At 40.3% G+C, this 72,089-nt stretch overlaps 1 protein-coding gene across 1 annotated transcript; it reads right to left on the bottom strand.

Moving 5' to 3' along the window:
- Nucleotides 1–49,479: 49,479 nt before the first annotated feature.
- Nucleotides 49,480–69,490, bottom strand: LOC124113228 (LON peptidase N-terminal domain and RING finger protein 1-like). Its single transcript, XM_046473514.2, has 11 exons — nucleotides 68,824–69,490; nucleotides 65,149–65,267; nucleotides 63,834–63,956; nucleotides 62,311–62,547; nucleotides 61,535–61,607; nucleotides 60,186–60,368; nucleotides 58,973–59,187; nucleotides 58,501–58,622; nucleotides 55,883–56,053; nucleotides 52,981–53,171; nucleotides 49,480–52,234 (listed from the first exon to the last, which is right to left on the bottom strand). Exons 1-11 carry the CDS (start codon nucleotides 69,401–69,403, stop codon nucleotides 51,945–51,947), a joined length of 2,304 nt encoding a protein of 767 aa, XP_046329470.2. The 5' UTR covers nucleotides 69,404–69,490; the 3' UTR covers nucleotides 49,480–51,944.
- Nucleotides 69,491–72,089: the final 2,599 nt, after the last annotated feature.

The following is a 72,089-nucleotide window of genomic DNA, read 5'->3' as shown; positions in this document are numbered from 1 at the left end:
ATTGGAGGAATATTTTTATTTTATTGTATATTTTAGCAATTTAATGCATTATGTTGATCACCTTATTCAGAATCACAAATCACGGTGTCTATTTTAATAAGTAGATAAAATGTGCATGGTCTATAGTGTCCCTTTCGAACGTTTTGGATGTAAATGGCGTTAAATACGTATTTAAAAAGTAAACTCTTAGAAATATATTGTTTTTAGATATTTCGAGTGAACAACATGTTTGAATAACGCTAAACCTCACGATTAGTTTTTTTTTTACAAAAGATAGCAATTCTAAAATGAAGGAATACAGAATCCAGATTATTCATAAATATAAATGCAGAGAGTTTTTGTTGAGATTTTATATCGCAGGGTGGGGGTGGGGTGTGTGTGTGTGTGGAGAGGGGTGTGGAGAGGGGGGGGGGGGGAGGGGGGTGTGTCCGCCTGGGGAGATTTCGGCTTAAACTCTAGTTAGTCTATACCTATATACAATCTCCAGGGGTGGGCGTTCATACGGCGGTCGGGTAGCCTAGTGGTTTTAAGCGTTCGCTCGTCACGCCGAAGACCCGGGTTCGATTCCCGACATGGGTACAATGTGTGGAGCCCATTTCTGGTGTCCCCCGCCGTCATATTGCTGGAATATTGCAAAAAGGGGCGTAAAACCAAACTCACTCACTTCACGGAGCGGTGCATACTGGGATACTGACAGGTACACGACAGAAGAACTAACGACTGTCTTTTTTGTGGGAAATATATTTTATTTAGCATCCGCAATAAAAAGAAATGAAGAATTATTATTTTAATTCCTGTAATTTCTTATCTTCATTTCTAAAACAATTACGTGAATATTTTAGATATTCTATATGAAAGAAATAATGTATTAAATAGTGAGGAAATATGTGTTTCTTACACAAGCATTGGATCACAATTTGTTTTAAAACAATTGACGGAATCGACTAAAGATATACATGTATATACTGCGCTTCCTATGAGATGTAGGTGAAGACTAGAATGAGGCAGAATAATAATACTCATTAATACATTGTTAACAGACAGATGTTAATCCAGGCGCATGTCACAGTACTGAAGAAGCAAAACGATTAAGAATGCTACGGTCACTCTCAAGTCAGGGTGAAAATAAGAGAAGAAATATGTCACATTTATGCCTCGTAAATCCGGTCAATATGTGATGTAATTTAAGGCGATAAAGCGATGTCCCATCTCGGCCAGAGTACCAAATACCCGCGTTCGATTTCCTATGTGAGTGTAACACATTTGTGGTGTGTCCCCAGCTAATATGACTGGTGTATCGATACAATAGACGTAATACCTCACTCACTCAGTATTACGCTACAATATGTATAATCCACTATATTATATTACCATTCCATGATAATTGATAATAAATTATGGAGGCGCCACCTAGCGGGTAGTGAGACCGTTTTTTTCAGAGAGCTCCTGAGCATGCAATGGCGTATGATGTGGATATGTATAGTCTCGATATCCTCCGCAACAGATTCCATCGGCAGAAATAGCAACCCCGCCCTTGTGCAATTTTATAGAAAGATGATATCCGTGCAACTGACCTAGTTCCACAAGGTTGTTTCACATTTCATATCCTTAACCCGATATGATATATAACACAAAAGGATATACAAGCAGCTGATATCATAGTTCCTCATGTGGAGTTGCATGTTTCAGCTACTTCTGGAGGATATACTCTCACGAGAGGAAACATTTAAAGTGAAATGAAGTGGATCCTAGTCATCCTGGTTGTAATTATTTCCAGAACAGTGGACTGTCAGTCAAACCCTGTATTTAAGGAACACCTTAAGATTAATGAGTTCGGGATATTAGACCTGGACGCCGTAGGCATGAAGCTGTGTGTGGACGAGTGTAGGAAGAGGGCGTTGTGTAAAACCATGGCCTTCAACTCGGTCAGCATGAGCTGTAAACTGCACAACGTTACCATAGACTCGGCTGAGAGGGCCAGATTAACCCAGCCCAGTCCGCCCACGACACTGTCAGAAATTAACACGTGGGAGGTAGGCATACCAACAAGTGTGACCAATCATGACATAAGGGACCTTATGGGTGGAAAATTACAATTTTATTTTTCATTATATTTTAAAACTACAGCATCTTCGGAACACAAAACTAAGTTCACATGCTTCAATTCCTATTTATTACAGAGATACATGACATCACACATGATCATCTTCATCTTCATCTTCATCTTCACTGAAGTAAGTTGACGTCAAACGTCTCTATGGCGTCATAGCACAATTGTATCCTAGCACCCATAAGGTTCCTTTTCTCCTGGTGGGTCACAATAGCTTATTAATCCTTTATCTTGAGACCGCCTCCGTGGTCTAGTGGTAGAGCGTCCGCCCGGAGAGCGGAAGGTCAGGGGTTCGATCCCCGGCCGCGTCATACCAAAAGACGTTAGGAGATGGTACTTGTTGTTACCCTGTCTGGCGCTCGGCATTAAGGGGCTAAAACAAGGACTGGTCGGCTCGGAGTCAGTATACTGTGTCTGAGTGGGGTATTCATGTTAAACTGCGGCATGGTATCTCAGTGAGCTAGCACTATTAATCGGCACCAGTCCGGACTTGTACAAGCAGCCACACAAACACACACACACACGTACATGCACGTCGCTTTATAAGTGCAATAATCTTGGACCCGACGTTAAACACCATTTCAACTCACCTTTATCTTGACGAGTAATGGATTCACACTGTTACAAGTTTATTATTGTTTTTTCTTGATTATTTGGGGAATTCACACTACACTGTTGGGCAAAAGAAAGTTTGTTGTTAACGCCGCACTCAGCAATATTCAAATGTAAATAATCTAGTCTAGACCAGACACCCATATGATTGACAGCATGAGCATGAAATCTAATTTCATGTGTATACTTTCATTTGCCCTGCTGTATTTGTCAACAAATAAGTCATTATTTTTTCTTTCGTTTGATGAGTAAAGGAATTATCTCATCAAATTGAATATTTATTCTTTCGAGTATTAATACATGTTCACAATATTAAATATTTCATTACTATTATTCAACACATTTTTGTCGTAAAATTAGATGATGCTTGTCGTAAGAGGCGTCTCGGGATCTGGTGGTCAGGCTCGATGACTTGGTTGATGCATGTCATTGTATGCCAATTGCGTAGATCGATGCTCATGATATCAATCATGTCTGGACCAGACTAGATTCCTCACAGACCGCCGCCATAAAGCTGGAATATTGCTGAGTGCGGCGTTAAACAAAAAAACAAAACCAAAAAAAACGTTACTTTTAGTCATGGGAAAGTTTTGTGTGGAATCCTAAAAAGAACAATATTGTGTTGTCGTCCTTACAAAAGCAAGCAAAAAGTATGAAACTAACAAAAGCGTGACAATTTTTTACCATTTTTCGCATTGTCGCGCTTTTAATATGTTTGATTTAATCCAAAGGGCGACAATTCGACAACTCGACATTTTTCAGGGCTAAATATGTGTTGTTGTGGCATTGTCAACCCATCATAAATGTTTGAAAAAGGGTGTTACAATGCGGGGCAGCGCGACAATGCGAAAGAACGAATGATATCCCTTGTAACAAAACGTCGTTAAGAGAGCTTGATAAATTAAGAACATATATTACCATAATGTTTTGCAATGTCTACATATTTAATACATCAAACTTCAGACAATCAACTAACCTTTAACCCAAAGCCATATCAAATTCAGCCAAATAAACTACACACATGCGCATTCATTATGAGTGAAAGGGGAAATGCGCAAACATGGTTCGACAAAACTTTTGTATTGTATGAAAAGGACGACAAAACTATTGTATTGTATGAAAAGGACGACAAAACAATTGTATATTTCAAAGTTTTACCGAAGCGCGACAATGCGACAACGCAATATTTGGACACAATTTTATTTTATTTTTGATTTTTTTTTATTGTTCCCAGAGTTGGGGATTAATACAGTATTCCGTCAAATATTTCGGACAGCATAGAATGGCACAATACACTCTTTAAAAAATTAAAGGGTTGGAAACAAACATTGTCCTATATATTTCAAACCAAAACGGTTGCAACACACAATCAGACTCAAACATGGCATTATCAACAGATAGCTAAGAATCAAAATGCTGAGAATAAAGGTGACACTTTTTTGTTAAAGTTATTTTTGTGATCCTTTTTCATAGCAATAAAATAATATTTGGACACAATGAATGACTGCTTATTTTCCTAATATTAACAAAGCATGGTCTATAATTAAAGATAAATGCCCAAGGGATCGAACTCGCAGCAATTGCAAATGCGCATTAATATCGGGTGAGAAGGAGCTATCTGTGGGTTAAAATTTGATGTATAAAGTATATCAATATGTCTCATTGTCGTGTCTTTTAACGCCTTTTAGAAGGAAATATTTTCGATGGGTGGACAACGCGACATATTTTGACCTTGAAAAATAAAACATTGTTCGCATTGTCGGTCTTAGTAAAAATCAAACGTATCATTCAAAACGCGACACTACAACAAACGGCCAAAATGTGTCGTTGTCCTATTTGGTTAATTGTGATACTTTCCGTTGTTTTTGTAAGGGCGACAACACGAAAATGTTCCTTCCAGGTTTCCATAGATTTGAACATATAATGGAATTGTATATCTTTGCAATAGAAGTGGTTAGGTGTAACAGTGAAATACGATGATATGAGGCAACATCGGTATTTTCACTGTGAATCAGATGTAAAACGACCTTGACATTCCAGATAAAACCCGACCCCTGCAGAGTCAAGGCGTGCGGAGCCAACACGAAGTGCATTGTCAAGGGCGCCGCAGTAGCTCGATGTATTGTCACAGGTACGTCATCTGCCCAGTGGCATTTCAATGTTAAACTGACTTCATCAAAATTATCGCAAGGGACTGCATGAGGTCAGGTCAAGTCAGGTCAGGTCAGGTCAGGTCGGGTCGGGTCGGGTCGGGTCGGGTCGGGTCGGGTCGGGTCGGGTCGGATCGGGTCGGGTCGGGTCGGGTCGGGTCGGGTCGGGTCAGGTCAGGTCAGGTCAGGTCTTATTACCCCTAGCCGTCCTGATTATTTAATACGTAGTCAATACTACTTCCGCACTGAATATATTTTTCGGCATGCATGGTATGTCCATTTTGCATATATGCAGATGATCTTGAGGGTATCTTAAACAGTGTAATAATGTTGTTTTGGTAATTCTGCTATTTCCTTTCCTTTGCATTGGTGCTCATGTAATTTTGGACACAAATCAGTCAAGTACGAAACTGATGCTTTTGATATATTTATGTTTCAATTCAGAGATTTCATAACTGCATTCATGTGGTGTGCTTCTCTGATGGCAGGCCCAGGGTCAAAGGGGGATAACCCTCTTCTCAGCAAACCTCCATCACCACAACATCTCCCAGCTCTATATTTGGAATCGTTCCTGAAATATGTATTTTGCTGCCCAACCAGATATTTTTTTAATCCAAACCATGAGCGTAAATAAAAACAAAATTAAAAACTTCTTACAACAAATTTGTCTTTTTTTTGTGGCAGACGAGGTATTTTTCAACAGTACGAAGCATAATTGTTTTTTCCATACACTTTGGGGGGAATTTATATTTTTCGATAAACTCATTTCGGGCTTGCTTCCCCCATCAAACTGACACACCTTGATATAAGTGAAATATTGTTAAAGCGGCGTTAAACCCAACACACTCACTCACTTACTCACTTCCCATTGCTGACAAGATGGTGTGTATAATGTATAATCACACGTTTACATAAAATCCTCTGTCAAAACTCTTCACTTCCCTTGGGACACACTATCTCGGAGTCGATTACTTCCCTTTATTTCGGGGTGGTCGGGTAGCCTAGTGGTTAAAGCGTTCGCTCCTCACGCCGAAGACCCGGGTTCGATTCCCGACATGGGTACAATGTGTGAAGCCCATTTCTGGTGTCCCCCGCCGTGATATTGCTGGAATTGCTAAAAGCGGCGTAAAACCATACTCACTCACTCCCGTTATTTCTGTTATTTCCAGAATGTTCGAACACTCCCTTTGTCTCGAATGCCTCCCCTCTGCCGTGTAGTCGTGCAGTACAGACCACGCTCTCCTTCGAATGTACCGAGGACCATGTCGTCGTAGATGGCCCCGCAGTTGTCACGTGTCTTGCTAATGGGTCCTGGTCTCTGCCAACGTTCAAGTGCCTTGGTAGGCATACTTATACAGGCTAAAACAAGACATTAACGCGTCACGTATAACGTTATGGCATCACGTCAATTTGTTATGGTGTATTTTGTCAAAATGATATTCTCCTTCTCCAGGGTTTAATCCGGGACGTCATAGGTGATTATGGTTACGTAGTTGTTTTACGCCAACCATTGACGTGAGTTATGTTATATTGAGAACGTTTCCACAAATAACTCATCGCTGTATTCGCTTTCGGGTTTTGGGCTGTTTTGAATACATACCAACTACACGTAACAGCATACATACACAGTAGGGGGACTCGTGAAGATCCGGGGTAGAATAGGTCTTCAGCAACCCATGCTTGCCGTAAAAGGCGACTATGCTTGTCGTAAGAGGCGACTAACGGGATCGGATGGTCAGGCTGGCTGACTTGGTTAATGCATGTCATGGATCCCAATTGCGTTGATCGATGCTCATGATATCAATCACTGTATTGTCTGATCCAGGCTCAATTATTTACAGACCGCCGTCATATAGCTGGAATATTGCTGAGTGCGGCGTTAAACTACAAACCAACCAACCAACACAGTAGGGGACACAACCTAGTTGTCCAAGGCACCGCAATTCGCTTGTGCAGAGACATGAACCTATGTTCTTGGGTTCGAATCCTGATTCGCCCTGATTGTGTTTCACCAAAGTGGTAAAGGTCTGAGACCTGCTTCACTTCGGACATTCCTCCTATGATCAAGCTGACAAGTTGTGATATAACTGGGATGATGACCAAAGCGGCTTTACACCCAACTCGCTCACTCACTCACTCACTCCCTTGCATAGCATGATGACTAGCTTTACCGTTCTCGAGAGTTTCAGCAAAACGACAAACTCTCCGACTTATATCACTTTAGGTTTTCATCCCCCATTCCGTCACCATTACCGATGCTACCCACAAAGATACCTACATTTCCTTATTATCTCGAAAACTGTATTTCATTTTGTTGATCAATGTGACCATACGCCCTTATTACTACCCATAAAAGTGACTAATGCGCTTACGAATGGCGCAGCAGAGGTCGCGAACTAGTCTAGATTTCTGCTATACATCCGGGTACTCACTGGGAAAAAACAATAACAAAGGCAACAACCAGTCCCGGGGAATTGCGTTAGATCAGTGCCCCTTTAAAGCTGACGCGTCGTGATATAGCTGAAATACAGTTCAAATGACTCGCTTCTTTATTTAGCTTATGTCATATTAAGGATCTGTTTCCAAGAATTGCCCCTAGCTATAAATGTTACAAATCCAATTCCATTGCCCTCCATTTTTTATCATTCCGATTAAAATTGTATTTCACAGTGGACTGTGGTGCTCCTCCGTTAGTGACCGACGCGACCTTCACCAAAGGGGTGACAAGCACGATGGGAAGTCACGTGACCTATACCTGCGCGGAAGGCATGCACGCAGAGAGGGGCAGAGCTTCGACAGAGTGCCTTGATTCTGGGTCGTGGTCTCGACCCACCTTCGTCTGTCTAAGTAACCAGAATATGGGCTGTGAATAAGCCCACATATTAATAATTTGTCCGAATAGTCTGTCAAATGTGGGGATATGAAAAAATATTTTGTCTATATATTTTTTTTATAGATAGAACATTCGTTATTATCTATCATACATCATTAACAAAAATCGGTAAAACTTTGTATATATTTAGCCGGGTAAGTAAATCCGGAGATAGAGGAATCTGTTCCTATTCATAAAATTGTGTATGTTTATTCAGTTAGTTATACACAATCAGCTGTTGTACACCATACCCATAATGTATCGTTGAAAGAACAACGTGTTCCTCTAATTGTAAACTTACTCTCCATCTTGTATACTTGGAATGTTCCTCTAATTGTAAACTTACTCTCCATCTTGTATACTTGGAATGTTCCTCTGATTGTAAACATACTCTACGTCTTGTATACTTGGAATGTTCCTCTAATTGTGAACTTACTCTTCGTCTTGTATACTTGGAATGTTCCTCTAATTGTAAACTTACTCTTCGTCTTGTATACTTGGAATGTTCCTCTAATTGTAAACGTACTCTACGTCTTGTATACTTGGAATGTTCCTCTAATTGTAAACTTACTCTACGTCTTGTATACTTGGAATGTTCCTCTAATTGTAAACTTACTCTACGTCTTGTATACTTGGAATGTTCCTCTAATTGTAAACTTACTCTACGTCTTGTATACTTGGAATGTTCCTCTGATTGTAAACTTACTCTACGTCTTGTATACTTGGAATGTTCCTCTAATTGTAAACGTACTCTACGTCTTGTATACTTGGAATGTTCCTCTAATTGTAAACGTACTCTACGTCTTGTATACTTGGAATGTTCCTCTAATTGTAAACGTACTCTACGTCTTGTATACTTGGAATGTTCCTCTAATTGTAAACTTACTCTACGTCTTGTATACTTGGAATGTTCTTCTAATTGTAAACTTACTCTACGTCTTGTATACTTGGAATGTTCCTCTAATTGTAAACGTACTCTACGTCTTGTATACTTGGAATGTTCCTCTAATTGTAAAATTACTCTACGTCTTGTATACTTGGAATGTTCCTCTAATTGTAAACTTACTCTCCATCTTGTATACTTGGAATGTTCCTCTGATTGTAAACATACTCTACGTCTTGTATACTTGGAATGTTCCTCTAATTGTGAACTTACTCTTCGTCTTGTATACTTGGAATGTTCCTCTAATTGTAAACTTACTCTTCGTCTTGTATACTTGGAATGTTCCTCTAATTGTAAACTTACTCTACGTCTTGTATACTTGGAATGTTCCTCTAATTGTAAACTTACTCTACGTCTTGTATACTTGGAATGTTCCTCTAATTGTAAACTTACTCTTCGTCTTGTATACTTGTATACAGCGAATGAGAATTCTCCCAGGAAGCACTGCCAAGTCAACGCCCCCCCCCCCCCCCCCCCCCCGAACTTTCGGAGAATGTGAATAATTCCCGACAGTGAAGCCGTCTGCATTACCCAGATTGTCAGAAGGGCTGTATTCCTGGCAGCAAACCCGGGTACTTCCCGATGTCAGTCAACAGATGGGGAGGTATCAAACCTACGATACCGAGAACAATGGGCAGTCGGATAACTTGGTACTCGGGATGCAACCGTGACATTTCGAAAGCGAGCTCCGCATATTTGCCATGTTTTTTCCTGAACCTTGTCAATCACGTTGCTGTCAAAAGGGACAGAAAATTCGATAATTTAAATGATTTCATTGGATTTATCAAAAAGGACAAGATCAGGTTTGTTGGCCTGGATATGTCTGAGGCTGTATACGGGCCTATTCCAAAGAATTTTGCATATATCTTTTTCAATGACGCCCTCTACATATTCTGGGTCGTACCATGGATTGACCTCTGTGTCAAAACCACAACCATGTTGATGGTAATAAAATGATCGAGTCACACGCTCATCTCGCTTAAGATACTGTGTTTGTCCCAAAGCTGGGCGTCCACTGACAATGTGTTTAACAGTCTCATTAAATTCATTACAAAATCTACATTCTATATTTACAATTTTGATGCAAAATCACACATTGACGGTTTCGAGTGGGAAGTGACTTGTCCTAAGCAGCAACAGAAAACCTTCTGTTTCACTTTTCAGGCCAACCGACTTCATCCAAGCGAAGGGCTCTGCAGGGTTATTGATCTTCTCAACACACTGCACATAAACTCGATGCAATGGTCGTTCAGATAGCCTCTCCTTGAAAAACTGGGTCGACTTGATATGGCACTTCACCTGGTTGACACTCATTTCTGTACCGTCCAGCAGTACAGAACCATCAACATATTATTATTATTGTTGTTGTTATTATTATTATTTATGTTGATATTTACGACAGCTGTTAAGTGGAGCCCGCTCTGTATAGCAAAACATTGAAACCTAGTTCGATTGTTCTGAACTGGCAAGTTTTCAGCATGATTGTTATTGGTTTGTTTACGATATTTCTCTTGTAGAGGACCGTCACAAGCTGCTATCAGTTGGTCCAGGGGGGCAGATGATCCAATTTGACCTCCCTCCGGGTCGCGAGGAAGCCCAGCGAATTGACCACAGGAGCCATTGTGTCCGGGAAGCCATCTATGACGTCATTTCCGGCAGGATCTATGTCAGCGCCGTGGGTCGTCCGAATGTTGTTGGTTACCGCGAGGTCGACAACCCCAACGTGAAGCCCATCATGTTCGGTATGTGAGTGAGTGTGTGGGTGTTTAACGCTGCACCCAGACTTATTCCAGCTACAAAACGGCAGCCTGTATATAATCGAACCTGGACCAGACAAACCTGTGATTGACATTAAGATCAACATCCGGGGTAGAATCACTCGCTATCAATGAATCTCCAACATCGGGGCCACATCAGTGAAATTGCTCCTAAAAGAAAAAAAGGAAATTGAATAGCTTATTGTTTTATGTTAGGGCCGCCTCCGTGGTCTTGTGGTGGAGGGTCCGCCCGGAGTTCGATCCCCGGCCGCGTCATACCAGACGTTAAAAGATGGTACTTGTTGTTACCCTGTCTGGCCCTCGGCATTAAGGGGCTAAAACAAGGACTGGTCGGCTCGGAGTCAGTATACTGTGTCTGAGTGGGGTATTCAGATTAACTGCGGCACGGTATCTCAGTGTGCTAGCACTATAAATCGGCATCAGTCCGGACTAGTACAAGCAGCCACGCAAACACGTGGATGCACGTCGCTATATCAGTGCAATAATCTTGGACGCGACGTTAAACCCAATTTCACCTCACCTCACCTTGTTTTATGTTAGAATCAGCAATATTCCAGCTATTTTGCGGAGGCCTGTAAATAAACAAGACCAAACAAAGAAGTTATTAATACTTAGTCCCATGTCGTCGGTGTACGATGACTCACAATCAACCAAAGCACCGAGACACCGGATCCGTTTAGTCTCATTTTAAGACAAACGAATACTGATCCCTAATCGCCACGCGAAGGGATAATACTATTAGCCCACTCCCTCCTACCCAGAGTTCCATGCGGCCAGCATTGTACCTCTGCCACAGGCCAGCGTCATGTGACGATTCGTCACATCTTACACAGACCATTCAAGATATTGCATATGTTTTTCATCTGTTTTAATTTTTGACAAGTCTTAACGTCTAGATAAACATATGCCATAGAATGGTTAACTTTCACTGAGAAATATCCTAAAACATGAAACAATATTCCCATTTGCATAGTGTTTATTTGTTTACATTGCTTGTACGGCTCCACGTGCTGTCGCAGTTGTAGTAGCATATTTATATAATTATGCTGCACAATATATAAAGCGCTCCAAAATACTTGCATCAGGCTCATTTGTTCTGATTTCAGAATAAGCGCGTTTGTTTACAAACAAAAGAAAAGTCCGGTCACGTGATAAGTAAATTTGCCTGTGGCAGTGGTCTTGTGCTTAGTCATCACTGCGCCGGTGTGATTAGCGTTATGAGTGAACGAGTGAGTTGTGTTTAACGCCGCTTTTAACAGTATTCCAGTCATATCACGGCGTGTCAGCTTAATGTGGGAGGAAAGCCCGAAGTGATGCAGGTCTCAGACGTTTACCACTTCGGTGAAACCCACGAGCACGGGTATGGTGCTGACAAATCTAGAAACATAATTGGGGCGAACCGGGATTCGAACCCACAAACATAGGTTTCTGGCGTCCCCAAGGGACGCAACTCTGCACAGCGAATTGCGGCGCCTTAGACGACTGGCCCAACCGTGCCCCCGATTAGCGTTATGAGCGACTTGTAAGCATTTTTATTCAAATTTTGGGTCTCGATATCAACCACGTAAAAATTTCTAATTTTGTATATGACCCAAACCCGGGTATCAATATATTTCCTGGTAGAATAAGCTGCCAGTTACCTATGATTGTAAGGAATAAAATTGGGTATCGGGTGGCCACAATGTTGTCCGGGTGGCGTGAATCTTGGTAGTGAAATCTGCCACTTCCTTGCCCAGGCTCGATTATATATTATTAAGTATACACTTTAAACTTTCATCGACGAGTGTTGATATATTTGATATCAAAAGACACATGGATGAGATTCTATTTAGCATCCAACATCATTCTTACAACTTTTTCAGTTTGTAGACAGTAATAAGCAGTGTCTTAAGTGTGAAAAGTACTGCTAACAGCTTCAGTGGCAGAGCCATTAGTGATGTCATTTGATTGTGACGTCATGGTAACCAAAGACGTCACAATGGTCTGCAAAAAATTGTGATGCAATTTCATTGCAGCGATATCTGCAATGTGAAGATCAATATCTGGTTTGTCCAAAAGGTGGGCGATACATGCACGACACCTTGATGGCATGCTAATGATGACCTTGGTTGCCCTTGGTATTGCCCGCCGTTCTGCCTGAAGAGCTACCTCAAGCTGGGCCAGGTTGGCGGGTGCTGCATGGGTCCAATGTCTACCCGTGAAGATCCGGGGTAGAATAGGTCGTCAGCAACCCATGCTTGCCGTAAAAGGCGACTATGCTTGTCGTAAGAGTCAACTAACGGGATGAGGCGGTCAGGCTCGCTGACTTGGTGGATGCATGTCCTCGTATCCCAATTGCGTGGATCGATGCTGATGATGTCGATCACTGGATTGTCACTGGAGCCGTTATACAGCTGGAATGTTGCTCGGTGCGGCCTTAAGAAACACACAAACAAATAAACAGTCCAATATACGTATGCCTTCTTGTGGGGGCGGTCGGGTAGCTTAGTGGTTAGTGGTCACGCCGAAGACCCTGGTTCGATTCCCGACATGGGTACAATGTGTGAAGCCCATTCGCCGTGATATTGTTGGAATATTGCTAAAAGTGGCGTTAAACCATACTTACTCACTCCCTCTCTTGTCTTGGTGATGTTCTCCTGGGCATGCAACGACCAGGTTGCATTGCTCCTCATCCGTTTTACCGTTACACCTTTTGTTTTGCCAAACATTCATTCAGGTAACTTGGGATATTGACCACCCCCACCTCTATCGTACCCACAATTCCTTTTTGTCTGTCCATTGAGATCGAAGGTCAACTGCATCAGCGATTGTGAGTTTCGTTAGACGAGCACGCTTTAGCTTCTGTGTGCACGTGCTCTTCATGCATGATGTGAAAATTTCATTGAGATCATATGTTGCGTTAAGGTGCAACACAACAGTATTGTAAATGTACACCTCACATATAGCTACATTCGCATCAGTAGTTCCTTTATTTTTGTGTGAGGGTGAGACCCTCCTCCTTTGCCTCTGGATCAAGGCTTTTATAGCCAAGGTCACTAAATATGTACAATGGTAATGACGAGAAGTGACATGGCTGCACCGCCAGTCCACTGACAGGCAGTAAATATACAACACAATGATAATGGGGATTAACATCTTATAATTGAGGGCAATTAAGTATTCATGACATATAAATGTCATGTTAATTAACCTATGGAAATATATGTTCAGTCAGACAATGGATTGTATGGCCGTTATCTGTTTTAGGAGAAATTGCCGTCGGACTTGCTGCCGATTGTCTTGCGAATCGCCTCTTTTCTTGCTACCTATCTAGGAGATATATAATAGCAACTGACGAGAATGGCAAACACAAGAAGGCAATCTATCAAGCAAATGGCAAGGTTTCCAAACTAGCGTTGGACAGAGACAAGCGGTGAGGCATACTTCATTGTGGTTGGTTGTTTGTTGGATGTTTAAGGCCACACGCTGTTCGTTTAGCCAGGCGTGAGAATATTCTGAGTCTGGCATATCTAAGTTGTTATGTTAACGTGTGACTTGATGTAGTTCTGACCCGTGCTTGTAGACTCACTTTCCGCAATGACTTCAGTACTTAAGCACAGGGACTTCCTAATAACTGACATCGACTCTGATGTACCCGAATCTTCAGCTTTGAAATTAAGCATAGAGCATAGAGCCATATAGGGGTGAGGTGAAATGGGGTTTAACGTCGCGTCCAAGATTATTGCTCTTATATAGCGACGTGTGTGTGTGTGTATTTGTGTGTGCGTGTGGCTGCTTGTACTCGTCCGTACTGATGCCGTTTTATAGTGCTAGCACACTGTGATACCATGCCGCAGTTTAACATGAATACCCCACTCAGACACAGTATACTGATTCCGAGCCGACCAGTCCTTGTTTTAACCCCTTAATGCCGAACGCCAGGCAGGGTAACAACAAGTACCATCTTTAAGCGTCTTTTTTTAAGACGCGGCCGGGGATCGAACCCCGGACCTTCCGCTCTCCGGGCGGACGTTCTACCACTAGACCACGGAGGCGGTCGAGCCATATAGAAGGTGGTCAAATGTAACAAATGTTATACATTAGAGTAAATACGTCACAACAACCTATAGGTAGCTATTGAGAGATATCCATAGTCCAGCAAGATCTAAATACAACACAATAAATTCCCTTTTTTACTCGAAACCAGTGGTGTAAATACATATTTGTAGAAAGAAATAATCGAGTCTAGATCAGACAATCCAGTGATCGATAATATCAGCGACGATCCACACTGTCGGGGTACGATGACACGCTATCAACCAGGTCACTGTGTCTGACGACCCTCTTCCGACCTGGATAGGTTACTGAACCAAAGGGGCGGTCGGGTAGCCTAGTGGTTAAAGCGTTGGCTCGTCACGCCGAAGACCCGGGTTCGATTCCCGACATGGGTACAATGTGTGAAGCCCATTTCTGGTGTCCCCCGCCGTGATATTGCTGAAATATTGCTAAAAGCGGCGTAAAACCATACTCACTCACTCACTGAAAACTACAAGTGACTACAAGTAAAGAAAGAACCTTTAAACAGATGAACTTGTATCAGTGAATAAAACCAATATCGTATCACTGGCTACAAAAGTTTAATATGAATGTTTTACTGGTGGATAGGAATGAACAGTGAAATGCTTGACATGCTGCTTTCAGGTACGTGTATTTCACATGTACAAATTCGATTGGTCGTGTCGGTTACGATGGGCAGAATTTCATCCGCATCACACGGACCGCTAAACCTGCTGGGCTCTATCTTCATGGTGAGTCATGTAACCGCCCATCCACAGATCCAAATGTCCCGTAATGTTTAAAAACATCCAGTGTCCAGTGATCAATTTATTGATTTGTTATATTATGCCTTCAATGTGTGACGTATGTTCCTCTAATGTGTGCCTTCAATGCGTTATGTTTGTGCCCTTAATGCATGACTTTTGTACCCATAATGTGTGATCCTTCAATGACCTGTGTAGACCCGGTTTAAAATAGGTTACGTTTTCAGCAACCCATACTTGTCATAAAAAGCGACTATGCGTGTCATAAGAGGCGACTAACAGGATCGGGCGGTCAGGCTCGCTGACTTGTTTGATGCATGTCATCGTATCCCAACTGCGTAGATCGATGTTCATGATGTCAGTCACTGGATTGACTGGTCCAGATTCGATTATTTACAGACCGCTGTCATATAGTATGGAATATTGCTGAGTGCGGTGTTAAACAACAAACAAACAATCTGAAATGTGTGCCTTCAAAGCGTGATGTGTGCGCCTCTAATGTGTAATGCGTGCCTTCAATGTGTGACGTAGGTATGCCTCTGTGTGGTGTGTGAGCCTTCTTTGTGTGATGTATGCCTCTAATGTGTAATGTGTGCCTTCAATGTGTGACGTAGGTATGCCTCTGTGTGGTGTGTGAGCCTTCAAAGCGTGATGTGTGCGCCTCTAATGTGTAATGCGTGCCTTCAATGTGTGACGTAGGTATGCCTGTGTGTGGTGTGTGAGCCTTCAAAGCGTGAGGTGTGCGCCTCTAATGGGGGATGTGTGCCTTCAATGTGTGACGTAGGTATGCCTCTGTGTGGTGTGTGAGCCTTCAAAGCGTGATGTGTGCGCCTCTAATGTGTAATGCGTGCCTTCAATGTGTGACGTAGGTATGCCTGTGTGTGCTGTGTGAGCCTTCAAAGCGTGATGTGTGCGCCTCTAATGGGGGATGTGTGCCTTCAATGTGTGACGTAGGTATGCCTCTGTGTGGTGTGTGAGCCTTCAAAGCGTGATGTGTGCGCCTCTAATGTGTAATGCGTGCCTTCAATGTGTGACGTAGGTATGCCTCTGTGTGGTGTGTGAGCCTTCTTTGTGTGATGTATGCCTCTAATGTGTAATGTGTGCCTTCAATGTGTGACGTAGGTATGCCTCTGTGTGGTGTGTGAGCCTTCTTTGTGTGATGTATGTCCCTAATGTGTGATGTGTGCCTTCAATGTGTGACGTAGGTATGCCTCTGTGTGGTGTGTGAGCCTTCTTTGTGTGATGTATGTCACTAATGTGTGATGTGTGCCTTCAATGTGTGACGTAGGTATGCCTCTGTGTGGTGTGTGAGCCTTCTTTGTGTGATGTATGTCCCTAATGTGTAATGTGTGCCTTCAATGTGTGACGTAGGTATGCCTCTGTGTGGTGTGTGAGCCTTCTTTGTGTGATGTATGTCCCTAATGTGTGATGTGTGCCTTCAATGTGTGACGTAGGTATGCCTCTGTGTGGTGTGTGAGCCTTCTTTGTGTGATGTATGTCCCTAATGTGTGATGTGTGCCTTCAATGTGTGACGTAGGTATGCCTCTGTATGGTGTGTGAGCCTTCTTTGTGTGATGTATGTCCCTAATGTGTAATGTGTGCCTTCAATGTGTGACGTAGGTATGCCTGTGTGTGGTGTGTGAGCCTTCTTTGTGTGATGTATGTCCCTAATGTGTAATGCGTGCCTTCAATGTGTGACGTAGGTATGCCTGTGTGTGGTGTGTGAGCCTTCTTTGTGTGATGTATGTCCCTAATGTGTGATGTGTGCCTTCAATGTGTGACGTAGGTATGCCTCTGTGTGGTGTATGAGCCTTCTTTGTGTGATGTATGTCCCTAATGTGTGATGTGTGCCTTCAATGTGTGACGTAGGTATGCCTGTGTGTGGTGTGTGAGCCTTCTTTGTGTGCCACTAATGTGTGATGTGTGTACCTGTCAATTGCCTGTTTCAGACAACGTCATCTACATCTGCTCCAGTACCAGTGACGACATACGCACCTTCAACCTGACCAGCAGTAGACTGCAGACCGTTGCGTGGGCCGATGGTGACACACCACACCGATGCTGGGACATTCTGGTCGAAAAGGACCACATCTATGTGTCACACATCAAGAAAGTGTAAGTACACAGTGTAGCAGCAGCTGTCAACTATTTACAATGACGCCAGTTTGTCATGACCTTGATAGTCTGAAAATACCAGATCCCGGACAAGTACTGTCTGTCTCGTTGTTTGTTTGTTTGGTTGGTTGTTGTTTAATGTCGCACTCAGCATTATCCCAGATATATGACGGCTGTCTGTACATACTCGAGTATGGACCAGACAATCCAGTCATTGACATCATGAGCATCGATCCACGCAGTTGGGATAAGATGACATGCATCAACCAAGTCAGCGACCCTGACCACCCGATCCCGTTAGTCGCCTCATACGACAAGCATAGTCGCCTTTTACGGCAAGCATGGATTGCTGAAGACCTATTCTACCCCGGATGTCCACGGGTCCCGACACGTTGGTATATTAATTAAAAGGGATTATTTAGATCCATCTGACAGAACACTTGTGACTTTGTACTTTGAAGCATGAGGTAGGTGAAACGGGGTATAAGTTCCCTTCAACGATAGTTACGGCTGTACGACAGATTCCGTCAAAATGATCGTCTATCTCTCCCTTCAGTGGGATAAAATTTGAACAGAGGAGACTTTGCATAGCCCGTGGCATGTACTATCAAACAATCTCGGTCATATATTAGACATTTCATTATGATCGTTTGTTCAGTTTTCAAATTGCTATTCGAGAACTATTTGAAATAGTTGTTTTCAAAAGTGCAGATTGTAGTCTGGAATGGAAGTCGCCAGTTCGAAACTGGTGACGTAAAGCTCGTGAGAGCTGCTTTCTCTGATTGGCTAATGTCGACTTCTTGATAGTCATTTCAATGGTTCGCGAAAGGTCGTTCTGACAGAACAGAACAGAACTTTATCACTCAGGCCGGGATACTCGGCACATGAGGTGCTAATGTACAAACAGTATATTCATAATCGTTTACATAGAAGATTTTACAGTTTTCATAATAACATTACAGAATGTTTTTATAACACTTATATATATTTGTTTCCGCTGGTGTTAAAGAAAATATAATGGAATTCATAACTTACTTCGCTCATGTCGCAGAATTTACAGGTTCTTTCCTTGACAGGAATTTTGTGCCACCTACCTACTCGTAAATCAATTGGTAAATGGTGGCATGAGGCTCTCGACTTTTCAAAGACAAGTTCAGTTTTAATTATGCGATATGTGATACCTTTAGAAGAATTAGTAATCTTTGCATTCCAATCTTAAACAAATGATAGATTGAAGGACATTAGGAAGAACTGCTTGTTGGCTTAACCAATAGAAACTATAGCCCGTTTCATTAAACATACTTTCCAAACAATTTATCCATTGGTGACAGCTATTGTTTGTAAAGAATTCATTGTATAACATTTGATATAGGATTCTTGATAACTTTTACTCCTTGCTAGATAAGGGCTTAGCCCCAAGACATATCATTCGACATTTGATAGAGTTAATTAAAGGTACTCTTCCAAGTTCTCCATACAATATGTATAAAGGTGTTCTTTTATTAATGGGAAGTAATTTACGTAAAAAATAGCATGAACCGATTCAATTTGTTTACAGTTTTCAAAACCTTCGATTGTACTAACATATAACAAAACTGGTTTTACCATAGCATCAGAAAGATATAGTTGGCATTTTATTGAACAAATAAATGTTCTATTTTTACGTAATACAAAGTACATGGCCTTGGTGGCAGATTCACAATTTGTTTTTATGTAGGTTTTTAAAGAGTTATTGTTTGTTAAATGAATTCCAAGATATTGATAATCGTTAGCATATTCGATTGGTAAGTCGTGTGATAATATATGTTCACTCTTGTTTCTCTTTGTACCACCAAAAACTACAAGTTTTGTTTACGAGAATTGACATGCAACCTCCTTTTTTACAGTAAAGTGAAAAGATATGAAGCATATTTTGTAACTTTTGATGATAAAAGCTAACAAAACAATATCATCTGCATATAGTAATGCAAACAAAAGAACAGAGATCTGACCGTTAAGTGATTTAGATTGAATAAAAACACTAGGGCAGTTTTGAGAACATAAAAAATTGTTCCAGGTCATTTGGAAACAATGAAAACAATATTGGAGTCAAACTTTCCCCTTGGCGGACACCAACCAGACAAGGAAATTGTTCAGTATATAACCTTTTTTGAACACTCATTTTTTAATGCCATCGTACATATAGGTAATAATTCGAATAAGTCGATCAATATCATGTGCTAATATTTTGTTCAATAAACCCATACACTAAACATTGTCAAAATCGTTTTGGAAACAATGAAACCGCGATACATTTTTCTCATTAATTGCACACGGGATAAAATATAATTATTTGTGGAATAGCCATGTCTAAAGCCCCCTTGTGATTCTCACAGAATGGCATCACTTTCAACATAATCATATAACCTTTTATTAAGAACTTAGTTAAACAATTTCCCGAGGGAACTTATGAGACTAAGGGGCCGAGAGTTTCCAGGGCCATCTGTACTTCCTTAAACTTTGCAGATCGACAAATAATTCCGTTTAACCATTGTACGGGAAACATCCCAGGAGCTAATGTAAGATTAAATAGTCTTGAATACAAAGGTGAAATGTTTGCACTTAAAATGTAGTAGATACATTGATAATGTTATCCTATCCACGTGCCTTGTGATTCTTTAGAAGTTTGGTGACACATACAATTTGTTGTTCCCTTATATCTGTGTTTACGGCATCATTACAATTATTGACGTCAAAATTATATTAAGATCAGTCAGATCATCTTGAATAGAGTCTACATTATCTGCACTATTGTTTTTGAAATAGCCATAAAGTTTATCGGTGGCAAATTTGCGTCAGTATCGTTCTGACTTGACATTCTCCAAACCGTCATTTATTTATAAATTAGAAATATTGTTTTGCATTTCGTTTTGCCTGATTATACCGTCCTCCGAACCACGAACTGTTTCGGGATGACCTCAGATGTTTGTTGAGATTGAGTTTAACATGAATACCCCACTCGTGCACATTGTTCTGACTCCAAGCCCATCAGTCCGTGTGTTATCGCCTTAATGCCGAACGCCAGGCAGGGTAACAAAAAAATCATATTTTGGTATGACGTGGCCAGGGAATCGCACCACCGAACTTCTGCTCTCCGGGCTGACGCTCTACCCACTACACAACGGAGGCGGTTCAGAAGCATACTGAAAACCTCCAAAACAATAAAGTCATACACAAAAACTATTACAAACACAAATACGGGTACAGTGAAAAGGCCACTTTATGGAACACCTGCATATATAAAAGTACATGTCAAGTAAAAAGTCAAGTTCGCAGCTGTTGTCTGTGCAGAGTTGCGTTCCTTACCAGAGCCAGGATCAGCTGATTGTGGGTTCAAAGCCCATTTCGACCATCAAAGCCTCTTGGTCTGTCCACCTATACTCCTTCCCTACTTCTACACCGCGTTAAGAATAAGCTGAAACACCTTTGGAAATATTAACTTGAGTTCAAAACAACGTGGGGCGGTCGGGTAGCCTAGTGGTTTAAGCGTTCGCTCGTCACGCCGAAGACCCGGGTTCGATTCCCGACATGGGTACAATGTGTGAAGCCCATTTCTGGTGTCCCCCGTCGTGATATTGCTGAAATATTGCTAAAAGCGGCATAAAACCAAACTCACTCACTCACTCAAAACAACGTTTGAATACTACATTCACTAACTTTGATATTGATTTTTGCAGTAGTTGCTCAAAGGTATCAGTGCGGTATCCTGTTTGTTCAATACGATTTGACGAAAACCATTTTGGGCGTATTGTGATGTCACGTTTTAACAACAGTTATCATAAAATAGTTATTTTCATTTACATAAGTTTATTTTGAGGACACATGATTTATGTTATGAAACTATTACTTTATAATTATTGTTGTGAATATGTATGAAGTTCGTGTGTATTTTAACACCGGTTTTTCCATCTGTCGCAGGACTATCAGCAAGTTTGGACTGAAAGGGGAGAAAGAGGAAGGGTTGCATTACGGGGGCATTTACCGGGGCATCCGGGCACTCATCTATCTCCCCTGACCTCTGACGCCCAACAAGAAAGGAGTCCGTCGTCCTTGTTTCCTGACAACGATTCCCTGACAACTGTTCCCTCGTGTGTGTTCTCTGACTGTATTCCCGAGTTAGGTCCCTCGTTACTGTTCCCTGTCCTTGTTTCCTGACAACTGTTCCCTCGTGTGTATTCTCTGGCTTATATCCCCGGGTTAGGCCCCTCGTCACTGTTCCCTGTCCTTGTTTCCTGACAACTATTTCCTCGTGTGTATTCTCTGACTGTATTCCCGAGTTAGGTCTCTCGTCACTGTTCCCTGTCCTTGTTTCCTGACAGGAATGGTACTGTCTCGGTCCCCTGACCGGGTACAATCACCTGACCTTGTTCCGGGCGAACCCTCGTCAATGTTCCTGGACATCAAATGACACCTTAGGAGAAACTTATGCTTGGTTCTATCTCTGCTGCTCCAAAAGAAGAGGTTAAAGGAACCCTGGTTATTTTCTGTGACAAGTAAAGGACCACTAAAGTGAATTCGTATCATCCAAATTAAGATGTGAACCTCCTTTCACAAAACGATAATAGCGCTCTGTCTAAAATATGGCCAGTCGTAACGACATGGTCGATTTGTGAAACTGGCCCAGATCTCACTATGGCTGACAATGAGTAGCGAACACGAACGTTTTATCTCATAAACGATCTCATAATTGTCCTTTCAATAAAATGTGTAATTATCCCTTCAATAAAATGTGCTACGCATATTTTCGCATTCCTTATTTACAACAAGAGTTGTATATGATAGATATACTTTATTTATAAATTATGTAAATTATGGTTTACAGTGACACCTCCTTAGTCCGGACACTTCGCCTTCTGGGCGATCATTGCAGAGGTCGTTTACATGTATACAAAGTTACATTTCTCCGTAACATGATTCATTAATCCTGACATTTGATTGTCCGGACTATTTCAGTTGGGACACTAAAGTCCATATAAACGAGTTTTCACTGTAGCTGCGAAGTGTAATGACTTACTTGATCCCTGTTTGAAGAAAATGCTAACCTAAAATCTGTTCGAAAATATAGCACCAGAGTTTGATATGGCATTATACGGGTGGTCTAGGTTCTATCACAACTCTGATTCTTTTATTTCAAATTTGACTTTAGTAATTGCCTGGAGAAATTCTTGTGACGACACAGTCACGTATGGTGTAGTTGCTTTACGGCTACGTCTTTACATCTAGTTACAATCGCCTCAAGTCGCCATCGGGGGCACGGGTGACCCAGTCGCCTGTCGTCCTCCCAGTCTAAGGCGCCGCGATTCGCTGTGCAGAGTTGCGTCTCTTGGGCACTCCCGAAATCTATGATTTTGGGTTCGAATCCCGGTTCGCCCCAATTATGTTTCAAGGTTCTTCAGCACCATACCCGTGCTCGTGGGTTTCATCGAAGTGGCATCACTTCGGGCTTTGCTCCCGCGACTGACACGCCGCGACTGATATAACTGTAATACTGTTAAAAGCGGCGTTAAACCCAACTCACTCCCTCACTCACTCAAGTCGCCATCGATACGTCATGCTAAATGAGCAACAGAGCAACACCTGAAACGACGGCGCTTAAGAAATAAATATTGTGTCCAAGTGCCAGATGCTGAATTGCAACACAGTTTGAAACAGCATCCTTCAGCCGTATGAGACTCTAACATACATTAAACCCTTTCTATAATCATTAGAAATCGTCATATAGCTTGAATATTGCTGAGTGCGGCGTTAAACAACAAACAAACAACATCAGAAATCCTTGCAAATACGTCCATTCCGACCGCATCCTTAGCATGTGTTTATGAATCACTTTCAAAAAGTGATGATACCAGGTGTTCGCGAAAAAGCGTCTCCTGCACTACTGGTGTAACAAGTCACAGACACATGCAAAGGCAAGTCAACTGTTCCCTAAAAAGACATGGCAACATATGACACGCGTCAAAATAAGCAATTCCACCGGAAATATGTTTTTATAAGGACGCGTCAAATTTGCAACATGTCTATCATGAAACGTTTTAAAGGTTTTATTGAGCCCTTGAATGTTCTAACCTTGATCGGTCAACTATTGAGCAAACGTCGTATGACGCTTTCTTTTTATCTTCGTGGAAAAAGCATGCTCGATTGTTTGAGTCATCCCTCTTGTCATATACATGTAAGTCTTGGGGAACCTTTTTGTCGCTCTCAATCGTCACGCATAGCGCTATGTTAAACAGATGAGACGGACCCTCACTGGTCTCTTTGTTCAGACTGGCGGCTCAGTGGAATTTGACTATTATTGAACGATATCATATCATTACGGTGGCCCATAAGGGACATGGAGTCTGTTTTTCCATATTTTGATATTTCACTTACATTTATCGTAACCTTTTGCAAATTAACACGATTTGTCTTACAAATATGTGATAAATCATGTGCAAAGAAGATATTGAATCGCTGAAAAACGAAACGAAAATGTCAAAAACTAAAACGAAAATGTCAAAAACTAAAATGAAAATTCAGAAAACTATTTCCACCGCGGTGATAATATTTACACCGCGGTGGAAATAGTTTTCTGTGTAATCATTTTAGTTTTTGACATTTTCGTTTTGTGTTTTTGACATTTCCATTTTAGTTTTTGACATTTTCACTTCACATTTCAGCGACTCAAAAGCTACTTTAAAGTACATTTTCTATGTTTTCGGATGTTTTTATACATGATTTATCACATATTTGTATGGCAGATTGTGTTAATTTGCAAAAGGTTAAGATAAAAGTAAGTTAAACATCAAAATATTTAAAAACAGACTCCATGTCCCTTATGGGCCACCGTATATCATGGATATACCTGAAGCTTCAACGTCTTGGCTAAATGACTAGTACCTTGTTTTGACTTTGCCAATCCGAGCAGAAATTCCGATTCATATGCATAAAGAAACAGATCAACAAGAAGGGAAGCTCAATACATTCTAAAATAAATAAATAAATAAATAAATATAAATAAATGTGCATTTAACACTCATAAACAGACGGTTAAAAATCTCTTTAGAGATTCAAAGTGATCCATATTAGGTGGTGGGGGGTGGTTTCTTGATTTTACGTCCGCTTCTGGAGCACACTTTCGTTGATGGAGTCGGTTGGTGTAAATAACAAATAAGGCAAATAAGGACAAAAATAACGAATCCCTAGAAATACAAATAGTGTAGTAAATTATGATAAAGGTCGAGAAAAATTAAAAACATTAATAGAGGGATTAGATATAATGCTATGGCTAGTAAATGTTGGGCTGAGAGGAGTGGTAAGGCTGTTTTGTGATGGGGCGAGAGAAACCAGTTTATTGTACGGGGTTGCCTGGGTGTAATTGGCTGTGTTTGTTTGTTTGTTTGTTTGTTGTTTAACTTTGCACTCAGCAATATTCCAGTTGTATGACGGCGGTCTGTAAATAATCGAGTCTGGACCAGACAATCCAGTAATTGGCATCATGAGCATCGATCCACGCAATTGGTATACGATGACATACATTAACCAAGTCAGCGCGCCTGACAACCTGATCAAGTTAGTCGCCTTTAATAACACGCATAGTCGCCTTTTACGGCAAGCATGGGTTGCTGACGACTTATTCTAACCCGGACCTTCACGAGTCGTAATTGGCTGGGTAATAGAGTTGGTAAAGTACTCACGGAAATGAAAAAAAACTGTATTTTCGATCTCAGATTTTAAATAAATGTAGTTAATATACAAAATATATAAATATTCAAACAACTCATTTAGTACATATTGGGCCTTGGCACAAATACAGCGTATCAATGGTTTTTATGTCTTTTTACACGTAAAAGTGTGTAAAAATATGAACAAAAGACTATTGTGAAACTGAGCATAACCAGGTGATCAAGGTGAATGTCCATGACCCATGACACCTTGACGACAGGTGAAAACAGGTGCTTGAAACCCACGTGCATGTGATTTGTCAGTGGTTAGTGATTTGTGAGTGGCATTGAGGGATAGTGAATCATCGTAAAAATATCAGAACGTAAAAGTAACATATTCCCTTCTCAAACAACAACTTACATGTAATTATTATTATGTACATAAACATAGCTGTTATTTTTATTGTTGTTTTGATAACTTTTTTTCCAAGGCTAATTTGCATAATGCCTATAGCCTGTTTCTGCCATGTCAATTTGGACTTAGTTTTATTTTTGAATGTTGAAAGTGCCACAAATTACCTCCTGTAATGTACATTTTGTATTGAGCACTGACATAAAACTAGCAAATCCAGACTAGTACTTTTCCAGTTGTTTTGTTATTTCGTATTTACATCTACGTAATGCTTTGTGTAGATTATTAAATCCAGCAAAACAGGGTTTTTTTCATTTCCATGAGTACTTTTTTTTTTTTAGTAATGGCTAAAATGCAAATTGGAGCGCGGACGTCAGAGAGGACAGTCATTTATGCTGTCTAATACTTCAATGTATGTTTCGACCGCCAAAACAGGTTACAATATATTTAGATGGGGAAGCCCAATGATACATCTTTTTAGGATGGCTAATTTGGCAGCAAACTCCACCGACGAATTTATCTGGGTTATTGTGTGGCTAGGTAACCATGATATTATAACGTTTGCGTTAGCGGAGTTCAGTAAATGAGTTCAATAGATTATATTATAACTTAGGGCAGATTGAGCTTTTGAGTGATTTTTTTTCGAAATTTATTGTTTTGAGCCAAACAAATAACAAATGATAAGAATGTTTTTTTTATGATTTCAGCTTATCAGTGATTTAGTACTATTTGTATTTTGTCTATTTTTGTTTAATTTGAAATTAGCTGGAATATGATATGTAGTGATGGGGTAGATTGCTGTGTAGATTGTAGTGTACATTGTACAGCTTGGTGAGTTAAAGGGGATCGTTTTGAGTCATTTTCTAAATATTTTAGTGTTACGTTTGAGATATATTGACATGTTGTTGTCATCCTTTTGATTTTTGGAATATGTTGTGCACAAGCCCAGTAATTAAGGTTGTTTCGTCTCTCCAATGAGAGAGCGGTTTTGACAGATTATTATAAACGTTGATAAGTGTTTGTTTGTCAACACCTCAGTCAGTGCCTATAATGGTTCTATAGTTTCACAGTAGTTGGTACACCGTATTCGCTGTAATTAGCATCGGTGTATGCTACTGTCTGATGATGTCGAATGCTACTCCGGGGATACGTTGACCCTGGTATCAACTTTTAACGACTGCAGCAACTTGACCAATTGCGTCCTCTTTTTGATAAACAAAACGCAGCTGTTTAGTCTTGAGAAATAAAAACGATCGCTCACCCATGTTCCAGTTAGCTTTTTTGACACTACACACTTCCGAACTTTAGCCGCAAGAAGGCTCGTTCATCTGTAAGGACAAATGCCTTAGGTCACAGGGTTAGTCGACAGACAGTGGCCAGGAGACTCAGAGCTCATGGAATCAGGGCTTTTAGACCATACAGAGGACAGCTATTGACAGCGCAACATCGTCGTCTGCGATTGAGATGGGCCCGGACTGTACGACGTTGGCAACGACGTGACTGGCAGAGGGTTGTCTTCACTGACGAAAGTCGATTCTGTTTGTTTAGGGCTGATGGAAGACAACGTGTTTACCGCCGAGGGGTGAACGAACGGCGGCGTGTTGCGTGCAGGAGGTCGTACCATATGGTGGAGGGAGTGTCATGGTGTGGGGAGGGATCTGTGGGCAGGAGAGGACACCGCTGGTCATCGTTGACGGAAACTTGACAGCTCAGCGTTACATGGATAACATTCATCGTCCAGTTATCCTACTATTTCTCCAACAGCAGCCACGTGGTGTCATTTATCAGCATGACAACGCTGGAGCCCATACAGCCAGAATTGTCACTAACTTCCTCGCAGCCAACAACGTCAACCACCTGCCGTGGCCTGCACGCTCACCCGACATGTCCCCCATAGAACACCTCTGGGACTTGATGGATCGTCGTGTTCGACAACGACCACACTCTCCAGCTAACCGGCAAGAACTGATCTTTGCCCTCCAAGAAGAATGGCGTCAAATCCCACGTGACCTCATCAGACGACTGACTTTTTCTGTGCGTCGAAGAGTTTTTGCGTGTATTGAGGCATTTGGTGGTCACACACGCTACTAATGACTTGTTATTGAACGTGAGCTATTGTTTATGTACTCTGCCTATTGTCCATGATTTTGAAAGCTCGAGTTTTGTACCACACTCAATTTTGGGGGGCTCTGACGTCATTCCCGGTCGCGGTATGATTGTCATTTTCAGTGTTGATTATGTTGATATATTGATCTTCTCCATACACTTTACTTCATGCATGTATGTTTTGTTGTTTTTGAGCAAGAGTGATTTCAAACTCTGGTAAAGTTTCTTTTGGACGTCAGTTTAGATGAAAGTATCATCTATGGAGGCGATATTTTCTGTTTTAGAATGTGGCACTGATAACCTTCCATAGGTTTCTCTAGAGATGCGAAGTATCTCCTGCTCTTTTACTTCTCTGTATATTATGCATGAAGCCGAACTCCAACATCATCAACCGTGGCGATGTCAATCACCAGTGTATGTCACCGTGTATATCATCAACTCTGTATCTAGTTCTACTATCTACTTCAAGTATCTACTTCAACTGTATCTAATCAATAAGGATGAACCATATACATATATATACCTCGCATCAATTCGTTGATAGAGGTGTTAGAATCTATACCCAAACGTCGCTCCAGTTGTCATACAGAAGTTCGTTTATCCATAACAACTTGTCCTTGTTCATCACAACAACTTCTAAATGTCACTCAGAGAAACAAGTTGTTCTAAATACAGTAAGAGATAGATATGCTCCAAACAAATTCGTTATTCATTCAACACTGTTTAAATTTCATTCGTTAATGTCTACATATAATGTAAAGATAATAAAAAAACCTTGCTATGTACATTTATAATGCCAATAATCTAAGGACATAACCAAACTATATTCGGTATTTCTTAGATTTTTTCTGTACACAGTTGGACCACTTGTATGCTGTGAATTTGAGCCGCTGGCCTACATTCTTACGAAATGAACAACGTATGCGTACACCCAAAGAAACAATATGTTTGGAAATGCGTAATGATATAACAGAACCCTTTTGGTAAACTTCTGTCTGGTTATTAAACACATTGATAAAATGGGATTATAGTTGAACCCCGCTTATCCGGAAACTTGCGTTTCTCAAGGAATCGTCCAGATGTGCGAATAACTAACCAGAGTTACCCGAAAGAAAGCCCCACTTACACAAACATATTCTTTTTGTTTAAGTCAAATATGTGAATATGACGAAAACTGCCGCATATGTCTGTCAACGACAAGCAACCAGTCACGCATCTGATATATTTCATATGGCGTGTATGTCAAGAACGTTTATACAACGTTAGAAATGACAGATTTTAAATTTATAGATAACTGAGAGTTGTCTTTATAATGACAAGGGCAAAATTGCTCTATGGCAACCGTGTACGGACAAAACAAAAATGCAGTACCAATAATGGCAATATGATAGTACGAACTATTACATTGACGAACGCTTTACCACCAAACCACGAGTGCTTCTGTAGAGCGGTGAATAAGAAAAGCATCACTATTATGTTTGTTCTTGTGTAATACTTCATAAAAATGAGAAGAACTGAATAAACAAGCATATAGTTAGGCATTACGGAATGTACCAAGTCACCCTTATGCAAGCCACGCCGCGATCAGCTACAATGCTACTGGTTCGGCGTTAAGCAATTATAAATTAGCTCACTCCTTATGTAAGCAGTGCTCACCGTGTCATATTCTGGATCAAGTCAATAGCTGAGAGCATATGCATCTAGAGACACTGTTACACAACTCGTGTTACACAACGGCTGTGTCCACATCATTGCCAAGGCCTGTTTACGACATTATCATAAACCTATCAATGATATTTTTGCATGTGCGTCAGCGTCAGAGCCAACATGGAGACGGTCATACCGCAAGGGGTCTTATTACACCCCTGCCGGGCCGATATGGATTTTAATGTATTTTGAACGAGAGATCGATATCAGGGGGTAAGAAATTAGAGTTACGTCCCTTAGTGCGTCGTCTGCTCGTCTGTTCATCTGGATTTCTCGTGACAAAGACTTCCAAACAAGGTTAAAATGTTTTACATTCACTTGCAAAGAGACACATTTACAATTTTATGTTGTGGTGTACGCACGGGTAGCCCAGTCGTCTAAGGCGTCACGATTTATTGTGCAGAGTTGCGTCCCTTGGGCACGCCATAAACCTATGATAGTGGGTTCGAATCCCGGTTCGCCCCGATTATGTTTCTAGGTTTGTCAGCACCATACCCGTGCTCATGGGTTTCACCGAAGTGGTAAACGTCTGAGAACTGCATCATTTCGGGCTTTCCTCCCACATTAAGCTGACACGCCGTGATATAACTGGAATACTGTTAAAAGCGGCGTTAAACTCACTCACCATATCAGGCCTCTGGAAACTGATATGAAAACTGTCTTATAATAACCTCTATATACCATGCCCGCTGTGTACGTATTGACCTCTGTACGCTAGGGACCAACCAGTTGATATTCTGGGGTAGCTTGGTGGGTTGTGTGTGTTTGTTTCATCGAAAAAAAACTTTTGTCCCCGAAAATTCTTGTAAAAGATAATTATACTCCAGACGGTAAAAAGAAAGAAAGAAAATTGTCTCCTGCAAATATTACATTGTTGCAAGGTGTTTTTTATTTGAAAGAATTCAGGCTCATAATTTTAAGTAAAAAGTAAATCAGGTTTTGTAGCTGAGGCTGAACAAATATTTAATCTTGATACGAAATCAAATTGTGAACATTGTCATGTCCGTGTACATTGTCATGGCCTCTGTGTACATTGTGATGTACATTGTCATGTCTATGTACATCGTCACGCTTGTGTATATTGTCATGTCCGTGTACATTGTCATGTCCGTGTACATTGTCATGTCTATGTACATTGTCACGCTTGTATACATTGTCATGTCCGTGTACATTGTCACATCCGTGTACATTGTCATGTCTGTGTACATTGTCATGGTCTCTGTGTACATTGTCATGTCCGTGTACATTGTCATGGCCTCTGTGTACATTGTCATGTCTGTGTATATCATCATGTCTGTTTACATTTTCTTGTCTGTATACATGTCCGTCTTTGTTCCTTGTCATGTCTGTGTACATTGACATGGCCTCTGTGTACATTGTCATGTCTGTTTACATTTTCTTTTCTGTGTACATTGTCATGTCTGTTTTCATTGTCATGACCTCTGTGTACATTGTCATGGTCTCTGTGTACATTGCCATGTCTGTGTACATTGTCATGTCCGTATACATTGTCATGTCTGTTTACATTGTCATGGTCTCTGTGTACATTGCCATGTCTGTGTACATTGTCATGTCCGTATACATTGTCATGTCTGTGTACATTGTCATGGTCTCTGTGTACATTGCCATGTCTGTGTACATTGTCATGTCCGTGTACATTGTCATGTCTTTGTACATTGTCATGTCTGTTTACATTGTCATGTCTGCTTACATTGTCATGTCCGTGTACATTGTCATGTCTGTGTACATTGTCATGGTCTCTGTGTACATTGTCATGTCCGTTTACATTGTCATGGCCTCTGTGTACATTGTCATGTATGTGTACATTGTCATGTCTGTTAACATTGTCATGACCTCTGTCTACATTGTCATGGTCTCTGTGTACATTGCCATGTCCGTGTACATTGTCACGTCCGTGTACATTGTCATGTCTATGTACATTGTCACGCTTGTGTACATTGTCATGTCTGTGTACATTGTCATGTCTGTGTACATTGTCATGGTCTCTGTGTACATTGTCATGTCTGTGTACATTGTCATGGTCTCTGTGTACATTGTCATGTCCCTGTACATTGTCATGGCCTCTATGTACATTGTCATGTCCGTGTACATTGTCATGGCCTCTGTGTACATTGTCATGTCTGTGTACATTATCATGTCTGTTTACATTTTCTTGTCTGTATACATGTCCGTCTTTGTTCCTTGTCATGTCTGTGTACATTGACATGGCCTCTGTGTACATTGTCATGTCTGTTTACATTTTCTTTTCTGTGTACATTGTCATGTCTGTTTTCATTGTCATGACCTCTGTGTACATTGTCATGGTCTCTGTGTACATTGCCATGTCTGTGTACTTTGTCATGTCCGTATACATTGTCATGTCTGTGTACATTGTCATGGTCTCTGTGTACATTGCCATGTCTGTGTACATTGTCATGTCCGTATACATTGTCATGTCTGTGTACATTGTCATGGTCTCTGTGTACATTGCCATGTCTGTGTACATTGTCATGTCCGTGTACATTGTCATGTCTGTGTACATTGTCATGTCTGTTTACATTGTCATGTCTGCTTACATTGTCATGTCTGCTTACATTGTCATGTCTGTGTACATTGTCATGGTCTCTGTGTACATTGTCATGTCCGTTTACATTGTCATGGCCTCTGTGTACATTGTCATGTATGTGTACATTGTCATGTCTGTTAACATTGTCATGACCTCTGTCTACATTGTCATGGTCTCTGTGTACATTGCCATGTCCGTGTACATTGTCACGTCCGTGTACATTGTCATGTCTATGTACATTGTCACGCTTGTGTACATTGTCATGTCTGTGTACATTGTCATGTCTGTGTACATTGTCATGTCTGTGTACATTGTCATGGTCTCTGTGTACATTGTCATGTCTGTGTACATTGTCATGGTCTCTGTGTACATTGTCATGTCCCTGTACATTGTCATGGCCTCTGTGTACATTGTCATGTCCCTGTACATTGTCATGGCCTCTGTGTACATTGTCATGTCTGTGTACATTATCATGTCTGTTTACATTTTCTTGTCTGTATACATGTCCGTCTTTGTTCCTTGTCATGTCTGTGTACATTGACATGGCCTCTGTGTACATTGTCATGTCTGTTTACATTTACTTTTCTGTGTACATTGTCATGTCTGTTTTCATTGTCATGACCTCTGTGTACATTGTCATGGTCTCTGTGTACATTGCCATGTCTGTGTACTTTGTCATGTCCGTAAACATTGTCATGTCTGTGTACATTGTCATGGTCTCTGTGTACATTGCCATGTCTGTGTACATTGTCATGTCCGTATACATTGTCATGTCTGTGTACATTGTCATGGTCTCTGTGTACATTGCCATGTCTGTGTACATTGTCATGTCCGTGTACATTGTCATGTCTGTGTACATTGTCATGTCTGTTTACATTGTCATGTCTGCTTACATTGTCATGTCTGCTTACATTGTCATGTCTGTGTACATTGTCATGGTCTCTGTGTACATTGTCATGTCCGTTTAAATTGTCATGGCCTCTGTGTACATTGTTATGTATGTGTACATTGTCATGTCTGTTTACATTGTCATGACCTCTGTCTACATTTTCATGGTCTCTGTGTACATTGCCATGTCCGTGTACATTGTCACGTCCGTGTACATTGTCATGTCTATGTACGTTGTCACGCTTGTGTACATTGTCATGTCTGTGTACATTGTCATGTCTGTTTACATTGTCATTTCTGCTTACATTGTCATGTCTGTGTACATTGTCATGGTCTCTGTGTACATTGTCATGTCCCTGTACATTGTCATGGCCTCTGTGTACATTGTCATGTCCCTGTACATTGTCATGGCCTCTGTGTACATTGTCATGTCTGTGTACATTATCATGTCTGTTTACATTTTCTTGTATGTGTAATTGTCATGTCTGTATACATTGTCATGTATGTTTTCATTTTCTTGTCTCTCTGTACATTGTCATGGTCTCTGTGTACATTGCCATATCCGTGTACATTGTCATGTCCGTGTACATTGTCATATCTGTGTACATTGTCATGTCCGTGTACATTGTCATGTCTGTGTACATTGTCATGTCTGTGTACATTGTCATGTCTGTTTACATTGTCATTTCTGCTTACATTGTCATGTCTGTGTACATTGTCATGGTCTCTGTGTACATTGTCATGTCCCTGTACATTGTCATGGCCTCTGTGTACATTGTCATGTCCCTGTACATTGTCATGGCCTCTGTGTACATTGTCATGTCTGTGTACATTATCATGTCTGTTTACATTTTCTTGTATGTGTAATTGTCATGTCTGTATACATTGTCATGTATGTTTTCATTTTCTTGTCTCTCTGTACATTGTCATGGTCTCTGTGTACATTGCCATATCCGTGTACATTGTCATGTCCGTGTACATTGTCATATCTGTGTACATTGTCATGTCCTTGACATTATCATGTCTGTGTACATTGTCGCGCTTGTGTACATTGCCATGTCCATGTACATTGTCACGCTTGTGTCCATTGTCATGTCTGTTCACATTGTCATGTCTGTTTACATTGTCATGTCTTTGTATATTGTCATGGTCTCTGTGTACATTGTCATGTCCGTGTACATTGTCATGGCCTCTGTGTACATTGTCATGTCTGTGTACATTTTCTTGTCTGTATACATTGTCATGTCTGTGTTCATTGTCATGTCTGTGTACATTGACATGGCCTCTGTGTACATTGTCATGTCTGTTTACATTTTCTTGTCTGTGTACATTGTCATGTCCGTGTACATTGTCATGGCCTCTGTGTACATTGTCATGTATGTTTACATTGTCATGTATGTGTACATTACCATGGTCTCTGTGTACATTGTCATGTCTGTTTACATTGTCATGTCCGTGTACATTGTCATGTCCGTCTACATTGCCATGACTATGTACATTGTCATGTCTGTGTACATTGTCATGTCTGTGTTCATTGTCATGTATGTGTCTATTGTCATGTCTGTGTACATTGTCATGGTCTCTGTGTACATTGTCATGTCCTCTGTGTACATTGTCATGTCTGTTTACATTTTCCTGTCTGTGATCATTGTCATGACCTCTGTGTCCATTGTCCTGTCTGTGTCTATTGTCATGTCTGTATACATTGTCATGGTTTTTGTGTACATTGTCATGTCTGTTTACATTGTCATGTCCGTGTTCATTGTCATGTCTGTGTACATTGTCATGTCTGTGTTCATTTTCTTGTCTGTGTACATTGTCATGTCTGTGTTCATTGTCATATCCGTGTACATTGTCATGTCCGTGTACATTGTCATGTCTGTGTCTATTGTCATGTCTGTGTACATTGTCATGGTCTCTGTGTACATTGTCATGGCCTCTGTGTACATTGTCATGTCTGTTTACATTTTCTTGTCTGTGTTCATTGTCATGACCTCTGTGTACATTGTCCAGTCTGTGTCTATTGTCATGTCTGTAAACATTGTCATGGTTTGTGTGTACATTGTCATGGTCTCTGTGTACATTGTCATATCTGTGTCTATTGTCATGTCTGTAATCATTGTCATGCTGTTTGTGTACATTGTCACGGCCTTATGAAAATTATCATGGCTTCTATGTATAGTGCCACATTCTCAGCGTTTATTACTTTCTTAAATACCTTAGCAAAATATATTTCAACTAGAAATTTCCGCAACCTGGAAACGTTTCTTGTCACCGGGAGTTCACTGTTTACGCGACTACCAATCAACAGCAAAAAGAATGGATAATACAATTGTTGTGTAATGTTTAAAGAATTTTTGTACATCACAACACATGTGATAAACGAAAGGCATCGCGTGGCGAACAACGTGATAGGAAGCTTTATAATCATGTTTCGGGGCCATTGCTTTCGAGACGTTGCCCTGGATAAGCGTGTGTATGACATGGTCGGTGTCATGTAACGAATCTCGCCAAGGTAAAGGTTAAATCATTACGAAACCTAAAGTACTCATAACCTGACGACAGTGCGTGTCACATGGGTTATATAAAATATACACCCATGGCATTGTTGAAGCGTGCGCTATACATCAATTATCTCCATTAGAAAACAGCCACAATGATGCATGATACACATCTCCAATATAGTGACGATTAGAAGCTTTATTATCACAGACAGGTTTCACCAGTTCACTTCTTTTGCTCTTCAAAATCACGTTCCGATGCACTGACCACTAACTTTATCAAACACGTGATGACAGAGGAGTTAGTGAACCGATAGGGCAATACATGTTTACCTTTTTCGCGAATACCACCAGCATCACTGATTTTCAGTGATCTATCCATTAATTTTTGACCGCTGTTTCGTGGTTTACTTCAGTGGAATCTATTTCGGCGGATAACCGAAAATGATTATTCTCTGGCGTTTTATATTTCATATGAATATCACCTTGAGATACTACTTCTTTTGTAAAGTTTCAATTTTTATTTCTAGAGTGAAAACAGCACAGTCTTTTGTACTTAACAATAATGTTTAATCGGCAATATTCCAGCCATATGACGGCGGTTTGTAAAGAATCAAGTCCAGACAGACGAGGACAAGACAATCCAGTGATTGATATCGATCTACGCAATTTGGATAAGATGACGTGCATAAACAAAGTCAGCGAGCCTGATCACCCGGATCCGTTAGCCGCCTCTTACGACCAACCTGGGTTGCTGAAGACCGGGTCTCCAAGAGTCTACGAATAATAAATAATGATGGTATTAATTTTAAATAAAAGGTACATGTACTTGACAAAAATGGGTATAGTATACTGAGGTTAGAGGGTGGAGTAGATCCACTGTGAATGATTGCGCTCGTCGCTCAGATGTTCCGGGTGTAATTACCCAGAACCATGTGAAGTTCTGTCATGGAGCCGCCTTCTGTACTATTGCTGCAATAGTGCTGCAATAGTGCTGCAATAGTGCTGCAATAGTGCTGCAATAGTTCTGAAATAGTGCTGCAATAGTGCTGCAATAGTTCTGAAATAGTGCTGCAATAGTGCTGCAATAGTGCTGCAATAGTGCTGCAATAGTTCTGAAATAGTGCTGCAATAGTGCTGCAATAGTGCTGCAATAGTGCTGCAATAGTTCTGCAATAGTGCTGCAATAGTGCTGCAATAGTGCTGTAAGTGACGTATCTCTTTTCACTCACTCATCCTATTCTACATATATTATTTATCGGCGTTAAACCAAACGCCATTTATAGAGGATGAGAGTAGTTTTCTTCATTCTGTAAAAATGCCATGACGTATTTATAATGCCAAGCTATTTCTATTTAAACTAGTTCTTGGATTGTTTTATCAGATTGTCCAAAGGCATACATCTGTTTCCTTCTTGTACAAAATGCTTTTTCATTAACAGGTTTTGTTTGTTTTGTACCGTCACAGTCACCAATGTTCGGCGTAGCGGCGGTCTGTAAATAATCTAATCTGGACCAGATACCCCAGTGATTGACATCATTAGTAGAGATCTATGCAATTGGGATACGATGACATGCATCTAACACCATGTGAGCCTGACCACCCGATCCCGTTAGTCGCCTCTTACGACAAGCAGTAACAGTTGTTTTAATAGATAACAATAGTATGCCAACATTTCACCTGTCAGAGAGGTTAAACCGTCACTTCAGTTGGTGAAACTAAACACAGCTTCCAGAGAGGTAAACCGTCACTTCAGTTATTTAAACTTAACACACCTGCCAGAGAGGTTAACCGTCACTTCAGTTATTGAAACTAAACACACCTGTCAGAGAGGTAAATCTTCACTTCAGTTGGCGCAACTAGACACACCTGTCAGAGAGGTACACCTTCACTCCAGTTGGTGAAACTAGACACCTTCACTTCAGTTATTGAAACTAAACACACCTGTCAGAGAGGTAAATCTTCACTTCAGTTGGCGCAACTAGACACACCTGTCAGAGAGGTGTACCTTCACTCAAGTTGGCGCAACTAAACACACCTGTCAGAGAGGTAAACCGTCACTTCAGTTATTGAAACTAAACACACCTGTCAGAGAGGTAAACCGTCACTTCAGTTATTGAAACTAAACACACCTGTCAGAGAGGTAAACCGTCACTTCAGTTATTGAAACTAAACACACCTGTCAGAGAGGTAAACCGTCACTTCAGTTATTGAAACTAAACACACCTGTCAGAAAGGTAAACCTTCACTTCAGTTGGTGTAACTAAACACACCTGTCAGAGAGGTAAACCGTCACTTCAGTTATTGAAAATAAGCACACCTGTCAGAGAGGTAAACCGTCACTTCAGTTATTGAAACTAAACACACCTGTCAGAGAGGTAAACCGTCACTTCAGTTATTGAAACTAAACACACCTGTCAGAGAGGTAAACCGTCACTTCAGTTATTGAAACTAAACACACCTGTCAGAGAGGTAAACCGTCACTTCAGTTATTGAAACTAAACACACCTGTCAGAGAGGTAAATCTTCACTTCAGTTATTGAAACTAAACACACCTGTCAGAGAGGTAAACCTTCACTTCAGTTGGTGTAACTAAACACACCTGTCAGAGAGGTAAACCTTCACTTCAGTTGGTGTAACTAAACACACCAGTCAGAGAGGTAAACCGTCACTTCAGTTATTGAAACTAAACACACCTGTCAGAGAGGTAAACCGTCACTTCAGTTATTGAAACTAAACACACCTGTCAGAGAGGTAAACCGTCACTTCAGTTATTGAAACTAAACACACCTGTCAGAGAGGTAAACCGTCACTTCAGTTATTGAAACTAAACACACCTGTCAGAGAGGTAAACCGTCACTTCAGTTATTGAAACTAAACACACCTGTCAGAGAGGTAAACCGTCACTTCAGTTATTGAAACTAAACACACCTGTCAGAGAGGTAAACCGTCACTTCAGTCTGTGAAACTAAACACACCTGTCAGAGAGGTTTACCTTCACTTCAGTTATTGAAACTAAACACACCTGTCAGAGAGGTAAACCGTCACTTCAGTTATTGAAACTAAACACACCTGTCAGAGAGGTAAACCGTCACTTCAGTCTGTGAAACTAAACACACCTGTCAGAGAGGTAAACCGTCACTTCAGTCTGTGAAACTAAACACACCTGTCAGAGAGGTAAACCGTCACTTCAGTTATTGAAACCTTCGCTCCAGTTGGTTGAGCATCGATCCACGCAACTGGGATACGATGACATGCATCAACCAAGTCAGAGAGCCTGACCACCCGATCCCGTTAGTCGCCTTTAACGACAAGTATAGTGGCCTCAACGTATGTAACAGGATCGGGTTATGAAACATACACCGGGTGAAGAAATAGAGACAAAGCTTATACAACAGGTAGGGATTTAATAGGTGCAGCATTTTAATGTTTTATCACGTGTCGTGTTTGAGTTGTTTTAATTTCGAGAAACAAATTACTAAAAGTAGGGTAACTTCTGAATGACTTGCATATATCCTGCTAGCTGACACAAATGTCTTTCAAACCCATCGTAAATTTTAAAATAAGAAAATTTTGTTGCCCAAAGTACTGTTTTATCTCACTTGCAAAGGCTTGGTGTTCTTTCATGTTAGGAATCAAGGGTTTGGTGGATGGATTACGTCAGTGCTGTATTGAATCGTAGAAGGGACATTGTCGCTTTGTTACATTTGCGCCCTTACTCAAACAAGCAAAACGTTTCAAAATTAACCAAAGCGAAACAATGCTCAAATACCCATATTGCTACAATGTGTGAAGTTCATTTCTGGTGTCTCCCTGATTGCTAAAATAGTCAGTTGGCCACCAGCGGAAAAGAGGCTTATTTAAGATTTTCGTTCCCACATTTTCCTGTATACCTTAAACCTTTTCTATTGCATAAAGGAGGTATCTGTACACAATTTACATTGGGTACTAAGCTTGCAAGTGTGTGCAGGAATTTTCAGGGGGTCAAAATTGCATAAATTGAAGGAAAAATGCATAATGTGACAAAATTGGCTGTAACATTTTTATTAAGTCATTAAACTATCCAAATTATGTCTTTGATTACAGGTAATATGTTCGGTTATCTGAATTTGGCAAACATTTTGTTTCATTTAACTGTTATTCTAATTCTCAGTGGAAACATTGGTAAAAATTATGTTTTTTTACTTCATTTTCAAGTCTTGTGAGTAGGTAAAACACTAATTCCATTGAATTGTGACAATAAAACCACTATAACTGGGTATTAAAATCTGCCTTAACCATTGTACTATCCTATACAAAAAACAAAATGAAAATATATTACATTGGGGTTGAGATATTGTATACAATGTTACCCCACCCCCCAAAAAACAATTTTGACGAAAATTGCTTATTGAGATATGGTGGTAGATGATGTTGCTGTAGTGGATGAGTGGGATAATTGCAACAATGCTTAAAAACACCAAAATAGTAAACTCATAAAGAAAAAAGTTGTTTCAAGTTTTTCTGTGAGCATTTATGGTGGCCATCTTGAATTTCAAGATGGACGCCATTTTGACCTGTTTTCAAAATCAAGATCTTATATAGTTCTTCAACATGGTCATGTAATATATCATATGAAAGCCTTTTACATTGTCTTTTCAATGATGTACATTATTCACTGACTCCTGTGGTAAATTGACACCCAACAATCAAAAAAAGGAAATATTGAAATCTAATTTCTCTCGCGACTTTAACCCACACTCAAATTTAGATTTAAATTAAAATGGACATATTTTCACTCAAAATTGTAGATATACTGCACTTTAGTTCTTCAACATGGTCATGTAATATATCATATGAAAGCTTTTTTACATTGTCTTTTCAATGATGTACCTTATTCACTGACTTATGTGGTAATCTTATCCCCCAATAATACAACAAATGATATATCGAAAGCTTATTTCTCTAGCAACACCAACCAACCTCCAAAGTCGTATTTTAATAAAATGGACATCGTTTCACTCAAAATTGTAGATATACTGCACTTTTGTCTGAGCATTTCACTAGTTTTTAATTTGAGTGAAGAAACAAACATGAGAATACTTGTAGGATTATGAAGTATTAAAAATAAAATGTGAAATAATGTCATCTCTAGTCAGAGTCTGTCTCATCTGGAGAGGTAGGTAAGTTGTTTCTGTTTAGGCATGACATACCACAATTGCATCCAAGGGAACATCCCATGATGTTCTTGGCGCAGCTACACCTGGATGAGGAGCATCTGCCTGTTGTGCATTTACAGGTGAGCAATTCTAGACACAGTGCTGGCATTCGTTTCTGGGTCATTGGGATGGGTTCTATGACATCCTCAGTAGACGACCACCTATACTCTTCTGGTGGTGGAATGTCAGCCTTTCCTTTGTGTGCAGAACACCATGTGATGCACTGGTGCTGACATCTGAGTAGAGGTTGTGTGGTGGGAGTTCCTCTAGGTCTCCAACTCTGCGGAACATGTCAGCTGTAAGTGTATTAATGCTAGTTGCAGTCGATGCTGGATTGTACATGTTGACGACAAATGTTTCTGTCTTTTTCATGTTGAAGGCACCAGTTTCTTCTGTTGGTTGCAACAAATATGGTTGTGCGATAAATATGTTCCAGGTCCACAACCTGTGACCGCATGGAATGATGGTAGAGCTGCTAAAACGTCTGAGAGAATGAGAGATTGATGTACATCATCAACTTGTATGAATAGAGGGTCCTTTGCAGTACCTGCACCCATCTATATCTGAGCAGAAAACCGATGTTTATGATGTATCAACGGTACTAACACATCAGTGTCTCGGTTGTGAATGACAATGTGGTCGTATACATTGCAGGAGGCATCAGTGACATGCATCATCATTCGTGTATCTGCCTCTTCATGTGTTTATAGTAGATTTGGTATTGCTGCAGATTGATCTAAGGAAGATATTACATCATCATGGTATGAATCGAGGTGACAAGCTTTTGTTAGAGTTCATTGACAATCGATTGGCGGATAATGCTAAGAGTATTCATGACAAAATATCAGAAAATACGTCCAACAGTACATGTTCCGCACTGTACACCATGCAGGTATCAATAGAAGTCAACTCAAACCAATACCTTTAAGCGAGGAAGAAATCTTTTCAGAAGGTTGCTGAGTGCCACCCACAGTGGAAGAGAAGTAAACGTACCACATCTTCTAAAACGAGCTGTCCCAGACCCCACCTTCCCTGGCATTACCAGATGGCCTACTTTGTACAACAAAGCTGCATTATCACATGTGCTTGCAGATTCTCATGCTACCATCAACTGATTGTTTCTGGCATGGCTCTTGTACAGGCTATAGGCAAACCAAGCAAATCTAGGACCTTTGGAGATTTGGCTGATGATTTCAATTGGAATATGCTGAAGTACTTAAGTGAAACTTGTACTTAAGTCGATGATGTCTTTGACCAATATGTTGCAAAGTCAGTAAAATCTGCAACTCGGACAAAAAGAGGTGATCGATCAAAGAAAATTCGAAGAATAATAGATAAATGAGACATCCTTCTGCTGACTTCATTGTCCAGTTTTATTGAAATGAACAAGCAAAATTTGATACAATTCTTGACCACAGAATTGCACACACAGGCACAGCATCTCCATCATAATCATCAAATCATCATCATTGCAGGTGGATTAAGCAGCCCAGATACAGCAGTATCTTCCATAGATTAATCTGAAGCAATGCTAAATCTACTGTCAACACATAAAACCGCAGATACACGAATGGTGATCAATGTCATGGATGCCTCATGTAATGGATACGACCACAGTGTCATTCACAGTCGAGACACTGATGTGTTAGTACAGTTGATACATCATAAACATCGGTTTTCTGCTCAGATATAGATGGGTGCATATCAGTTGATGATGTACATCACTCTCTTATTCTCTCAGATGTTGTAGCAGCTCTACCATCATTCCATGCGGTCACAGGTTGTGGACCTGGAACATATTTATCGCACAACCATATTTGTTGCAACCAACAGAAGAAACTGGTGCCTTCAACATGAAAGAGACAGACTCACTTGTCATCAAAGTGTACAATCCAGCATCAACTGCAACTAGCATTAATACACTTACAGCTGACATGTTCCGCAGAGTTGGAGACCTAGAGGAACTCCCACCACACAACCTCCACTCAGATGTCAGCACCAGTGCATCACGTGGTGTTCTGCACACAAAGGAAAGGCTGACATTCCACCACCAGAAGAGTATGGGTGGTCGTGTACTGAGTATGTCATAGAACCCATCCCAATGACCCAGGAATGAATGCCAGCACTGTGTCTAGAATTGCTCACCTGTAAATGCACAACAGGCAGATGCTCCTCATCCAGGTGAAGCTGCGCCAAGAACATCATGGGATGTTCCCTTGGATGCAATTGTGGTATGAAATGTCAAACAGAAACAGCTTACCTACCTCTCCAGATGAGACAGACTCTGACGGTGACTAGAGATGACATTATTTCACTTTTTATTTTTAATACTTCATAATACTACAAGTATTCTCATGTTTGTTTCTTCACTCAAATTAAAAACTAGTGAAATGATCAGACAAAAGAGCAGTATATCTACAATTTTGAGTGAAACGATGTCCATTTTATTAAAATACGACTTTGGAGGTTGGTTGGTGTTGCTAGAGAAATAAGCTTTCGATATATCATTTGTTGTATTATTGGGGGATAAGATTACCACATAAGTCAGTGAATAAGGTACATCATTGAAAAGACAATGTAAAAAAGCTTTCATATGATATATTACTTGACCATGTTGAAGAACTAAAGTGCAGTATATCTACAATTTTGAGTGAAAAGGCGCGAGAGAAATTAGATTACAATGTTTCCTTTTTTCATTGTTGGGTGTCAATTTACCACAGGAGTCAGTGAATAATGTACATCATTGAAAAGACAATGTAAAAGGCTTTCATATGATATATTACATGACCATGTTGAAGAACTATATAAGATCTTGATTTTGAAAACAGGTCAAAATGGCGTCCATCTTGAAATTCAAGATGGCCACCATAAATGCTCACAGAAAAACTTGAAACAACTTATTTCTTTATGAGTTTACTATTTTGGTGTTTTTAAGCATTGTTCCAATTATCCCACTCATCCACTACAGCAACATCATCTACCACCATATCTCAATAAGCAATTTTCGTCAAAATTGTTTTTTTGGGGGTGGGGTAACATTGTATACAATATCTCAACCCCTATGTAATATATTTTCATTTTGTTTTTTGTATAGGATAGTACAATGGTTAAGGCAGATTTTAATACCCAGTTATAGTGGTTTTATTGTCACAATTCAATGGAATTAGTGTTTTACCTACTCACAAGACTTGAAAATGAAGTAAAAAAACATGATTTTTACCAATGTTTCCACTGAGAATTAGAATAACAGTGAAATGAAACGAAATGTGTGCCAAATTCAGATAACCGAACATATTACCTGTAATCAAAGACATAATTTGGATAGTTTAATGACTTAATAAAAATGTTACAGCCAATTTTGTCACATTATGCATTTTTCCTTCAATTTATGCAATTTTGACCCCCTGAAAATTCCTGCACACACTTGCAAGCTTACTGCCCAATGTAAATTGTGTACAGATACCTCCTTTATGCAATAGAAAAGGTTTAAGGTATACAGGAAAATGTGGGAACGAAAATCTTGTTTTTCACCCCTGGCCAACTGACTAAAAGCGGCGTAAAACCAAACTCGCTCACTCATCCCTAGACTTCATGCCTTGTCAAGATGATTCCTTTGCTTTTACATATACACCCCGATCAATCAACACTTCTGTTACATATACACCCCGACCAATCAACACTTCTGTTACATATACACCCCGATCAGTCAACACTTCTGTCACATATACACCCCGATCAGTCAACACTTCTCTAACATATACACCCCGATCAATCAACACTTCTGTCACATATACACCCAAATCAATCAACACTTCTGTCATATATACACCCCGATCAGTCAACACTTCTGTCACATATACACCCCGATCAGTCAGCACTTCTCTTACATATACACCCCGATCAATCAACACTTCTGTCACATATACACCCAAATCAATCAACACTTTTCTTACATATACACCCCGATCAATCAACACTTCTGTCACAAATAAACCCAAATCAATCAACACTTCTGTCACATATACACCCCGATCAGTCAACACTTCTGTCACATATACACCCCGATCAATCAACACTTCTCTTACATATACACCCCGATCAATCAACACTTCTGTCACATATACACCCAAATCATTCAACACTTTTCTTACATATACACCCCAATCAATCAACACTTCTCTCACATACACACCCCGATCAATCAACACTTCTCTTACATATATACACCCCGATCAATCAACACTTCTTTTACATATACACCCCGACCAATCAACACTTCTGTTACATATACACCCTGACCAATCAATACTTCTGTTACATATACACCCCGACCAATCAACACTTCTGTCACATATACTGCCAAATCAATCGACACTTCTGTCACATATACACCCCGATCAGTCAACACTTCTGTTACATATACACCCCGATCAGTCAACACTTCTGTCACATATACACCCAAATCAATCAACATTTCTCTTACATATACACCCCGATCAGTCAACACTTCTCTTACATATACACCCCGATCAATCAACACTTCTGTCACATATACACCCAAATCAATCAACACTTCTCTTACATATACACCCCGATCAAACAACACTTCTGTCACATATACACCCCGATCAATCAACGCTTCTTTTACATATACACCCCAATCAATCAACACTTCTGTTACATATACACACCGATCAATCAACACTTCTGTTACATATACACCCCGATCAATCAACACTTCTGTAACATATACCCCCCAATCAATCCACACTTCTGTACATATACACCCCAATCAATAAACACTTCTGTACATATACACCCCAATCAATCAACACTTCTGTTACATATACACACCGATCAATCAACACTTCTGTAACATATACCCCCCAATCAATCCACACTTCTGCACATATACACCCCAATCAATCAACACTTCTGTACATGTACGTCCCAATCAATCAACACTTCTGTTACATATACACCCCGATCAATCAACACTTCTGTAACATATACCCCCCAATCAATCCACACTTCTGTACATATACACCCCAATCAATCAACACTTCTGTCACATATACACCCCGTCTGAGGCTGAGGTGACATATGCACCTCAATCAATTACTACTTCTGTAACATATGGACCCCAATCAATCAATACTTATGAAATAAACTTCCACTTTGTTTGGACCCAGGACGCTTAGCTGTTGGCGTGGCTACGGTGTTAGACATTATTAACACAAACTAAACGACCTCCACAAAGAAGACTGGATATCGCCCTTGATACATTGACCCCACCCACGTTATCAAGCTCACTGATCAGCACAGTCTATATCGGTCTGAGACTAAGGTGACCTGTATCTCGCTGCTTCATATTGAACATGACAGCAGCCTCCACAACGAGGCCAAGCACACTTTCAAACGTACTTAGCTGGTTTGGTTTGTGGACATGTGCACTGTATAACTGGCAAAGTCATTAACAAACGCACAATTGTTTGTTTGTTGTTTTTCGCCACAGTCGGCACATTCTCAACTGTATCACGGCAGCTTAAAAACACATGGGGCCTGGGATTGTCAAACCAGTGGTTGATATCATGAGCAACGTTCCGTCGGAGTTCGATGGTCACAACCTTCCACCAGATCCAGCTGTGTGTGAGTGAGTGAGTTGTGTTTAACAGTATTCAATACATATACACCTCGATCAATCAATACTTCTGTTACATATACACCTCGATCAATCAATACTTCTGTTACATATACACCTCGATCAATCAATACTTCTGTTACATATACACCCCAATCAATCAATACCTCTGTTACATATACACCCCGATCAATCAACACTTCTGTTACATATACACCCCGATCAATCAACACTTCTGTTACATATACACCCCGATCAATCAACACTTCTGTTACATATACACCCCAATCAATCAATACTTCTGTTACATATACACCCCGATCAATCAACACTTCTGTTACATATACACCCCGATCAATCAACACTTTTGTAACATATACACCCCGATCAATCAATACTTCTGTTACATATACACCCCAATCAATCAACACTTCTGTCACATATACACCCCGATCAATCAACACTTCTGTAACATATACACCCCGATCAATCAACACTTGTCACATATATCCCCCAATCAATCAACACTTCTGTAACATAAACACCCCGATCAATCAATACTTCTGTTACATATACACCCCAATCAATCAACACTGCTGTTACATATACACCCCAATCAATCAACGCTTCTGTCACATATATCCCCCAATCAATCAACACTTCTGTTACATATACACCCCAATCAATCAACACTGCTGTTACATATACACCCCAATCAATCAACACTTCTGTTACATATACACCCCAATCAATCAACACTTTTGTAACATATACACCCCAATCAATCAAGACTTCTGTAACATATACACCCCAATCAATCAACACTTTTGTAACATATACACCCTAATCAATCAACACTGCTGTTACATATACACCCCAATCAATCAATACTTCTGTTACATATACACCCCGATCAATCAACACTTCTGTCACATATACACCCCGATCAATCAACACTTCTGTCACTCAGTGAGTGAGTGAGTGAGTGAGTGAGTGAGTGAGTGAGTGAGTGAGTGAGTGCGGTTTTACTTAGAGGGGAATGTCCGAGTCCCTCTCCATTCCTTAATAGTCGCGAGCAGATCTTTACAAAGTAATGTTTTATGACTCTTTAGAATGTTTCGTTAAAGAGTTAGAGTAGAGATGTGTTTTAAGTAGGCGAATATTCTCGTAACGCTCCATAATGGAGCAGAGGTTCCGCGGGGGCTGAGGCCCATTATTTTTAAGGAATAGAGAGTAACGAGGATAATCCCCGACTAAAAAGTCTCAAGTCTATGATAGTTTAATGCCACAATGACATCATGGCATGGCAGCTTTATGCGGAACAATCCGTCTGACAAAAACAGTTTGTAATAGTCTAGGGCCGATAAATGTCACCGCCCTGATTCAACAACCAGACTGTTCCTTATATAGTCTGATTCATCGTGTTACCATGGTTACTAGAAGCATTTCAAGTAGGAATCAGGACTATTAGATTAGTGATTAATCAGTGAATAGCAGAGTCTTAGGATAGTTAACTCCTGAATATCCACACGTCCATTAGATAATCAATACAATTAAACCTTACTTTGCGTGTGCTTCCCTTTTCCACGAAGGATATAGAACAAACAAGTCAACCAGTACAGGCCCAAAAAGCATCAGAAAACACCATTCCTGGAGGATCACAACTGATGACATCAACAGCTGGCATATGACAGGCCTAAGTAGGAACACGGTAATATTATGAAGAAAAGCAAGAGAATGTCTTCTGAGTGAGTGAGTTGGGTTTAACGCAGCTTTTAACAGTATTTCAGTTATATCACGGCGCGTCAGTTTAATGTGGGAGGAAAAAGCCCGAAATGATGCAGGTCTCAGGCGTTTACCACTTCGGTGAAACCCACGAGCACGGGTATGACCAAAGTTAGAAACATAATCGGGGCGAACCGGGATTCGAACCCACAATCATAGGTTTCTGGCGTGCCCAAGGGACGCAACTCTGCACAGCGAAAAGCCTTAGACGACTGGGCCACCCGTGCCCCGAAAATCTTCTTTACTTGACCAATCTTGCTGGTGACAACACAAGCTTGACCTTTCTACGGATATAGTTTTCTTTTTTTCTTCAAATATTTTATTTGAATCGTTTTGTAAAAAAAATGTATATCACATTCGCGGTAGCTTGACCGCTCTCAGACAGGGAGCATGTTACTCAATTGCCTTTGGCAATGCAATTAATGGCAGAGTGGCATCCTTCAACGTTAAGATGCACCGATTGGAGGCTCATGTGTTTCACCGCTTCCGGCTTTCTTCACATGGAGCGGGGCACGGGTGGTCCAGTCGTCTAAGGCGCCGCGATTCGCTGTGCAGAGTTGCGTCCCTTGGGCACGCCAGAAACCTATGATTGTGGGTTCGAATCCCGGTTAGCCCCGATTATGTCTCTAGGTATGTCAGCATCATACCCCTGCTCGTTGGTTTCACCTAAGTGGTGAATGTTTGAGGCTTACATCACTTCAGGCATCCTCCCCCATTAAGCTGACACGCCGCGATATAACTGGAATACTGTTAAAAGCGGCGTTAAACCCAACTCACTCACTCACATGGAGCAGATGCGCTGTGGTGTAACTGATACTGATTTGCAGGAAAGATCAAACAAGAAAATCAAGGTTCCGTGTCATAATCTGAATGTTTAAATACGAACGTAATGGGGAGGTGTGTAGTATTGGGATGAGTCTAAATTTACTACCGGGGTACCTGACCCCCTATTACCCGACCCTACCCGGGTACCCACTGCAGGTCTCAAGATTGGGAACAAAATGTCTGAAAGGGGACTGTTTGGCTGCAGTCCTGGCCAAAACTATTTACATCCATGTATCAAACGATCAGATCATGCGTTCACTGAAGTTGACTGAAGCTTTATCTTTGCTCAAACAAGTTCAAGTCAAAAGGAATGTGTGCATCATCAGAAAGAAATGCTAACATTGGCGACTTGTAGTGTAACCACTGAGCTATAGTGAGTTGTTATCATTACACAATATATCACGTGACTATCCAAGGGTCTCCTCTGGGTACACGGGTCCTACTCAGGACCCTCCCGACCTGACAACCAAGTTACCCGTCCCAGCCCTAGAGGGGTGCTTCTTTAAATACTATGCGAGGAAACCTCTAGGACTACAGGACCCCATCTTGATAATGATTCCACACAACAGACGATCAAAAGTGAACAATGTCAGTAGAATGGATAGTGATAATCCTGATAATCAACACAGCCCAATTCTACAAAACCATTTCGTACTGTTTCGCACCATATGGAGTGTCTTCACAAACTAACAAGATGTTTGACCAAACCGAGCACAGGTTATCCTGGTGATTTGGCACGATTTAGTCTCTCAAACTAGAAACTAAACAGCAGAAAAGAGAGAAGCCGACATATTCTTTCATAATGCATCTTTATTCATTCCCGTTACATGTCTTAACCTCAATCCCCAGCGTTAGAAAATAATGCTTTCGAGCCAGTAAAGGCTTTAAAGGGCTAGTGGAATGTAGAAGGTCACTAGCCCTGTTGATTAGTTTAATATCACATAAAACACAATCAATTCAAACCTTATTCCAATTCTTTCATTGTCTTTAAATGAAGTTACACCAGTTCACACCGTACCAGTTTCCAGTCAACAAAACAAGGTGATGCTGGCAAATGTTCATCTGGGTCAACTCAAGCTGGCATGATACATGAAGTCTCAATACAATACAACAACAGTAACCGTATTCGACATAATAAGCACCCAGGGCGCTCTCAAAATTAGAAATAGGGGGCTCTTATTAGAATATTATTTGGGTGAAAAAACAAAAGAGTTCAAAGAGCGTAAATTTCGTGGTTGATGATGAAATGTTTATAAACGACAGATATATTTTTCCAGAATTTAATTGCCCATAATTAAGGGTGCATATAACAAACATATTATGCACGAATAAATAGCCTTGTGTACATTTATCAGTCGGAAGGGGTGCTAATTAGGATTGTTCACAAGCCAGTATATTAACAAATATCGCTGTGGGCGCTTATTAAAGCAGGGCACTTATTAGGTCGAATACGGTTATCAATATGATTTGTTTCATACATACAAAAATGTACCCGGTATGTATTTATCATGGATCATTCCACCCCAACTGACTATTTCCCATCCTCAAAATCTCCAGGGCTGGGATATTTCGGTAAAACCTACACTAACCCCTTGATCCGTTCCAGTGGTTCTCTCAATCTCAAATATCTGCCCTTGCTACTAGGTCAACTACCAATCAGAATGCACTCAGAGTTACAAAACAGCCTCAATGTTGAGTTGGTCAGACCCATTTATTATAACAGTCAGCGAGAAATGAAATATTTAAAAACTGACTGACACACAAAAGAAAGCCCGAAAACATCTTTGCGATGGAAATGATGTCTTTATGTCCATTAAAACTGGCAGTGGCTTTGGTTTCTAGGTAATACAAGTTACCTCCCTTGCCCTTTCCCCTATGTCGACATTTGATTGGTCGGTAAAATGTAACTGAAAATCAAGGGTTGGTAATTTGTGTAGGTTTACCAAAATGCGAGCCCTAGAGAAATAGAGGAAGACTATTTCCATGCCTAATAAAGCTTCCGTTAAAATCTAATCCTGCCCTGGTAAAGTTTTATGTATATACCTGTAAAGGGTTGGGATGGGTTTGAGTGTATTTGAATTAAATTACAAACATGGCCTTTGTGGTCAATCTGCGAACAAAGGTATCGATCTAAAATAAGTCAGTCCATATACTCCCAACCATACATCCGCACCTGAAGACCTGATATAAGATGTGGTGTAACGTTGAAGCTCCTAGTTTCTCAGAACCACTGAGTGAAGCATTCAAAGTAGCATGTGACCTCTACATATTGAAACTGAACTTAAATGTCTAGTGCCAAATGTAAATAATAAAAGCAGTGTCATTACATTGTTGTGGATTTGTTTTACTCAAAAGGGAGTACCATCAAAGAAATGTTTGTTCTGTGTTGATTTTCTTTTGTTAAAATCAAAAATTTCCAAATCGATGTGGTAAAGAAATGTACCCGAATCATTCTAAGAAGCCGATATCTAACCGGCACAATAACCCCAAATCCTTCATGTAGATTCTCAGCGCTCACCTGACTCGATCTTCCATGGAAGAATTTTACAACATGTTAGAGAAAGATGCTTTTAGTGAGATTTGAGAAAAGAAATACATGATTTTGTGCAAGTCACATTTCTTGTTACCATAGTTACAGCAGTGATGTTGAATAACTAAATAAATACATGCTGAGATCAACAATAATAACAGCTGAATATTCCGTTCCAATATAAACATGACAAAGCGAAAAAACAAAACAATGAGTGACAGGTCTCTTGTGCTTCAGTAAAAGTGAATTACAGACTTCCATTTGTTTTTGATTTGTCGGAATGAAAGTCTGTATAGCGATTCACAAACAGTTGGCTGTTGACACATAGTAGTTCCACCTCTCAAGCACGACGCTGAACAGGCAAGAGTGTGTAAATGTATCTTCTCACCACATACGAAGAGAATCCACTGTTCTGCCCAATCAGCGTTCTCAGGTAGACTATCCAGTTGTACCTGAGTTACTTCTGACTATGCAGTCATAAAAGTCCTGCACCAATCTCTGTAATATCACACAAACTTCTTTCTCGTTGGCCCAATCGGGCTACTTCCATGATGCTAAATATATCACTGTATTTGTCTGCAGATTTGTTCCGTACATTTCACCATGAGTCATATGCAGGTTGTCATAGCAATAATTAAGACAACCCTACTGCAATAGATAGGAGCATCAGAGATAATGATACAAAAATATACAAAGGATGTTCAAGAAACATTGCCAGGTGCCCCAGTCAGTCATTTGCCACTTTCTTCTTGAGGTATGTTAAAACACGCTTAATTGCAAGCAAACGTTCCCTGAATGAAACCATGGAAACCAATGCCATTTGGACGCGTGGGTCGAGAGGTAGGACGGCCACAACCCACCAGTGCCAGCTAGGGCCATTCGGGGAAGCCTGTGGGTCAGGATCTTTGGGGGGGATGGTTCCGAAGTGTTTGACTATCCTCTGCTTGTGCATACTTGGGAGGTCGTCGAACCAACCCTTGGATAGTGTGTACATTTCTTCTTCCAGCTGTTGTAGTTCTGAAAAAACAACAACATTGGTATTATCTTCCAATCTCTATTTCCTTCATGTAGATTGTCAGATTATTATTTAAATCAAACATTTAGGGTAACCACAACTGCATTTGTCCTATTGTGAAAATAGTTTTTGAAATTACTAAAACATTATCATTGGTAAGAAAAAGAAATTGATAATCGGTGTTTGAGATGAAGAATGAATGTCAAATGGTCAAGCGGTCCATGATAAACCTAATGTTAAAAGACCTTGATTCAAATATATACTGTATTCGACGTAATAAGCACCCAGGGCGCTCTCAAAATTAGAACTAGGGGGCTCTTATTAGAAAATTATTTGGGTGGAAAAAAACCCAGAGTTAAAGGATAAATTTATGCAGACAGCCTGAAATGTTTATATACGACAGATATATTTTTCCAGAATTTAATTGCCGATATTTAAGGCTGCATATAACACACGAGTGCGTATTAAAAGAGAATCAATAAGTCTTGTGTACATTCATCAATCAGAAGGGGTGCTAATTGGGATTGTTCACTAGCCAATTTATTAGCAAATATCGCCGTGGGCGCTTATTAGAGCGGGGCGATCATGACGTTGAATACGGTAACTGCGAATTCTAAACTGATAATAATAGTGGAGTGAGCATGGTGAGTGAGGGAGCTATGGTTTGATTCCCCTAGTCCAGCAAGGGACTTCCTGAAAGGTCTTCATACAGAGACAGGTGCTTGCTTGCAATGGGAGTGAGACCCACCTGTGAGTTGCTCTCCTTCCACCTTCCTATCGGAGAGGAACTCCACTTTGGCTGTGTTGTAGCCATCTCGGTGCCCACGTTCGAGCACCTTGAACCTTCGGCCTCCAATTGTGTCGAGCAGGGAACGCCCATCAGGGAAAAACTGAACATCACGAATCTCCAACATCGTGCCAACATCAGAGAAGTTGTTCCTGGAAGAAAATCATAAGACTATCAATCTGATGAACATTCAGGAATATTCCAGCTGCCTGTAGATTGTTATGATGACCCCCCGAGGCTGGAAGGTCAGGGGTGCGATCCCAACCCCGTCATATCAAAAGATGCTAAAAGATGGTACTTGTTGTTACCCTGTCTGGTGCTCACCATAAAGGGGCTAAAACAAGGCCTGGTCGGCTCGGAGTCACTATACTGTGTCTGAGTGGGGGATTCATGTTATCTTAGAAGGTTGCTATGTAAGCGCAATAATCTTGGATGCTACCTTAAACCCCATTTCACCTACCTCACCTTGGACGCGACCTTAAACCCCATTTCACATCACCTCACCTTGGACGCGACGTTTAACCCCATTTCACCTCACCTCACCTTCGACGGGACATTAAACCCCCTTTCATCTCACCTCACCTTGTACGGGACATTAAACCCCATTTCACCTCACCTCACCTTGGACGGGACCTTAAACCCCATTTCACCTCACCTTGGACGGGACATTAAACCCCATTGCACATCACCTCACCTTGGACGGGACATTAAACCCCATTTCACCTCACCTCACCTTGGACGGGGCGTTAAACCCAATTTCACCTCACCTCACCTTGGACGCGACCTTAAACCCCATGTCACATCACCTCACTTTGGACGCGACGTTTTACCCCATTTCACCTCACCTCACCTTGGACAGGACATTAAACCCAATTCACCTCACCTCACCTTGGACGCGACATTTAACCCCATTTCACCTCACCTCACCATGGACTGGACCTTAAACCTCCTTTCATCTCACCTCACCTTGTACGGGACCTTAAATCCCATTTCACCTCACCTCACCTTGGACTGGACATTAAACCCCATTTCACCTCACCTCACACTGGACTGGACCATTAACCCCATTTCACCTCACCTCACCTTGGACAGGACATTAAACCCCATTTCACCTCACCACACCTTGGACTGGACCATAAACCCAATTTCACCTCACCTCACCTTGGACGGGGCATTAAACCCCATTTCACCTCACCTCACCTTGGACTGGACCATTAACCCCATTTCACCTCACCACACCTTGGACTGGACCATCAACCCCATTTCACCTCACCTCACCTTAGACGGGACATGAAACCCCATATCACCTCACCTCGGACGGGACTTTTAACCCTATTTCACCTCACCTCACCTTCGACGGGACATTAAACCCCCTTTCATCTCACCTCACCTTGTACGGGACATTAAACCCCATTTCACCTCACCTCACCTTGGACGGGACCTTAAACCCCATTTCACCTCACCTTGGACGGGACATTAAACCCCATTGCACATCACCTCACCTTGGACGGGACATTAAACCCCATTTCACCTCACCTCACCTTGGACGGGGCGTTAAACCCAATTTCACCTCACCTCACCTTGGACGCGACCTTAAACCCCATGTCACATCACCTCACTTTGGACGCGACGTTTTACCCCATTTCACCTCACCTCACCTTGGACAGGACATTAAACCCAATTCACCTCACCTCACCTTGGACGCGACATTTAACCCCATTTCACCTCACCTCACCATGGACTGGACCTTAAACCCCCTTTCATCTCACCTCACCTTGTACGGGACCTTAAATCCCATTTCACCTCACCTCACCTTGGACTGGACATTAAACCCCATTTCACCTCACCTCACACTGGACTGGACCATTAACCCCATTTCACCTCACCTCACCTTGGACAGGACATTAAACCCCATTTCACCTCACCACACCTTGGACTGGACCATAAACCCAATTTCACCTCACCTCACCTTGGACGGGGCATTAAACCCCATTTCACCTCACCTCACCTTGGACTGGACCATTAACCCCATTTCACCTCACCACACCTTGGACTGGACCATCAACCCCATTTCACCTCACCTCACCTTAGACGGGACATGAAACCCCATATCACCTCACCTCGGACGGGACATTTAACCCTATTTCACCTCACCTCAACTTGGACGGGACATTAAACCCCATTTCACCTCACTTCACCTTGGACGGGACATTAAACCCCATTTCACCTCACCTCACCTTGTTACAATGACACATAATTAACCAAGTCACCAAGCAAACTTTTGACAACAATCCGATGTCCTGGTTTTCTAACCCAGCCCCCATGGGGTACAAGAAGTCTATGCCAAACACTTGTGTCCCAACCAGCCCTAACTCTGCATCATGTCCAGTAGATTTTACTACTATCACTAGCTGAGCTATCTGCATCAGGCATAACAAGCTACACGACTGTGGTTATCTCAGATTTACAAATTTAGAATTGACGCAAAGAGTTCACATTTATCCTGTGGAATGGGAAAATGCATGGCAGTCTGAACCATTAAATCTATATAAAAATTGGAGCTTGCATGTTTCCTAGAACCAATATTTCTATTCAGGCGAGAAATATACTAAAAGATCAGTCTGTCAATGACAGAGTTTCTTCAATCTCAACAATTACATCCCCATCTATAACAGTCTTACGGCTTCTGAGCATGTGAAGTGATAAACGGAATCAAATGATACGTGTCACAGATCCCGACCCGGGACCTCCCTATTCATGACTATGGACTCCCACAATGCACTGCTTAGACTCCCCTGGACAGATCCATGTAAATCCCTGTGGTTAACACCGTAGCTGACAATATCCCCTTTTTAAAACTTACTCGTCATCTCCCAGAGCCACACACATGCCGAACTGCCTCGTGCCTGACTCCATGCACTGTCGGATCATCAGACGGTACCGTGGCTCGAAGATGTGGAGAGGGCAGGGGATTGTGGGAAAGGACAGTGTGCACACAAACACAGGAATCTCGTGCTTTTCATCGCTTCCCATCCTGGACAAAAACAACATGACTAGATTAGACAGAGTCAGATTTCACATAGGACAGATACATGGAACAAGAGGAGGCAGACACAAGAGAGCACCGTAGATGAAAACAAGCAGAATACTATCAATATTATTAATACATAAGTAGTTTTTCATACAAATTTTGTAAAATCTAAATATTTTTTACATTTGGATACTTATCCTGCATTACTACCCTAAGGTATTAATGCAGGATAAGTTACAAAATATATATTTATTAAGAATTGACCATTCTTTCAATATATTTTGCGATATGCAAACGGTCTGCAAACTATGAAATCCGTGTAGCCGATATAGGCAAAGTGTACACACACGTTTTTACGTTTATATCTATACAAGTTTGTATACACCAGATTTTAGTCTATTCTTATAAATAAATAGTCAACAATAATTACACAGACTGCTTATTAAATGATTTCCACCTACAACAGTCTGAAACCAGTGATTTTGTTCAGCGCAATAATGGAACAGCAGCCCCACCCATTCTATTATCAGCCAATCAGAAAATGGTAGTTTCTAAGTGGGAGTACTCTCATTATTTTTTCTGTTTAGAAACAGACACAAACAAATATTACTTGGTTAGCCAATCAAATGCAACGGAAGTGCTTGCAATTTACTTACATGTATATATTCATGTATAATCAATAATTGTTAAGTTACAATGGAAATTTGGAAAATTTCTCCAACAAACATTTATCTATCATTGTCTATCATGTCTATTGACAATTCAAAACATATAAAACACTGGTTTGTCTGGTAAAGACACAATTACTTTAAGCTCTGGTAAAATAATGCTTCTGGGATTTATAAAAGAGTGTCTGTGACAGAGAAAAGCATTATTTTGTCCCAAAATGTAGAATTCACGCAACAAAATGTAGAATTCACGCATTTTATGCTTTAAAAAAATATAAGAATTAGTTCCCAGGCAATGGCTTTTGAATTTTTGAAAAAAGGGTGCAGGTGGGTGTAATTTTTTGTTTACTTTTTGGGGGTTGTTCAAACTAGTCTTTAACAAATAAACAGTTCTGAAGAATCAACCTGGGAAAGGGTTTCCCAGCATAAATGTATTCCTCGGTGAGTAAAACTATAATACTGAAATACAGTATTTGAATACAGTTGGACTACCAGTGTCTGCATAATACACGCATACAAGCCTTTATCTTATTTCACAATGCAAAGAAGTTAACCATGTTATGACACTATCTGGCTATAAAAGTGTTCATTGTGTATCTGGACTTACACTTGTAATCCATTATATTACTTTTTTCCAAAATTTCATTCATTTTTGTTCACATTAATTTTGGCGAAAATGTTTGTACTGATTGGCAAATCACATCAAATCACCATGAACTCGCCTTGAAACAAACATTAGTCATTAGAGATACAAGGTCTTTGGCCTTCCAATAACTGTATTCAAATTTCTTTTCAGTTATGATATTGAAGTAATTTTTAAAATAAATCACCCATAGATAGGGGAGAAAATGTGTGAACAGCTGATTGCTATATGGTCTCTGTTGTACGCGACAAATACACATGTAATTAAATCTCTGTGTATGAAATATTGCTCGGCATACAGTACACAAATACCATTGAATTTCTAAATCATCATGTGTTATCGTAAATTTCATGTTTTCATTGCCAAAATGTGCAAACGGCAAAACAAACACACAACCTCCTATTGCCGCCATGACCATAACGAGATGTGCAATAAGCAGTGTGCAAGTAAAGGGAAGCAGCTGCACGCTGGATTGGAACGCATAGTTTTAAGCATTGTAGCATTTAACTGCTGGGGTCGTATGTTCAAGACGCAGAATATTAAGGGATATTTTTTAAAAAAATTTAAAACGGAAATAAGAAAAAAACATGCCGCCAACATTATGATGATGCAGGAAGTGCCTGAGGACCAAGACTATTATTTCCTTAGCCTTATTTAGCTGAAATGTAATTTAGCACTGATATTTCCTCCACATTAGTTTACTGTCCTTGTTATAACTGAAATAACACATTTGCAAAACCAACACATTACTATTAATCACATAATCTGAATGGGAATCTTTAGATACATTTTCAGCAGACCTTTGAGCAGGCTTCTGCAAATGCCTAGGTCAACCCTGTGCTGATCACAGTGCACGAGGCAATGGGAAGCCTAGTAGTTAAAGTGTTCGCTCATCACGCTGAAGGTCTGGGTTCGATTCCCCACATAGGTAAAATGTGTGAAGCACAATTGTGTTGTCCTCCAGCTGTGATATTGCTAATTCTTCTGAGACTGTTTGAAAAAAATCAATAAGCAAGGGTTGTATTGTGTTATATGTATGGTTGACGGACGTACTGCAGTATATATGTATATTGTACACGCCTACTCACAGTGCAGGACAACAGTCACACCCTGCCACTAATCTCATATTATGGACTTGCCTTGTGAGCTCAAGCATCTCCTCCTCATGTGTTTTTTTTCTTTCCTCGTACTCCTGGGCAAAGTATGTTTCCAGGATGGCTTGCACCGATTCCGTCACAGCCTGTCTCCTCTCTGCCAGGTACTGTAACCATGGTAACATACAGCTACTGTCAATCTTTGGAAAATACACTTCAAGTGACTGATTGCAATATTTGCAAAGTGTGGACCTAAAACACTGTTTGGTGAAATGGGCAGATGCTATTGAAAATAGATAGCAACAACGATTTTAATCACAATGTTGACTGCCACCTCATGCATTCTTGTATGGACAGAAATTACAGTGACAAATGAAGAGAGTGTAGCCTACCCTACCTATGGTCCAATCTGAAAGCAGAGATTTTTTACTCTTCTAGATTAATCTTACTTTTACGCTGTGGCAAAGAGGCGTTTCTGTATGGATTCTCTAGTAACGTAATAAATGAGCTCTCGTACCTCAACTAGAGAACTTTTACACAGAGGGCAGTTGGTGGTGTGATCTAGGCATCGCTCAAGACACTGGCGACAGAACACGTGGCCGCATGGCGTGGTGACCGGCACATAGAACAGCCGGTAGCACAAGCCACACTCAAAGTCATCCACAGTCAGCAGTTCTTGGGGGATGTTCTTAGCATCGCTGTAGCTGGAAGCAGTTGGTAGGGTGTCCGGTCCTGCAAAGTGATATGAATGTTACTTTTCAAGTTGAAGAATTCCTTATTTCTTTGTTTGTTGTTGTTTAACAACACTCAGCAATATTCCAGCTATATGACGGCGGTCTGTAAATCATCGAGTCTGGACCAGACAATCCAGAGACTGACATCAAGAGCATCGATCCACGCAGTTGGGATCAATGACATGCATCAACCAAGTCAGTGAGCCTGACCACCCGCCTCTTACGACAAACTTAGTCACCTCATATGGCAAAGGGTTGCTGAAGACCTATTCTACCTGGATCTTCACGTGACAGAGTACACTGACACTCTATCAGCCCAGGCATACCCTTATTACCACTCACACCATACAATGACAAGCATGCAGTACTGATGACCTAGTCTACGAGTACCACATAACAGGGTTAGGAATAGGCACTAGTCCTGTAGTCCTGGCCAAACTGCCCAATAGTAAAGGTATAAGGACTAGTAGAAATTTGCCATTTTTAAGGGTTTTGCTATATGTTATCATTATAAGGACTAGTGGACTGAAACTGTTAGTTTCTACCGCTGCATTTCCATCTTCTCGAGGCGTGTCCACTAGCCTATATCAAAGCCTAGTTTCTACCCTTGTCACATCAAGGCCACTTTTCTTGGCTCGTAGATCACGAGTAGCTTCACAAAGACGGCGACTACCACAGACGACCACCTTGTCGATCAGATAACGGAAACATTCGCAATTTCATCCCTGACACAAAAACATAGACAATCCTTGGGGCGTTTAAAATATGAAAAAGACATATTCGTGTCAACAATGACAGGCAATTGTTATTCACTTTCATACGAAGGTGTACCAGTCGTGGACGTTGGTTTTGTGAAACGTTCTCTGATTAGACTATCGATATGTGCGCTAGTCCAATCATATTTAGCACAGGAAAGTGGGCTTGATGTGGCTTTGATAAAAAGGCTAGTGGTTGCTCTTGCCTCGGAAAGATACATTACATCAGGTAATTACTTACTCATATACTTGAGCTCGGAGGACCGTGTAGGACTCGATGGACACTGCCCAGACACATTGCGAGACCGTTTCCTTGAGCATGTTGTCATGGATACATCTGGAAGGCTGCCATTGGCCACAGACTGGATGCTCAAGTCTCGCATCGCCAGTGGGGATGAGCCCCGGGAGGATGGAGCGGAACGACCTGCAAGAACAAAACAGACATAGAAATGTATCTTGTCCCAACATGTGTCCCACAGTGCACTCACAAAGATGTTTATGTGTGCCATTTGGAATTAACAATGCCAACAAGAAAAATCCTAATTATCAATCTTAAAACACTGTGATTATCATGTCACAATGAGTCAGACAATAACACTTGTAATTTTTAGAATGTTTGCCAGATTCCTTGTCATTGAGGTTGAAAACATCCTATTCAATTATCAAAAATAAGGGGTTTATATCTTTATTTTATTTTTGTGTATTAAACATGTTATTGTGTTCATTTCACATGTTTGACTAGACTACATCCTAAAGAATACTTATCAGTGTTCAATATAACATACATCATCACTATTTCTGTTTATAATGTGATTTCTAAATAGACTGCTCATGCAACAGAAATTTATTTAACTGTGTTACAATTCAAATTGTTTCTTTGACATTGTAATACAAGGAATATGGAGACCCTGACACAACTGAAAATTACTGATGTGATTTTACGGCTTATCACTGAAACTTGCCATTCTTAACAAGTAGGAATAGACAATTCAATTTGGATTAGTTGTTTCTGTTAAAGCATAACTTTGTTTATTTGTTTGTTGTTTTACGCCCAATCAGCAATATTCCAGCTATATGACGGCAGTCTGTAAATAATCAAATCTGGACCAGACAATCCAGTGATTGACATCATTAGCATCAATGCACGCAATTGGGACCGATGACATGCATCAACCAAGTCAGCGAGCCTGACCACCCGATCCCATTAGTCGCCTTTTACGACAAGCATAGTCGTCTTTTACGGCAAGCATGGGTTGCTGAAGACCTATTCTACCCCGGATCTTCATTGGTCTTAAAGCATAAATCAATTACACAAGCAAATATGCAACTTTTAAATCACTCACGAGTAGACAGTAACCTATGCGAAAACCTTGTCTCAAGAAAGCTACTTGCTCAATTTACTCAAAAGATTAAAAAATGTGTTTGCCTGTTTTTCAAAATGCCAAAAAGCTTTCACTATGAAATGTAAGTGAGGCCACAATCATTGGAAAGATTCATCACAAGCACAATTTCAGATTTCTCATTGACTTGTGTTATGAAAACCTCCACAGGGGAAGTTTGACAGGGGACGTTTGACATGAGACTACTTACATCGCATCACTGTGTGAGTCACTTCTCTACCCGTAGTGAAGTCATAGGGACCGTCCCCGTCACAGCAGTCAGCCTGGGGAAGACAAGGCATGTTCTAATACAGGAGGTGACAAGCACACACTGAGGCAAGCAGAATATCGCGGATAAGCATGGTAAAGATAGTAATTTGCAAAAATAATTAGTAATTAATATACCCCATTAGCATGAATGACTATTGTTTGGATGAATTGTTCAATAGGCATTTCTTAAAAGTGGCTGTAATGAAAAATATCTAGTCTCGATAAATATCCCAGGACCCTTCACATATGAAGATCAAATGTTGAGTCCCTATCTATCTCTGGATATTGTGTTTCATCTCAACAGTCTATTCGCCAGGGCCCCATTGCACAAAGCGATCTTACCTTTAAGGTGATCAAAACTCCCATACTTTAACCTAGGCTTACAATACTCCTAGTGCTAAGATCACTTTGTGCAACTGGGCCCTGGAAGGACATCTTCCCGAGGCAAGGGAGGTAACTCACTATAAAGTCCAGTTTCCACCCAAATGATAAGCGAGGTGGAATCTGATTGGTCCATAGGGGAGGTTTAGAAGGGACTAACAGTGATAACCATTGGTGGCGCTATGATGGAGTCCGGGAATTCCAGCCAAGTTCGGCAAGGGTTGAAACTGGACTTTTAAAGTCAGTTAACTCTCTTGCCTCGGGAGATGTGGAAGGACTGCTTACAGTTCCCTATCGCTCCTATAACTGAGATCAAGAGGTCAAGAAGTCCTGTACCTGTGCAGCTGAAGGTGAAGGTTCAGACGCCACGCTGAAGTTCTCGGCTGTTGTGATGGTTTCACTGATGATGCTCCGGAGGTGATGTATGGTGGATACGTTGAGGTTGGGGAAGAGCTGTGCTGTGTTGAAGTTGCTGGATATTAGGTTTTGTAGAACACTTGGATTCACGTACTGTTGACGCACAAGGCTCTTTGGGTCATCTGGTGGCAGATGTGACAAAATCCTGTGCAAGATCTGTAGCAATAGAAATTTCAAATTATGACATGGGTGAAATAAAAACAAAAAATAAAATGCCTAACACAGATTATTTCCTCTCCATGTGTTAAGGATGAGCGTGTAGATTTACCCTCAGAGACACAACTCAAATTGCTTCAGAGTAATCAGTGGGGTGAAAAAAACGTAATATTAATATTACCATGATGCCTGTTTTTGCTTCAACATTTTCCTTAAGCCTAGAATATGTGAAGAACATGTACACATGCATTGATGCTTGTAATATAGCCCCACAAAACAGCATCATTAGCTGAAAAATTCATCATTCAGCGAAAAAATTCATCATGTGACAATCATTATAACTGTATTGCAGAAAGACAATGTGGTGTTTTGAGTTCCGGAGAAATATCGGTGTACATGCAGTTAGCTCCCTGTAGAATGCATCATGTGACTGGGGCATTAACAATTTGATCTTTGGGATATTTTATGCATGAAAAATGTCAAAAACATAAATTAGAGAGGATTGCATATTTTAGGCTGAAAAGCATAATTATTATAACAAAAGTGTAATGGTTAGTACCCTCAGTTTTGAAATATCAAAAATATCGCTATAAAATAATAAGTTGAATGTGTATCCATTTCGATATTTTAGCATGTTTAGCAGTTTAATGTTGTAATATCATGACAAAGTTTGTTTAAATAGTATTTCAAAAGTTCTTTGAAAGGCATTTAGAAGTGATTCACATAAGGAAGGGAATATATGGATGTCAACTTCTTTATTATGAGGAACACAGCGTTTCGGAGTATATGCTTACTCCTTCTCAAGCCATTCATTCACCTGATGAAGGAGTAAGCTTATACTCCGAAACGTGTTCGTCATAATAAAGTTGACATCCATTTATTCTCTTCCTTATTTCAAAGTATTTTTGAGATAAATAATATTAGCAGATGTAATAATAATGGTGCTTAGAAAAATGACAATGGGGGCAGCGCAATTAACAATAAGTGAAGTTTGTTTTCAGAGATCATTCACTGGGTGTTTTCTTTCATCAAAGGAGAAAAAGCAAAGGTCCACTTTCCTACATGTGAAGCACATTCCTAGAGCCCACAAAAATCAATATGGCCCAAACAAATCAGAACAGTAATTTGAGAAAAACATAATATAAATGGCTTCTATACACTAGTCATGCTAACAAAGTAAGAGCATCTGAATACAATATTGACGAATTTGAGGAGTCCAATATTTACAAGACATGGACCACGTATTACTTCATCTGTAACCATGGTAGAACTAAACACAACCCTACCTTGCATAGATAGTCTTTGGCAGAGGCAACTGTTGTATCTAAGGCCAGGCACTGAAGGAAGGACACCACAGCATCTTCATACCGTTTTAATCCATACAAAGCACAACCTCGACGAAAATACCCCTGAAAGGCAATTACAAAGTCTGTAAATAGTATTCATTGCAATAATGATCAGTGTCATTATGAAAGAGAAATTGCCACTATATACGTCACTATGTTTCATGGTTCGAATTTCATTCATTGAATGGTTTGTTTTTGTTTGTTGTTTAAAGCCGCACTCAGCAATATTCCAGCTATATGACAGCAGTCTGTAAATAATCGAGTCTGGACCAGACAATCCACTGATTGACATCATGAGCATCGATCCATGCAATTGGGATATATGACATGTATCAACCAAGTCAGCGAGCCTGACCACCCGATCCTGTTAGTCACCTCTAACAACAAGCATAGTCGGCTCTTATGGCAAGCATGGGTTGCTGAAGACCTGTTCTAACCCGGATCTTCATGTTTGTTTGTTTGTTTGTTGTTTAACGCCGCACTCAGCAATATTCCAGCTATATGACGGCGGTCTGTAAATAATCGAGTCTGGACCAGACAATCCAGTGATTGACGTTATGAGCATCGACCCGGATCTTCATGGAGCTCACTGAATGGAGTGCCAATGGCACAGCTAACAGGGTCAAGAAGGGTTCTGGGTGCATACAAACACTATCTTTTTAATACCTTGTGACAATGAAAACTTATCATATGCAGCCAATGGTGAATATGAATATATTCAGCACAAGTGGAATGTGACCTAGACAAACACATGGCTTAGTTATGGCTTACATAATGTTTGACGATGGACCCAAACTTATGGGATCAGAGGAAACTGTTATCGCCATTATCGTTGACTGACAGGGTGAACTAACCTGTTTTCGCATATCAAAATTATTCGTTATATCATGTATGTATCATGTTTATTGCACTTATAAAGCGACGTGCATGTACGTGTGTGGGTGTGTGTGGCTGCTTGTACTAGTCCGGACTGATGCCGATTTATAGTGCTAGCTCACTGAGATACCATGCCGCAGTTTAACATGAATACCCTACTCAGGAACAGAATACTGACTCCGAGCCGACCAGTCCTTGTTTTAGCCCCTTAATGCCAAGCGCCAGACAGGGTAACAACAAGTACCATCTTTTAACGTCTTTTGGTATGATGTGGCCGGAGATCGAACCCCGGACCTTCCGCTCTCCGGACGGACGCTCTACCACCAGACCACGGAGACAGTCTTTTCGTTAATATCCTAACTTTAGGATGGATATTCACCTTGGGCCAGTCCGGCCTGAGTCGGATGACATTATCTGCATCCTGCAAGGCCTCAGCAGCATCGTCCAATAGGAAGTAGGCATAGCAACGGTTGCTCAGCAGTAAATGGTCCTTTGGAACTGAAATGGACAAAGGGAGACAATCATCAACAGCAATCAGACCCATGAGAAAGCAAATTATTTATCTTATCAATGCTTATGTGCAGTGTCAGTGTCAGTGTCCAAATTTCTTGGCTCGAAGGAAATCCCCATCAATACTTGGTGCAAGGCTTAAAAGCATGAATAGTATCATGACATCATTAATATTCTGTTGAGTCAAGTGCAGCATGTCATACATCACCAGCCCATGAACGTCAAGCAGATAGATCAACCTTTCTACATGTTCTACATGTTCTCTGGCCTTACATTTTTAGCTGGTTTACAAGACCAAACAACAGAAAAACCCTGAACTTTAAAATCACATAAACATGATAAACAGACTTCTCATAAAGAACTTTGGGGCAACTCTGATTTGCAATTAGGCAAAATGAAAATATGACATTTTATCACCGCTGCTTGTAAGAAATTGTGAAAAACATGTAGAAAAACAGGTTTTTTTAAAATAAACCCAATTAATTATCTTTTGATATTTTGCCATATTAACAAATTCTGAAACTGAAATTAGCATGTTAGAAATTACTTATAAATAACAATAATTAACTTATACTAATTTAAACATCATTAAACATCTTATACACAAAACCTTAACTTCAATCCTAAAATGTTTTTGTTTTAAAAAAAAAACACATTAAAAAATGACCATATATATGTTTCATCAACACTGCTCCCATGAAGAATATTGCATTTCAATGTGTAATACTGTGACGTCATTAAGATTCTTTGGATTAAAAAAGTGAAGTGTGCCACAAGTCTCCAGACCATGAACATTGCACAGATAGATCAACTGTTCTTAGGCCACATATATTTTTTAAGACCAAACGACATAAAAAAATCATATTAGAAATAAGGCCTATCAAGAAATATGTTTGGTTACGTGGAAAAATAAAAGAAACATTTTTCACCAACATGTCAGATATACAATCAACCTTGAAATCATTTTGTCAGCACTGAACAAAATGATGAAAAACATCAAGGTAGTATCGCGGGATTGTCTTATTTTTTAAAATAAATCTGAGTAAAATTAGGTACGATCGGGAGTAAAATGTAGGTAGGGTAAGTAAATATTTTTTTGAAACGGCTAAAACAAACTGACTTTTGACAAAGATATTTGGGCTAGCTCCGTTTCGTAATTACGCGAATGAAAATACGGAATTTTATCACCGGTGTTCGTGAGAAGTCGTGTTTTGTCAACAACGCTCCCCTGACGCGTGCTGCATTGCCATTGTAAATACATGCACAACTAAAACATGGCGCACATCACGAGTTGTCAGCTCAGATGACATTTACACCTGTGAGATGACAGATGTTTGGTATAATCATCTCCAGTAATAACTAGCGTCATTTAACATGTCACAAGCATGATTGTTTTCGGTTAATTGTCCCTTTACCTGTATTACAACACACGTTTTAAGAGTGTCAGGATACGAAAGCCAAGGCCCTTGAAGAATAGGTCTTCAGCAACCCATACTTGTCATAAAAGGCGACTACGCTTGTCGCAAGAGGCGACTAACGGGATTGGGTGGTAAGGAGCGCTGACATGGTTGATGCATGTCATCGATCCCAATTGTGTGGATCGATGCTCAGGTTGTCAATCACAGGATTGTCTGGTCCAGACTCGATTACATACAGACAATCGATGAACCCACGAGCACGAGTATGGTGCTGACAAACCTAGAAACATAATTGGGGCGTCCTGGGATTCGAACCCACAATCACAGGTTTCTGGCATGCCCAAGGGATGCAACTCTGCACAGCAAATTGAGGCAGCTTAGACCACTGGGCCACCTGTGCCCCCTAGAGCTATATCGATTGATAACAATAGAAAAGTGTGCACATTCACTCATGATATTGCCCAATCACAAACAAACCTGATTTTCAAACAATATAACTGACATGCTCCAACTGATATATTCCTGGTGAAAAAGTAAGTTATTTGAAAACTAATGTTTTGAGTTGGTGTCTCTTATAGCTTTGGAGAACAAGACTGTTGGGACAATGTGACTCATTCACTGTTGAAATAAGGATTGTGTTTTTACAGGACACGTTTCCAATGTTGACAATTCTTGTTCTTTATTAGATACATATATTGTCTGACCGGATGAATGCTGTGCTCCCTGCTCTATAATTACAATAGTGTATACTTCTTTGAGAGCCATTTAGAAGTTGGAGTACTAAGTAAGGATAAGATATATGGATGAACAATTTCTTTATTACAATTAGGAGCGACATTTCACTTGCTTGATAACGGTGTTAGAACCTACACCGAAACGTCGCTCCTAATTGTAATAAAGAAGTTGTTCATCCATGTATCTTATACTTACTTAATCATGTTAATAGTGTATACATCGGAATGTACATGTTGGGCTTTGTCCTACATTAAGGCAATTCTTTGAGACTAACTAGGGTCAGACCCCTACAAATATCAAATAGAAACTTTAAATAATCGAGTCTGGACCAGATAATCTTGTGATTGACATCATGAGCATCGATCCACGCAATTAGGATCAATGTCATGCAACAACCAAGTCAGCGAGTCTGACCATCCGATCCTGTTAGTCGCCTCTTACGACAAGGAGAATCCCCTTTTACGTCAAGCATGGGTGGCTGAAGATTTCAGAGCTCCAGATAACTTTTGAGCAATTGAGTTTTTACTCAAGGGTTTCTATTTTAATTGGGTTATTTCATTTTTAATTGTGTAACCAATATTTTTTCATTCATGTACACAACAGGTATAAGGATGCCCATTGTTAGTCTTTTCCTATGTTTTCATTTCTGCTTATTTTAATTTACATTTTTGAAGGAAGAGAAAGTTTTTCTTTCAAGGTTGACAGCTGTCACAATCAACGATTTGAGAAATAAATACAGCATAATAATTTTGCACCAGTCCCTTACCAAACTGCCCAATATATAAAGTTATAGGTATCACTAATTAGGACTAGTAGAAATTTGCCATTTTTAAGGAATTTGCTCTATGATATCATTAGAATCTATAAGGATTATCTTATAGTGACTAGGCTAGAGGACTAAAAGTGTTAAGTTTCTATCATTGAAATACCGAATTTCTTTTAAAGAAATATATCGTTTTATATTATTTTCGGAACCAATATTGACATTGACCGCGAAAACTAACAACGTGAAATGTACACGTGATGATTAGATAACGGGGTCAATGTCAGTTAGCGTTGATTTGATTGGTCGATCCAAGCTTAGGCATAACAAAGCCTACTTGCACAGGTGAAGAGATTGACAAATGAATAAATTCCTCCGAGAGAGTTACACGTGACTTGAATTAAAAAAATACACTCACATATTTTGTTATAACTTTTCATAACCTCAATCAGTATTTTATTACAACTTTGAATTGAAAATAGCTGTTTTTTCCCCCACACGACATTATACAAACAAATAAAAATGGCGGCGATTCGCGCACTTCCGGTTGCAATCTTTTACATAAGACACACATTAGTCTAAGAAAACGTGAATGAAGAATGTAACTAGATTGATCATATATACTTACCAAGTTCAATTGCTTTACTGTAATAAATAATAGCGTTTGGAAAATCCCTCAATTCGAAGTAAGTATTGCCCTTCGATTTCAACCTATTTGCCTCACACTCATCAACAAACCACTTTTCTATCACATGGGTCAAAAGTATATTCGACTTCAGATTGGCCACCTTCAGTGTATAATGCACAACTCCACATATCCGACACGCCTTTGAAGAATCTTTCATTAAACACTTTCGGCAAAATGTATGACCACAGGGTATCGTCACAGGGTCAGACAGTAAGCTTCTACAAACCCAACACGTGAACATACACTTTTTGTTCATATTCTCATTCGCTGTATCCTGTTTCACACTTTCAATCAGCCCTGTCACCAAATGTTTTAACTTTTCGGGCTTCACTTTTCCAAATCGAAATGCGTGTGAGTATGCTTCAAATGCTTTCTGAAACTGGCCTCCTCTGGCGAAGCTGTCAGCTAGGCCGAGATATAAGTCCATTTTAGGACCATTTTCCTTGATTGTTCTCTCAAATATTTCAGCAGCTAGTCCAAAATTGTTCGTACTGAAAGCTTGTCTCGCTAAATCCACCATGTTCTGTTCCTGAGAGTGTTTGCCTACCAGGCGTACAGGCGCTGTTACAAAACACCGACTGACAGTGTTATATAAGGATCACGTGGTTTGCCATGGCTTGTTTCATTGGCTAGATAGTGACCTTCAAAACAGAGCTGTTATAAAATCACAGTACATTTCGTGTTATGTATACTATATATTAGCCCGCGAGGCTTTTAGAAAGGGAAGGAAATTAATATTGTTGTCGCATCAGCTGTTCAGAAACAAGTATGTGATTCCTTGTATGATCGTAAGATCACTTACAACGAAACTTTACAAAACGAGTTCACCGAAACTGGGTCATTGGACGCGCTCGATAAATATGACGAAAACATGCGAGTTAGAAAACTAGCCCGCTAGCCTGGGGCTGGTTTAAAATTCCCCAATTCTCCATTGTTTTAAAATATGAGGGGCATTTTATCTTTACTTGGCGAGTTAAACGTTTGACTGTATTAACTAGTTACAACCCTGTGTGTACAAGCAGTCGACATGACCTGTTTTCACAATGAGGCGAATATTATAATATTTGGTTTAAGCCACACTTTAGTCATAACAAAAATACATTTACATCCACATAACCAGATCCAGATAAATTTCTTATATTAGTTTTTAGGGAAATGTAAATTAAAATTGCGGGGTGCATTTTTGTATCACAAATTTCTATACACAGGTATATAAGATCTGTGCAAATTGTCTCGCAAAACAAACTTCTTTTGGTAGACTTGTTGAATGGTCTTGAAAACATACCAGTCTGCTATACATATTTCATTACGTAACATTGACGTCAAACAGGTGCGCGTCTTGTTCAATTAAGAGACACGGTAAACTATGTAATTGTTTATCTATTCAAGAAATTATTTACATGGTAAAAACAGTCATTTTATGTTGTGTCGAAAAAACATTTTTCCATGCCATGAAAGAAAATTAAGGGAGATATATATTAATCAAAATACCAATGTCGTCTTTCTCCGACGTTATCAAAGTCATAAAACTAGCCATGACGTCATTTTTAGTAAGTCATTACATTTGATGATAAGGCTACTGCTCCATTAATAATGGTGCAACATTAGCCAAAGTACACTTGCACAACCAAGAGAATGTTGGAATCTAAGGATTAATTTATAGGTTAGATAGGGCCACCCATTCGCTATCATTTTCCTGTGTTATGAAGTATATTTTATCATTTCTTATGGATTTATTTTCATACCTAAATGTATAGAGTTTCAATATCGATATTTGTATAAGTGAGTGTGTGAGTTGAGTTTAACGCCTCTTTTAACAATATTCCAGTTATTATCACGGCGTGTCAGCTTAATCGGGGGGGGGGGGGGGGGGGGGGGGGGGGGAAGTCCCAAGTGATGCAGGTCTCAGACGTTTACCACTTCGGTGAAACCCACGAGAATGGGTATGGTGCTGACATACCTTGAAACATAATCGGGGCGAACCGAGATTCGAACCCACAATCACAGGTTTCTGGCGTGCCTAAGGGACGCACTCTGCACAGCGAATCGCGGCACCTTAGTTCGATTGGGCCACCCGTGCCCCCGATATTTGTATTAAAATAGTTTGGTTGTTCGTGAACAAAACACAACGATAATAAATTGCCCTCATCCACATGAAATTCTCACCATGTGACCTGAATAAGAATAAACTAGTGCGAAGCATAGCGGAGTTATGCCCCTTCTTCGTTGTACGCGTGTAGCTTCTGTCGTGTTTTGACGTCCATAGAGGAAAATCATTTTTCGTCATTTCGTCAGCTATTTTTTGTATTGAATGTATAACGTTATACACAAGCATATAAATCCATTTGATATACATTTTTGTCGTTCAGATATTAGGCAGTATTTTTTCGCTCACAGTTTTCGTAAAACTGCCAAATAGAAAAAGATTACGATAAAAAGCGGAGAAATTTGCTGTTTTTCAACGCAGAATATATTCTCGGAGAACGCTAAGCAGTGTCTTTTTTTAAACCGGTTTAATATTTGCAGTTAAAATTTACACCATCAGATAGAAAATTTAATATTCTACACCTCTGTGTAATTTTATAGCCGGAGATAGATCCAGTGCCGCGTGAGCGCAATTCTTGCACAACCTTCACATTTCAGTTCTTAGGACAATGTGCGTCAGAAAAAAGAACTCGGCATCCAACGGGTCAAACCCAACTCACTCACTATTATCATTCTGAGGAAGAAAATAAAGAAAAATCGTATTAAATGTCAGCCCATAGATACCCTCACTGAAATCAATCTATAGTTCAGATGACGTAATGTTATTCATCAATTATGCTGAGTTGATAAAAATTCTTCATGTAACGTGTATGTTCTTTTTTGAATTTGTCACCGGGTCGTAAAACGCAGTTCGTCACGTTCCAGTGGTCTTAGCGTCTCCCCCGCCATCACTGTCCAGCTGTCGGCGGTCGTCTTGAGAATTTGTTGTCGGTAACTTTTTTTCTCTGGAACTTAAATTGTATACTCTCATCATGTGTTTATTTGATACATGTTATCTCCCATGTGTGTACAGGCATATTCACAAGTTTAAAGTTAAGTAACTTTGACGCTGTAGGGGGGATAATCTAGTAAGTCTAGATATGTCTCATGTACATATAGTCATGTTTGCCACTTTACTATTTGTACATACACGGCCGTAAATATTTAACAGCACCTGTGGG

This window comes from Haliotis rufescens, unplaced genomic scaffold, assembly GCF_023055435.1.
Source record: "Haliotis rufescens isolate VD_foot unplaced genomic scaffold, xgHalRufe1.0.p SCAF_133, whole genome shotgun sequence".
In the NCBI taxonomy this organism is placed as follows: domain Eukaryota; kingdom Metazoa; phylum Mollusca; class Gastropoda; order Lepetellida; family Haliotidae; genus Haliotis; species Haliotis rufescens.
The sequence above is the reverse complement of the archived record's forward strand: the minus strand, read 5'-3'. Positions and strand labels throughout refer to the sequence as shown.

What these genes read in the sequence shown, in the direction of transcription:
- LOC124113228 (XM_046473514.2), bottom strand. Translation starts at nt 69,403, where the DNA reads ATGGTGGATTTAGCGAGACAAGCTTTCAGTACGAACAATTTTGGACTA. An exon ending in CTTCACCTTCAGCTGCACAG is followed by an intron (nt 61,608 to 62,310) that starts GTACAGGACTTC and finishes TGTCTTCCCCAG; the next exon opens with GCTGACTGCTGTGACGGGGA. An exon ending in GTAAAAGTTCTCTAGTTGAG is followed by an intron (nt 58,623 to 58,972) that starts GTACGAGAGCTC and finishes CCATGGTTACAG; the next exon opens with TACCTGGCAGAGAGGAGACA.